Source organism: Oncorhynchus masou, chromosome 33 (assembly GCF_036934945.1).
Source record: "Oncorhynchus masou masou isolate Uvic2021 chromosome 33, UVic_Omas_1.1, whole genome shotgun sequence".
Taxonomy (NCBI): domain Eukaryota; kingdom Metazoa; phylum Chordata; class Actinopteri; order Salmoniformes; family Salmonidae; genus Oncorhynchus; species Oncorhynchus masou.
Genome location: NC_088244.1, coordinates 8762302 through 8821150, shown reverse-complemented (window position 1 = coordinate 8821150; position 58849 = coordinate 8762302). Strand labels below are relative to the sequence as shown.

General features: G+C 40.3%; 1 protein-coding gene across 4 annotated transcripts; it reads left to right on the top strand.

The window, feature by feature from the left end:
- The first annotated feature begins 297 nt into the window (after positions 1–297).
- Positions 298–57814, top strand: LOC135527778 (brefeldin A-inhibited guanine nucleotide-exchange protein 2-like). 4 transcript variants are annotated; one of them, XM_064956336.1, is made up of 39 exons: positions 298–607; positions 3808–3838; positions 4157–4280; positions 5452–5598; positions 7277–7456; positions 7824–8061; positions 9696–9872; positions 10114–10241; positions 10424–10557; positions 11361–11595; positions 11877–11976; positions 12318–12457; positions 14210–14318; positions 14452–14641; positions 15452–15563; positions 15920–16125; positions 17797–17881; positions 20105–20276; positions 20580–20731; positions 23759–23887; positions 24212–24370; positions 24531–24678; positions 25063–25159; positions 45908–45948; positions 46028–46197; positions 46643–46794; positions 46972–47144; positions 47258–47418; positions 50210–50340; positions 50840–50969; positions 52399–52534; positions 52724–52862; positions 53175–53232; positions 53402–53516; positions 53928–54067; positions 54220–54382; positions 54609–54747; positions 55141–55258; positions 56319–57814. In XM_064956336.1, exons 1-39 carry the CDS (start codon positions 457–459, stop codon positions 56460–56462), a joined length of 5454 nt encoding a protein of 1817 aa, XP_064812408.1. In that variant the 5' UTR covers positions 298–456; the 3' UTR covers positions 56463–57814. The 4 variants fall into 4 exon arrangements, with proteins under 4 accessions (XP_064812408.1, XP_064812407.1, XP_064812406.1 ...); XM_064956335.1 differs by having other exon boundaries at positions 9675–9872; positions 10117–10241; XM_064956334.1 differs by having other exon boundaries at positions 9675–9872.
- The last annotated feature ends 1035 nt before the right edge of the window (positions 57815–58849 follow it).

Sequence of the window (58849 nt, the reverse complement as noted above, 5' to 3'; positions counted from 1 at the left end):
ATGAAACTTTGAATATCAGCATGAGTGGCGCAGTGGTCTGAGGCACTGCATCTCAGTGCAAGAGGCATCACTACAGTCCCTGGTTCGAATCCAGGCTGAATCACATTCGGCCGTGATTGTGAGTCCCATAGGGCAGCCCGAGGTTGGCCGTCATTGTAAATAAGAATGTGTTCTTAACTGACTTGCCAAGTTAAATAGTGAAGGTTTTAGTGGGAAAACCAAGGAGTCGTTCGATCAAGTAGAGGGGACAAAACGGCCAAATAAAATCAGCTGAAAATCACGTGACGTGACGTGTAACCCAACATGGCGACTCAGTGCTGCGTTAGCATCATCAACAAACTCGGTGAATCGACAAGACACCGATAGCCCGGTTTCGTTTGTCTTTTTCTCTCGCATGCATCTACGCAGTGCCAGGTCGAAGATGACGGCCTGAGGTAGCATAAGTTATATCAAGAGATGCAACAGCAACAACAACACCAGAAGCAGGCAGAAAGCACAAAAACCAAGAGCATGTTTCTGTCTAGGGCGCTGGAAAATATCCTGTCGGATAAGGAGGTGAAGCGGAGCCAGCACAGCCAGCTGCGTAAAGCTTGTCAAGTAGCACTTGGTACGTGAGTTGTATTTTTATTCCAGGACATTGCACCCATAGGCATGTTTTGTTTCTTCAATGTAATGTTTTAGGTAACCCTTGCGTGCTTACTAATGACTGTCAAGCTAGCTACTATAGTTTGCTAGCCAGTTTGGTGTAACATGCTGTAACGCCGCATAATGTTCAAAGCTTCAGTCTTTGAACGCTGGCTGATTTATAGTCATAGATCTGACTGCATGTGAACACTTGGATCTGTCCTATGTTTTCATCCCTGTCAACTTTGCTGGCTAGCTAGTTAACGTGATACCTAGCCATTGGACCAGTCATTGTACAGCACGTAGCATTGTCACCTAACCGGAATGGCACCTGTGTTAAATCAACTGGCAACTTCTGCCGCATTCAGATACTAATCGGAACTAGTGAACTCGGAAATGTCCTATTTATGGATTTGTTGAACGCGGCACGTGTGGCTAAGTAGCCATGTGGTTAGAGTGTTAGACTAGTAACCAAAAGGTTGCTGGATCGAAACCCCGGACGGACAAGGTAATAATCTGTCGTTCTGCCCCTGAGCAAGGCAGTCAACTCACTTTTCCCCGGGCGCCGAAGAGGTGGATATCGATTATGGCAGACCAGCGCACCTCTCTGATTCAGAGGGGTTGGGTTAAATTCGGAAGTCACAATTCGGTTGAATACTATGTTGTACAACTGCCTAGGTATCCCCCTTTACCTAAATAGATCAAGTTAGCAAGTGGGACTTTTCCCGATATTCCTAGTTCCGAATTGCACGTGAACGCGACATTAACTCCAACAAACTCGGGACGTCTGTTCTTTTCCATTGAGCAGTGGAGGGATGACGTTGATTTTACACACCACACATTCTTGTGTTTGTTGAGAGATACATCCTGTACCATTGTCTTTAATCATCTGAATTGGATACGTTCCAGCTGTATACCTTTTACTGTCAATTTTAAGGATAATGTGTCCGTGACATTTTACTGTAAATGAATGGTCATTATTACTGCCAGTTTAGTATGAGATGTGGCGGAGTCCCTACTGATCTTCCAAAAAACGTCTTGAGACCCTACGTCTTTTATGGCGGGAACTTCTAGCTAGATCAGCAGCAATCAATTACTATTTGAGAAGGTCCACGTTATCTAGGTGGCGTTGGTCAAAATGGATAATGTTAAGTATAGATAGATAGATTACAGTCGAGACATAGTCACAGCCAGGTAACCCTGTACTGAAGTAGTACCATATTCATCTGGTGGGTTAATTTTTTAAATATTTTTTTATTTAACCTTTATTTTACTAGGCAAGTCAGTTAAAGAACAAATTCTTATTTTCAATGACGGCCTAGGAACAGTGGGTTGACCTTGCTCCCTTCAAATAAATTAATCTCTCCGTATTGACATTGCCCAGCCCACTCATAGACGCTCATATTCAGCACACTGTACACTAAACAGTTTACTTAGGCTCTGTTCATTGCATACTTTTCTCATTGGCACGGATGTTGCGTCCGTTATGGTTTGGTTTATGGGGGGAGAACCTCCTTGCCTGGTTATAGCCCACATTCTTTATGATGATGGGTGGGTACAGGATAGTACCTCAGCTAGCCCGGCACACTGACTCGGTACCGGTGCCCCCTGTATATAACCTCGTTATTCTTATTGTGTTACTTTTTATTTTAGTCTACTTGGTAAATATTTTCTTCTTCTTGAACTGCACTGTTGGTTAAGGGCTTGTAAGTCAGCACTTCACAGTAAAGTCTACACTTGTTGTATTCGGCGCATGTGGCAAATAAAGTTTGATTTGATTTGGGTTTCGTTAATCTGATAACATGTTTATAATGGCGTGATTCCATACAAAACCCAGACAAAATCCCCCAAATAATGTTTTTTTTGTTGTTGTCTTGGTTTCATATGGAATCACTTAATGAGCATGCCTCAATGGATCCTCTTCCTCTGACTGACTAAAATTAGCCAGTCTTTTTCACAAACTGTGGGTGGCCAATTGACTGTGGTTCCACCTAGTTTGAGTGTACCCACACGCATGCCATTGAGAAATGACAAGTCCTACACACTGGCACCATAGTTCGTTTTTTTTTTTTTTACTGTGCTGTTTCCTAGATCAGTGGTTCCCACCCCAAAACAGGAACTCAGTCCGGATTTAAACATTCTCTTGAAAGTTGTAATAGTAGAATGCACTGGATGGGGGGGCAGGATGTTCCCCAGGATGTTCCCCCAATGCTGGAAAGGGGGGCCCCGAGTGGGAAAAAGTTTGGGAACCCCAGTCCTAGATTATGAAATGTAGACTACAGCACAAGTTCTATTTTTTGTTGTTGTTAAGGGGAGATGAGATGAGCAACTGGAGATGTACAGTGGTGCAGTAATTAGGCTATAATGCTGCTTCCACAGCTGATGGTTTATTTATGGATCCCAGATGAGCCTTGGGAGAGTCGGGCGGGTTTTTTTTTCTTCATATTTACTATACAACTTTAATGTCCATCGTTGCAGCGAACAATGGGAATTCTGTCTTCTGCGCTCTTCATTCCGCTCTACATTTCTCCCCCCTGATATCACACAGACAGACACAGTTGAGAGGAGCACAGGGCCAAGCTGCAGTTGAGTCGACAACGGCTGTAGGCTATTTCCACAGAGTGTACTCGACGCTCCCTGTTCTACCTCGTGTGCCTGCCTTGAGAATAACTTTGGGTCTTGTGTGTCGGCAGTTGCCAAGCATCTCAGCATGTGAAGTTCTGGGATACAGCAGCCCAATTTGGTCACATCAAAGTCTGGCCTTGTATGTATACCCTATTGCTAATGCTCAGACCTACTAGGCTAGATAAGGAAGATGGTGACTTCCAGTGGTGCATTTCGGCCTGTTCTGACAGATCTGCTTCGAACACAGGATCTTTGCTCTGCCCAAAGCTGTCACCAATGTTAAGGCGATAAGATTGTCTCTGGTCATTAGCAAGAGGTTTATGGGTTTTGAGGTTGTTTGATGACTGCATTTCATTTTAATTTGCTAATGCTAACTGTATTCATGGTATGTTGATACTGGTATTTTTATGCTAGTGAAATTAATGATCAGTTATGCCCAAAACACAGAAACACGTTCATCAGGTCTAAAGGTCAAATTTCAGACCTCACTAATCTTGTTCCTTTTTTTTTTTTTTTTTCTTGTTCCTTTTTTTTTTTTTTTTTTTTTTCACTTCACAGATGAAATCAAAATCGAGCTTGAGAAGCAAAAGTAAGTTCAAACCCCTTTCTCTCCGGAAGTATCTGCAGCTCATGGACAGGTGTTTGGTTTGATGCACTTATTAAAGGGATACTGCAATATAATTTTTTGCATTTTTGTTTTTTTCTCTGCGTGCGGTCAGCAGGAAGTTTAAGTGAGTTTCTGGAGCCTTTGCTATCTAGCGTTAGCACAACGACTAGAAGGCTGCAGGAAACGGCTGTCATGCTTTCCCTTTTTAAGCGGTCACCGCTGTCATTAGTGGTTATTAAACTTGGGATGTCCTGAGGCCTGCATGTCATCATAACCTCGTGCTGTGGCTCCTTTCTCCAGAGATGGCTCAGTGGTCCCGCCCCGAGCAAACTACATTGAAGCTGACCAATACGTACTGCCTTTTGAGCTCGCCTGTCAATCAAAGTCCCCACGCGTTGTCAGCACCTCGTTGGACTGCTTACAGGTACGCAGGTTTACACATCAAAGGACTTAAACACAGCAACACTCATACGTATTACAATTCAAATCACATTTCAATTTGTTACATGTGCCGAATACAACGGGTATTCAACTGTCTCTGTCCTACTGTCTCTGTCATACTGTCTCTGTCCTACTGTCTCTCCTACTGTCTCACTGTCACTGTCTTACTGTCCTTTTGTCACTATCTGTACTGTCTCGCTGTACTTTTGTCACCATCTTACTATCACTGTCTCACTGTCTCACTGTCTCACTGTCTCACTGTCCTATTGTCAGTATCTTACTATCACTGTTTACTGTCTCACTGTCCTATTGTCTTACTGTCTCACTGTCCTATTGTCTTACTGTCTCACTGTCCTATTGTCTTACTGTCTCACTGTCCTATTGTCTTACTGTCTCACTGTCCTAGTCACTGTCTCTCTGTCCTATTGTCTCACTGTCCTATTGTCTCACTGTCCTATTCACTGTCTCTCTGTCCTATTGTCTTACTGTCCTATTCACTGTCTCACTGTCATATTCACTGTTCTATTGTCTTACTGTCCTATTCACTGTCTCACTGTCCTATTGTCTTCCTTGACATAGCAGCACGTAGCCCAGTGGTTAGAGCGTTGGGCCAGTAACTTAAGCCTAATTGCTCCAGGGTCGCCGTTGATCAAGTCTGTCCCTGACCCCGCTTTCCAAGGGGAGTTGGGATATGCAACAAACACACTTCCAATTCACACATGTTTAATACACACTTCTATGCATGTGTGAAATATGAGGAATATAAGCATCTTTCAGATCATTATGTATTGTGATCTAGTTCTATACTGTATATCCTATTGTTTTTACATATCAGTCATATTTAATATAAATATATATTATATAATTCATATTTTTTTAAATCTGGCTTTTTGATTTATTGCTGATGTCGATGATTGTACTGCAATGTTTAGGGAACTGGCACGCAAGCATTTGTAAACTGTGTAACGTGTCAGATTGTTTTCCTGTAAATGCCACATGGTGGAGGGCTTAATATGTTCTTACACCTGTTGTGTCCCCTCAGAAATGTCTGAGTTGTGAATGTCCGACTCCTTCTAAATGCCACAGATGCTCACTCTCTCCTCACTCTCTCCCCACTCTCTCCCCACTCTCTCCCCACTCTCTCCCCATGGCAGAAGCTCATTGCGTATGGCCACATCACGGGCAATGCCTCTGACAGTAGTGCTCCAGGGAAGAGGCTCATCGACCGGTTACTGGAGACCATTTGTAACTGTTTCCAGGGCCCGCAGACTGACGAGGGGGTGCAACTGCAGATCGTCAAGGTCTGGCAGGGACCCCATCCATCTTAAACCTCTCCTTTTAATGAATTGCTACTTATTTATACAGAACATATACAGTACCAATCAAACGTTTGGATACACCTACTCATTCAAGGGTTTTTCTTTTTTACTGTCTTCTACACTGCCAAGAGAGAGAGTGTGCAAAGCTGTCATCAAGGCCAAGGGTGGCTACTTTGAAGAATTTCAAATATAAAATATATTTTGATTTGTTTATCACTTTTTTTTTTTTAATTACTACATGATTCCATGTGTGTTATGTCATAGTTTCGACGTCTTCACTGTTATTCTACAATGTGGAACATAGTTTAAATAAAGAGAACCTGTAATGAGTAGGTGTGTCCAAACTTTTGACTGGTCCGAGTTGCCTCTCAGGACAAATTGCTGCCCATTATTTTCCACATCCCAGTGTGAAACTACAGATATAGTAGTGATGCTACAGATATAGTAGTGATGCTACAGGTATAGTAGTGATGCTACAGATATAGTAGTGATACTACAGGTATAGTAGTGATGCTACAGGTATAGTAGTGATGCTACAGGTATAGTAGTGATGCTACAGGTATAGTAGTGATGCTACAGGTATAGTAGTGATGCTACAGGTATAGTAGTGATGCTACAGGTATAGTAGAGATGCTACAGGTATAGTAGAGATGCCACAGGTATAGTAGCGATGCCACAGGTATAGTAGCGATGCCACAGGTATAGTAGCGATGCCACAGGTATAGTAGCGATGCCACAGGTATAGTAGCGATGCCACAGGTATAGTAGCGACGCCACAGGTATAGTAGCGACGCCACAGGTATAGTAGCGACGCCACAGGTATAGTAGCGACGCCACAGGTATAGTAGCGACGCCACAGGTATAGTAGCGACGCCACAGGTATAGTAGCGACGCCACAGGTATAGTAGAGACGCCACAGGTATAGTAGTATTACTACAGGTATAGTAGAGATGCCACAGGTATAGTAGCGATGCCACAGGTATAGTAGCGACGCCACAGGTATAGTAGCGACGCCACAGGTATAGTAGCGACGCCACAGGTATAGTAGCGACGCCACAGGTATAGTAGCGACGCCACAGGTATAGTAGCGACGCCACAGGTATAGTAGCGACGCCACAGGTATAGTAGCGACGCCACAGGTATAGTAGTGACGCCACAGGTATAGTAGTATTACTACAGGTATAGTAGTGACGCCACAGGCATATCCGGAGCCACATCCGTCTCTTACAGCTGGCTATACAGGAGACGTGATACAGAACCAGAGCTCATTTCAGCTTCCCATAGTGGAGCTCCAGAGTTGAGGGTTCAAAAAGGCTGTCGTGTTCAAACAAGCTGCCCGCCACTATTATCACGTTTGAGGAGAGGTTTTATTGGACTGACAAACATTCCTACGACATATAAAGACACTGTATATAAGATAAATTCTTCTATAATTCACAAAGGTAGTTAAAGACTGTATTTGTTCTCTGTCTGTGTGGACTAGGGATGCCAAAATTCTGGGAACTTTTTAATAAATTCCCTGGTTTTCCAGAAATTCTGGTTGGAGGATTACAGATTAACCTTATTCCCTTCTGATTCTGCGAACCCTCCAACCAGGATTTGGGGAAAATCAGGGATTTTTTGGGGGGGGGAGTTCTGACCCCTCTCTGTTCTCCTGTAGGCTCTGCTGACGGCAGTCACCTCCCCTCACATTGAGATCCACGAGGGAACGGTTCTGCTGACAGTGCGTACCTGTTACAACATCTACCTGGCCAGCCGTAACCTCATCAACCAGACCACCGCCAAGGCTACGCTCACACAGATGGTCAATGTCATCTTCACCCACATGGAGACTCAGGCGGTCAGTGCACTACTGTACCCTGTCCAGACCAGTCCATATCACTCTCATATGTACATAGTCATCTATAACAAGCACATTGACTCAATCATAGATGCTGGTGTGTATCATCTCAGAGCAAGCTGCTTGACTAATGGGAATGTAAATATCTGGATTGAAACTAGACAAGAAATGGATACACTACCTGTATCTCAATAATTTCTCCATAAGTATATTTGTGTCTCCTTCCCGAGTCGGGGTGGAACGGCCCGTGTCTCCTAGTCCTATTAGTTGACTAGTTCATTGGCTGGTATTGACATGCTGTTAGTTTGGTGGTCTGACTAGTTGTGTTGATCATGTCTGGTCTGTTCATTTCCCTGCATCTATACAGGCTATAGAGGCTCAGGAGAAGGATAGACGATGTCTGCCCAAGAAGAACCCCTCCCCTTCCCCTGGGCAGATGTCTGGTGGTTCCCCCCGGTCAGACTCCACCCCAGACCTCAACGGGACCCCTTCTCCTGCAGCCAGCACACCGGACCTTAACACCATCAATGGTCAACCGGAGGAGTGCAAGACTGAGGAGGATGTGACTGCTGCAGAGGAGCACAGAGAGGAGACACCACCTCCAGGTATTGGCCTTGTTTGTATTCATACTTAGCATCGGTCTGTGCTGTTCCCAGAGAGCTACCGTCCTATAGGTTTACACTAGGGCTCTCCAACCCTGCTACTGTCCTATAGGTTTACACTAGGGCTCTCCAACCCTGCTACTGTCCTATAGGTTTACACTAGGGCTCTCCAACCCTGCTACTGTCCTATAGGTTTACACTAGGGCTCTCCAACCCTGTTCCCGGAGAGCTACCGTCCTATAGGTTTACACTAGGGCTCTCCAACCCTGCTACCGTCCTATAGGTTTACACTAGGGCTCTCCAACCCTGCTACCGTCCTATAGGTTTACACTAGGGCTCTCCAACCCTGCTACTGTCCTATAGGTTTACACTAGGGCTCTCCAACCCTGCTACCGTCCTATAGGTTTACACTAGGGCTCTCCAACCCTGCTACCGTCCTATAGGTTTACACTAGGGCTCTCCAACCCTGCTACCGTCCTATAGGTTTACACTAGGGCTCTCCAACCCTGCTACTGTCCTATAGGTTTACACTAGGGCTCTCCAACCCTGCTACTGTCCTATAGGTTTACACTAGGGCTCTCCAACCCTGCTACTGTCCTATAGGTTTACACTAGGGCTCTCCAACCCTGCTACTGTCCTATAGGTTTACACTAGGGCTCTCCAACCCTGTTCCCGGAGAGCTACCGTCCTATAGGTTTACACTAGGGCTCTCCAACCCTGCTACTGTCCTATAGGTTTACACTAGGGCTCTCCAACCCTGTTCCCGGAGAGCTACCGTCCTATAGGTTTACACTAGGGCTCTCCAACCCTGCTACTGTCCTATAGGTTTACACTAGGGCTCTCCAACCCTGTTCCCGGAGAGCTACCGTCCTATAGGTTTACACTAGGGCTCTCCAACCCTGCTACCGTCCTATAGGTTTACACTAGGGCTCTCCAACCCTGCTACCGTCCTATAGGTTTACACTACAACCTTAATCGAGCGCACTTGATTTTAAAAAGTTATTATAAACAAATGTACCCCCTTATTCCCCTCCCATTTTCAAGTACAATCTTGTTTCATCGCTGCAACTCCCCAACGGACTCGGGAGAGGCGACGGTTGAGTAGTGCGTCCTCCGAAACGTGACGCGCCAAATCCGCTCGCTTAACCCTGAAGCCAGCGACACCAATGTGTAGGAGGAAACACTGCTTCACTGACGATTGAAATCAGCCTGCAGGTGCCTCGACTGCCACAAGGAGTCGCTAGAGCTCGGTTAGTCAAGTAACCCCCCCAAACCCGGACGACACTGGGCCAATTGTGCGCCACCCTATGGGACTCCCGGTCACAGCCGGTTGTGGCACAGCCTGGGATCAAACCCGGGTCTCTAGTGACACCTCAAGCAATGCAGTGCCTTAGACCGCTGCACCATTCGGAAGGACCACGCACTTCATGTTAGTCATTTTCTGGTTGATGAGACGAATCTGGTTATTTACAACTGTGGTTGGAGTGAGAACCTACAGGAGTGTCGCTCTCCAGGAACAGGATTGGCTGCCATAGATCATGATTTTATTGTAAGACATTTCTGAAGCTCACATCATCCTCATTAATTTGACACTTGGTCTTTTTCCTCATCAACAGTTTTTAATGATCCACTTCCAGAAACACCACCAGCAGTAACACAGTCAATAGAGGAAGGGGATGAAGGTGGACGGGGATCAGAATTAGGGGAGAAGGGGACATCGGGAGTAGGTCATGTCGATTCAAAGCCAACAGAGCAACCAACGACTGATGTGGTGGAGGACATGGCCCCAGAACCACAGACCCAAACTGCACAAGGTCAGTAATTGTTTGTGATCGGAGTGAGTGGACAGAGTTTGTTATTCAGGGCTTGTCTGTCATTTACACACCTGTGTCAAGGTTCATACCTTCTAGGTTTTCCAGGCCATTGTGCTTCTGCATTGCTTGCTGTTTGGGGTTTTAGACCGGAAAAGCGCTTTGTGACATCTGCTGATGTAGAAAGGGCCTTATAAAACACATTTGATTGTATCTGACTGGTCTGTTCCACCCCTCCACACAGCAGGGGACCATCCCCCACACATACCACCAGCGCACCCTGATCTGATGCCCCCAACACCCAGGACAGTAAGGAACCAGATGAACGGCATTATGGGTGACCATGGTTCCGTGTCCTCTACAGACATCTTGGTGAGTGATCTCTTATCTTGGAATGAGGATGTGTCGCATCAAAGGTTTTATGGGAACCGTGATTCCTGATGATTTTTACCCTTAATTAATTATACATAGTTATGCTCAGTTTTAGTTATGTATTAACAATCACATGGTACATTTTAAAGCTGTTCTGTTTTTTTTCTCGTTGTCTCTTTTAGGATTTAGAGTCCATGCAGGGTGTCCAGAACGCTGTTGGTTTCTCACACATCCTGCAGAAAGACGCCTTCCTGGTCTTCCGCTCCCTCTGCAAACTGTCTATGAAGCCGCTGGCGGACGGGTCCCCTGACCCAAAGTGAGACATCATCCACTAGTCCTTCAGTCCTTCAGTCCTCGCTTCTCCGCTCAGTTCACACCCACAACTTCACCTTTCCCTTCATCTCATCACCTAAACCAAGTCCACATTTTACTGCTTTCTGTTCACAATAATGTCATTGAGCAGACTTGTTTTACCCATAAGAGACTTAGTCATGTGTGCATGTATACATTCTGTGTACGGGTGGTCCCGGGAATTGAACCAACTACCCTAGTGTTGCAAGCTTCAAGCGCTACTAGCTAAGCTACAGAAGACCACCAGGCCCCAATACAGGACTATATCACTAGCTGCCACTTACTTGATATAACTAGAGTGTTTAAAGATCCTGAGATTTTCTGGAGGTTTTACGTTCTAGATGGAGTGTCTTCATTGTCTCTAATGTCAAACCCTGAGGCTGGGAGTCTGAATAGACTAATGCTGAGCCTGATCACTGCTTCCAAACATAAGAGGGGCGTGTTCTAGTTTAAACCTAAATGCCTATATTCAACTGAGGCTACAGACTGTACAAGACATTCATATACTACACTGTTAAATATTTACACCCCCACCTCCTCTGGCTTTTTCCGATGTGATTGTCCTCCATCTCTCCTTTATCCAACTTCTTCTTTCCCCTCTTCCTCTCCACTGTTTTTTTACCTTCTCTCTCTCGCCCTCTCTCTCTCGCCCTCTCTCTCTCTCGCCCTCTCTCTCTCTCGCCCTCTCTCTCTCTCGCCCTCTCTCTCTCTCGCCCTCTCTCTCTCTCGCCCTCTCTCTCTCTCGCCCTCTCTCTCTCTCGCCCTCAGGTCTCATGAGCTGCGCTCCAAGGTGGTGTCCCTGCAGCTGCTGCTGTCTGTGCTCCAGGGGGCGGGGCCTGTCTTCCGCTCCCACGAGATGTTTGTCAACGCCATCAAACAGTACCTGTGTGTGGCCCTCTCGAAGAACGGCGTCTCCTCTGTGCCAGAGGTGTTCGAGCTCTCCCTCGCCATCTTCCTCACCTTGCTCTCCCACTTCAAAGTCCACCTCAAGATGCAGATTGAGGTGTGAGATGCAGGAGTTAAATAGAGGTTAAATCTGGGATTTTATTTAGAGTCCTGTCATTCAGTTCAGAATAGGCAACAGGGAATGAAAATAAATTATGCAACTATCTACCATCTTTCCACCCCTCACTCACTCTCTCTTCCCCTCACTCTCTCTCTCTCTTCCCCTCACTCTCTCTCTCTCTTCCCCTCACTCTCTCTCTCTCTTCCCCTCACTCTCTCTCTCTCTTCCCCTCACTCTCTCTCTTCCCCTCTCTCTCTCTCTCACTCTCTGGAACTCAGGTGTTCTTCAGGGAGATTTTCCTGACCATCCTGGAAACGTCATCCAGCTCCTTTGAACACAAGTGGATGGTCATTCAAACCCTGACACGGATATGTGCAAGTAAAAACACATGCTGCTGTTTATGTACCATATACCACTCAACCCTCATTGAGACCTGTCTCAGTTTAATCTCCCCCTCAAGTAAAAACACATGCTGCTGTTTATGTACCATATACCACTCAACCCTCATTGAGACCTGTCTCAGTTTAATCTCCCCCTCAAGTAAAAACACATGCTGCTGTTTATGTACCATATACCACTCAACCCTCATTGAGACCTGTCTCAGTTTAATCTCCCCCTCAAGTAAAAACACATGCTGCTGTTTATGTACCATATACCACTCAACCCTCATTGAGACCGGTCTCAGTTTAATCTCCCCCTCTTCAAACCCTTCACCCCAGATGCTCAGTGTGTGGTGGATATCTATGTGAACTACGACTGTGACCTGAACGCTGCCAACATCTTTGAGCGTCTGGTGAATGACCTGTCTAAGATTGCCATGGGAAGGAGTGGCCAGGAGCTGGGGATGACCCCTCTACAGGTGATCTCACACTGACCTGTCAGTAGTTACCTACCAAATATGGTCAGAATTCAAATCACTTTTATTCGCCAAGTACCTTGACAGTCAGAATTTGACCTGGTGGTATGGTGCTGCTAGTGATAGACAACATTTAGAGACAGAATACAGACAGGAATTTACAGAGCTATACAATATATACCGGCAGGGTAGCCTAGTTGTTAGAGTGTTGGACTAGTAACCGGAAGGTTGCAAGTTCAAACCCCCGAGCTGACAAGGTACAAATCTGTCGTTCTGCCCCTGAACAGGCAGTTAACCCACTGTTCCTAGGCCGTCATTGAAAATAAGAATTTGTTCTTAACTGACTTGCCTAGTTATATAAATGTTAAATAAATAAAAAGTTAATTTGTGGAATGTCTTTCCTTAATGCGTTTGACAGCTTTACACACTCTTGGCATTCTCTCAACCAGCTTCATGAGGTAGTCACCTGGAATGCATTTCAATTAACAGGAGTGCGTTAACTTGTTTCCTTCTTAATGCATTTGAGCCAATCAGTTGTGTTGTGACATGGTAGGGTTTGTATACAGAAGATAGCCCTACTTGGTAAAAGACCAAGTCCATATTATGGCAAGAACAGCTCGAATAAGCAAAGAGAAACGACAGTCCATTACTTTGACTCACCTTCACGTCTTAATCTTGTACATTAAGAACTTGGAAAGTTTCTTCAAAAACCATCAAGCGCTATGATGAAACTGGCTCTCATGAGGACCGCCACAGGAAAGGATAAATTTATTAGTTACCGGCCTCAGAAATTGCTGCCCAAATAAATGCTTCTGAGTTCAAGTAACAGACACGTCTCAACATCAACTGTTCAGAGGAGACTGTGTGAATCAGGTCTTCATGGTCAAATTGCTGCTAAGAAACCACTACTAACGGACACCAATAAGAAGAGACTTGCTTTGGCCAAGAAACACGAGCAAATGGACATTAGAACGGTGGGAATCTGTCCTTTGCTCCGAGTCCAAATGTAAGATTTTTGGTTCCTATGGTCATGGCATTGTGAGATGCCGAGTTGGTGAACGGATGATCTCCGCATGTGTGGTTCTCGCCGTGAAGCATTTCCGGAGGAGGGGTGATGGTGTGGGAGGCTTTGCTGGTGACACTGTCAGTGATTTATTTAGAATTCAAGGCACACTTAATCAGCATGGCTACCACAGCATTCTGCAGCGATACGCCATCCCATCTGGTTTGGGCTTACTGGGACGATCATTTGTTTTTCAACAGGACACTGACCTTACACACCTCCAGGCTGTATAAGGGCTATTTGACCAAGAAGGAGAGTGACGGAGTGCTGCATCAGATGACCTTTGCCTCCACAATCACCCGACCTCAACCCAATTGAGATGGTTTGGGATGAATTGGACCGCAGAGTGAAGGAAAAGCAGCCAACAAGTGCTCAGCATATGTGGGAAGTATTTCAAGACTGATTGAAATGCATCCCAGGTGACTACATGAGGAAGCTCGTTGAGAGAATGCCAAGAGTGTGGAAAGCTGTCATCAAGCCAGAGGGTGGCTACTTTGAAGAATCTAAAATATAAAATATATTTTGATTTGTTTAACACTTTTTTTTTGGTTACTACATGATTCCTTATGTGTTATTTCACAGTTTTGATGTCTTCACTATTATTCAGCAATGTAGACCATCTTAAAAATAATGAAGAAAACCCTTGCATGAGTAGGTGTGTCCAATATTTTGACTGGTACTGTATTTTCCAGGAGCTGAGTCTGCGTAAGAAGGGCCTGGAGTGTCTGGTGTCCATTCTGAAATGCATGGTGGAGTGGAGCAGAGACATGTATGTCAACCCCAACCTGCTGGCCAACCTTGGTGAGTATAATGAGCTGTGTGTGTGAGCTGACCCTACTACAGTCTAACCAGCTCAGCTATAGACTATGAGCTGTGAACAACTAGGTGTGTGTGTCTTGAACCTGCTGTGTGTGTGTGTGTGTGTGTGACCCAGGCCAGGAGCAGCCGTCGGATGGTGAGGGTGCGGAGCTCAAGCCTCCTGACCAGCTGGCGTCTCGTAGAGGCAGCGTCAGCTCTCTGGACTCCACCGTGTCATCTAGTGTCCAGTCCTCCCAGCCTGACCACCCAGAACAGTATGAGGTCATCAAACAACAAAAGGACGTCATTGAGCATGGCATTGAGCTGTGAGTCGCACTCACTTTGTCCTCCCCTCTGACGTTCTCTGTATCTGTCTATCAGTCAGGGAGATGTTCTCCGTCTATCAGTCAGGGAGATGTTCTCCGTCTATCAGTCAGGGAGATGTTCTCTGTCTATCAGTCAGGGAGATGTTCTCTGTCTATCAGTCAGGGAGATGTTCTCTGTCTATCAGTCAGGGAGATGTTCTCTGTCTATCAGTCAGGGAGATGTTCTCTGTCTATCAGTCAGGGAGATGTTCTCTGTCTATCAGTCAGGGAGATGTTCTCTGTCTATCAGTCAGGGAGATGTTCTCTGTCTATCAGTCAGGGAGATGTTCTCTGTCTATCAGTCAGGGAGATGTTCTCTGTCTATCAGTCAGGGAGATGTTCTCTGTCTATCAGTCAGGGAGATGTTCTCTGTCTATCAGTCAGGGAGATGTTCTCTGTCTATCAGTCAGGGAGATGTTCTCTGTCTATCAGTCAGGGAGATGTTCTCTGTCTATCAGTCAGGGAGATGTTCTCTGTCTATCAGTCAGGGAGATGTTCTCTGTCTATCAGTCAGGGAGATGTTCTCTGTCTATCAGTCAGGGAGATGTTCTCTGTCTATCAGTCAGGGAGATGTTCTCTGTCTATCAGTCAGGGAGATGTTCTCTGTCTATCAGTCAGGGAGATGTTCTCTGTCTATCAGTCAGGGAGATGTTCTCTGTCTATCAGTCAGGGAGATGTTCTCTGTCTATCAGTCAGGGAGATGTTCTCTGTATCTGTCTATCTAATGATATCTGTAGTAGCCATAGATTATTTGTGTCACCATCTCTCAAGGTTCAACAAAAAGCCCAAGCGAGGTGTCCAGTACTTACAAGACCAAGGCATGCTGGGAACCACAGTGGAGGAAATCGCCCAGTTCCTGCATCAAGAGGAGCGCTTGGATACGGTGAGCTATTCACCACAACCTCATAGCCCTTCACCCAACTTGTATCACCGGGCAAACATGGAGAACTTAGATACAGTATCCTCTCCAGAGTATGTAACAGGTTGTAGCATTTTCGCTACACTCGCATTAACATCTGCTAACCATGTGTATGTGACCAATAACATTTGATTTTTTGATTTGATTTGTTTTTGTGATGTGCTCAGCCTTTACTTTGTACAACAAAAAAATGGTTGTCATTGTAAAACGCTGTTGTGTGTGTATATAACGGACTTCTGTGGTTATATAAAGGTTAAATAAAATAAACTCTTACACAACTTTTTATTTATTTCCTCTCACCTCCCCTCTCCTCTCTATAGACACAGGTAGGGGAGTACCTGGGAGAGAATATCCGGTTCAACAAGGAGGTGATGTACAACTATGTGGACCAGCTGGACTTCTGTGGCCGGGACTTTGTCTCTGCACTGAGGGCTTTCCTGGAGGGCTTCCGGCTCCCAGGAGAGGCCCAGAAGATTGACAGGCTCATGGAGAAGTTTGCTGCCCGATACCTGGAGTGTAACCAGGGGTAAGGAATGTGGCTGTATGCTACCTGCAGGGGGGGGGGGCATTGAGATTTAATACACTCCCTGGAAACCTGTCATGAAGAACGTCCTTAGTTATAGATACTGTGTGGATGTTGCGTCTTTAATGTCTGTGTTATATTGATGTGTTACCCCCCCTGTGTTATATTGATGTGTTACCCCCCCCCCCTGTGTTATATTGATGTGTTACTCCCCCTGTGTTATATTGATGTGTTACCCCCTGTGTTATATTGATGTGTTACCCCCCCGTGTTATATTGATGTGTTACCCCCCGTGTTATATTGATGTGTTACCCCCCCGTGTTATATTGATGTGTTACCCCCCCGTGTTATATTGATGTGTTACCCCCTGTGTTATATTGATGTGTTACCCCCTGTGTTATATTGATGTGTTACCCCCCTGTGTTATATTGATGTGTTACCCCCCCTGTGTTATATTGATGTTACCCCCCTGTGTTATATTGATGTGTTACTCTCCCCGTGTTATATTGATGTTACCCCCCCCCGTGTTATATTGATGTGTTACCCCCCCGTGTTATATTGATGTGTTACCCCCCCCCGTGTTATATTGATGTGTTACCCCCCGTGTTATATTGATGTGTTACCCCCCTGTGTTATATTGATGTGTTACCCCCCCCTGTGTTATATTGATGTGTTACCCCCCGTGTTATATTGATGTGTTACCCCCCTGTTATACTGATGTGTTACCCCCCCCCGTGTTATATTGATGTGTTACCCCCGTGTTATATTGATGTGTTACCCCCCCCCTGTGTTATATTGATGTGTTACCCCCCCCCCCGTTATATTGATGTGTTACCCCCCCCCCCCCGTGTTATATTGATGTGTTACCCCCGTGTTATATTGATGTGTTACCCCCCGTGTTATATTGATGTGTTACCCCCCGTGTTATATTGATGTAACCCCCGTGTTATATTGATGTAACCCCCGTGTTATATTGATGTGTAACCCCCGTGTTATATTGACGTGTTACCCCCCCGTGTTGTATTGATGTGTTACCCCCTGTGTTATATTGATGTGTTAACCCCCGTGTTATATTGATGTGTTACCCCCTGTGTTATATTGATGTGTTACCCCCTGTGTTATATTGATGTGTTACTCCCCCCCGTGTTATATTGACGTAACCCCCCCCGTGTTATATTGATGTGTTACCCCCGTGTTATATTGATGTGTTACTCCCCCCGTGTTATATTGATGTGTTACCCCCGTGTTATATTGATGTGTTACTCCCCCCCCGTGTTATATTGATGTGTTACCCCCCCGTGTTATATTGATGTGTTACCCCCGTGTTATATTGATGTGTTACCCCCGTGTTATATTGATGTGTAACCCCCGTGTTATATTGATGTGTAACCCCCGTGTTATATTGACGTGTTACCCCCCCCCCCCCCGTGTTGTATTGATGTGTTACCCCCCTGTGTTATATTGATGTGTTAACCCCGTGTTATATTGATGTGTTACCCCCTGTGTTATATTGATGTGTTACTCCCCCCGTGTTATATTGACGTGTTACCCCCGTGTTATATTGACGTGTTACCCCCCGTGTTATATTGATGTGTTACTCCCCCCGTGTTATATTGATGTGTTACCCCCCCGTGTTATATTGATGTGTTACCCACCCTGATCTTGCCCCTGCAGACAGGGGGAGTTTGCCAGTGCAGACACAGCCTACGTCTTGGCCTTCTCCATCATCATGCTGACCACAGACCTGCACAGTCCACAGGTCAGAACACCAACCAATCAGTCAGTCTGGTTTTATGTATATATACTACCGGTCAAAAGTTTTAGAAAACCTACTCATTCAAGGGTTAAATTTTTATTTTATTTTACTATTTTCTACATTGTAGAATGATAGTGAGGACATCAAAACTATTTGATTCTTCCAATAGCCACCCTTTGCCTTGATGACAGCTTTGCACACTCTTGGCATTCTCTCAACCAGCTTCATGAGGTAGTCACCTGGAATGCATTTCAATTAACAACTGTGCCTTAAGTTAATTTGTGGAATTTATTTCCTTCTTAATGCATTTGAGGCAATCAGTTGTGTTGTGACAAGGTAGGGGTGGTATACAGAAGAGCCCTATTTGGTAAAAGACCAAGTCCATATTACGGCAAGAACAGCTCAAATAAGCAAAGAGAAACGACAGTCCATCATTACTTTAAGACATGAAGGTCAGTCAATACGGAAGTTTATTCAAGTGCAGTTGCAACAACCATCAAGCGCTATGATGAAACTGGCTTAGCATTACCAGCCTCAGAAATTAAAATATATTTTGATTTGTGTAACACTTTTTTGGTTACGATATGATTCCATATGTGTTATTTCAATGTTTTGATGTCTTCACTATTATTCTACAATGTAGAAAAATAAAGGAAAACCCTTGAATGAATAGGTGTGTCCAAACGCGCACAGTCCACAGGTCAGAACATCAACCAGTCAGTCTTTAAAAAATGAAAAACATATGCAGTACCAGTCAAAAGTTTGGACACACCTACTCATTTAAGGGTTTTTCTTTATTTTTTTCTACATTGTAGAATAATAGTGAAGACATAACTATGAAATAACACATAACCAAAAAAAGTGTTACACAAATCAATATATTTTATATATTTCAGATTCTTCAATGTAGCCACCCTTTGCTTTGACAGCTTTGCACTCTTGGCATTCTCTCAACCAGCTTCACCTGGAAAGGTTTTCCAACACTCTTGAAGGAGTTCCCACGCTTTTCCTTCACTCTTCATTCCAAACCCTCTCAATTAGGTTGAGGTCGGGTGATTGTCAAGGCCAGGTCATCTGATGCAGCACTAAATTACTGACAGTGTCACCAGCAAAGCACTCCCAGACCATCACACCTCCTCCATGCTTCATGGTGGGAACTACACGTGGAGATCATTCGTTCACCTGCTCTGCATCTCACAAAGACACAGCGGTTGGAACCAAAAATCTGGACTCTAATGTCCATTGCTCATGTTTCTTGGTCCAAACGAGTCCCTTCTTCTTATTGGTGTACTTTAGTAGTGGTTTCTTTGCAGCAATTTGACAATGAAGTCCTGATTCACGCAGTCTCCTCTGAACAGTTGATGTGTCTGTTACTTGAACTCTGAAGCATTTCTTTGGGCTGCAATTTCTGAGGTGCAGTTAACTCTTATGAACTTATTCTCTGCAGCAGAGTTAACTCTGGGTCTTCCTTTCATGTGGCTGTCCTCATGATTGGCAGTTTCATCATAGCGCTTGATGGTTTTTGCAACTGCACTTGAATAAACTTAAGTGATTTTACATTTTCCGCTTTGACTGCCCATAGCTTAAAGTAATGATGAACTGTCGTTTCTCTTTGCTTATTTGAGCTGTTCTTGCCATATGGACTTCACAACACAACTTTTTGTCTCTAACGCATTAAGAAAAATACATTCCAGGCACACCTGTTAATTGAAATGCATTCCAGGTGACTATCTCATGAAGCTGGTTGAGAGAATGCCAAGAGTGTGCAAAGCTGTCATCAAAAAAAGTGAGGCTACTTTGACGGATTTCAAATATAAAATATATTTTTGATTTGTTAACACTTTTTGGTTACTACATGATTCCATGTGTTATTTCATCGTTTTTATGTCTTCACAGTTATTCTACAATGTAAAAAAAACAACTACCTGGAATGAGTAGGTTCAGCAGACACTTTTATTCGAAGCGACTTAGTCAGTTATACATACATTTTACGTATGGGCGGTCCCGGTAATCAAACCCACTACCCTGGAGTTACATGCTTTACCAACTGAGCGACAAAGGACCAAAAAGTTACCATGCATTGCTCATCCGGGATTTGAAATCCCAACCCTTCCTTTGTGAACCCACCACCAGAACCTGACCAGACCGTCATTTAGCCTGTTCATACCTACTTACGGCCAGTTGTTTTTATGAACTGAGGTACCCCACCATTGTGTTACGTTACAGGTGAAGAACAAAATGACCAAGGAACAGTACATCAGAATGAACCGTGGCATCAACGACAGTAAGGACCTGCCTGAGGAGTACCTGTCCTCCATATACCATGAGATCGCTGGCAAGAAGATCGCCATGAAGGACAGCAAGGAGCACACTATCACACCCAAGACTAGCAAGCACAGTAAGTAGAGGAGCCAGGGTATGACATAGATTTAGAGTTGAGCCAACTGATTCTAGACTTTCAGTTATTGTTTTAAATATTCCCCTGGTTATATTAATGGGGTTCTAACATGACTGTTATATAATGTTGTAGTGTCATGTTAATGGGGTTCTAACATGGCTGTTATAGAATGTTGTAGTGTCATGTTAATGGGGTTCTAACATGACTGTTATAGAATGTTGTAGTGGCATGTTAATGGGGTACTAACATGACTGTTATAGAATGTTGTAGTGTCATGTAAATGTGGGTGGTCTCTCTTTGCAGGCGTAGCCAATGAGAAGCAGCGTCGTCTGCTGTATGACGTTGAGATGGAACAGATGGCGAAGACAGCCAAGGCCCTGATGGAGGCTGTAAGCCACGCCCAGGCCCCCTTCTTCAGCGCCACCCATCTGGAGCACGTCCGGCCCATGTTCAAGGTACTGCAGAGACCGCCAGCCTCAATCAAACCACATGTATTTTATAAAGACCCTTTTTTTTTTTTTTTTTTACATCAGCAGCTGTCACCAAGTGCTTTACAGATACCCAGCCTAAAACCCCAAAGAGTTACATCTTTAATAAAGAGTTGAATGTTTTAGTTAGTCGTATGTAGGAGATACACATGGTATACATCGTCCAATGAAATGCTTACTTGCAGGTTCCTTCTCGACAATACATGAACAAATATTATTTTTATTTATTTTATTTTTTTACCTTTATTTAACTAGGCAAGTCAGTTAAGAACAAATTCTTATTTTCAATGACGGCCTAGGAACAGTGGGTTAACTGCCTGTTCAGGGGCAGAGTGACATATGTACCTTGTCAGCTTGGGGATTTGAACTTGCAACCTTCCTGTTACTAGTCCAACCCTCTAACCACTAGGCTACCCTGTAGATAAGAACACGATGGCAGAATATATATATATATATATATATATATTTTTTTTATTATTATTATTTTTTTGCATATGTGTAATACAGAAAGGCACAATTTATCTCAATATTTCCACATGTTTTGGTGAATGGGGGGTCAGTGTATAAACTGAACAGTTTTATAAGTCTGGTAGCAACAGTTGTGGTGTGTAGCAGGAATGTACTGAGTGTACAAAACATTAGGAACACCTGCTCTTTCCATGACACAGCTTGACCAGTTGAAAGCTATGATTCCTTTTTGCTGTCTCTTGTTAAATCCACTTCAATCACTGTTGATGAAGAGGAGGAGACTGGTTAAAGAAGGATTTTTAAGCCTTGAGACAATTGAGAGATGGATTGTGTGTTTGCCATTAAGGGTGAATGGGCAAGACAAAAGATTTTAAGTGCCCTTGAACGGGGTTTGGTGGTAGGTGCCAGGCGCATCAGTTTATCAAGAACTGTAACGCTGCTGGGTTTTTCCACGCTCAACAGTTTCACGTGTGTATCAAGAATGGTCCACCACCCAAAGGACATCCAGCCAACTTTACGCAACTGTGGGAAGCATTGGACTCAACATGGGACAGCATCCCTGTGGAACGTTGTCAACACCTTGTAGAGTCCATGCCCCGACGAACTGAGGCTGTTCTGAGGGCAGAAGGGGGAGGGCAATGTGTGCAACTCAATTGATTTATTTTGGCTTTGACCAGTGAGATACCTGCTGGAGCGCGTGCTACGGGTGGGTGCTGCTATGGTGACCAGTGAGCTGAGATAAGGCGGGGCTTTACCTAGCAGAGACTTGTAGATGACCTGGAGCCAGTGGGTTTGGCGACGAATATGAAACGAGGTCCAGGCAACGAGAGCAAACAGGTCGCAGTGATGGGTGGTATATGGGGCTTTGATGACAAAATGGATGGCACTGTGATAGACTGCATCCAATTTATTGAGTAGGGTATTGGAGGCTATTTTGTAAATGACATCGTCGAGGATTGGTAGGATAGTCAGTTTTACGAGGGTATGTTTGCCAGCATGAGTGAATGATGCTTTGTTGCAAAATAGGAAGCCAATTCTAGATTTAACTTTGAATTGGAGATGCTTAATGTGAGTCTGGAAGGAGATCAGTTGAAGAGCATGCTCTTAGTTTTACTTGCATTTAAGAGCAGTTGGAGGCCACAGAAGGAGGGTTGTATGGCATTGAAGCTCATCTGGAGGTTAGTTAACACCGTGTCCAAAGAAGGGCCAGAGGTATACAGAATGGTGTCGTCTGCGTAGAGGTGGATCAGAGAATCACCAGCAGTGAGAGCAACATCATTTATATTTACAGAGAACAGAGTCGGCCAGAGAATTGACCCGTGGCACCCCCATAGACTGCCAGAGGTCCGGACTGTGGTGGTGAATTTCTGTCTTATCAAATGAGAGACAAACTTAACACACGAGTCAGAGTTATACTTAAACTACATCTTTAATAATAAGAGCTTTGCAATAGCGATGACTTTCAACGATGCACCATTGCTAATGAACTGTTGAGAGTGATTAAAACAAATGTACAAAGATCTTTTTTAGCCAAGATACACCCCTCTCAACCTACATGACGAACAACAGATACAAATCTTAACCTTGTGACCATGTATGAAAGATATCTATAATACATAGCAGACAGCAACTGCTGTGTCAACAGTTTTCATTGTATAGAGACCAGTGTCTGGTCCTCCTACTCCAAAATGGAACCGTCTCTCCCTGATACAGTATAGAACAGAACCATTACCTCATGCTCTTTAGGTTTTATCACCCAAAAACATTGTAAATCTCCTCTGTCAGTGTTATCTCAGAGGCCCATCCTCAGTAGAACACACACACAATAGTTAACAGAATACTCTATTCTGTTGAATAAAACAACCATTATAATCTAAAACAACCATTATAATGCAATACAAGCATTATAACAATCTTGCAATTTCCATGACAGGGCAACAGGCCCTCCGATTTGACTTACTGAACTCTATCGGCGAAGTAGTTGGTGAACCAGGCGAGGCAGTCATTTGAGAAACCAAGGCTATTGAGTCTGCCCGATGAGAATGGGGTGATTGACAGAGTCGAAATCCTTAGCCAGGTCGAAAGAATATGGCTGCACAGTAATGTCTCTTATCGATGGCGGTTATGATGTCGTTTCGGACCTTGAGCGTGAATGCATGTGTACTAAGGTGTGGAGAATCAGAGCAGGTGGTCAGTTCAGTTGAAGTGTTCAGCATTCTGATGGCTTGTAGATACCAACAGGCTCAGAAACAGTTTCTATCAGACCTCATGTCTACCTGACGGTAAGGGAGAGAACAGCTGGGAGTTGTGAGGTCCTTGATAATGCTCTGTGCCTTTCTCTGGCACCGCTATGAGTAGATGAGCAAGAAGTTTAGATGCAGAAGCCCAGACTTATCACCTGTGCCAGAAGATGACTTCACCCTGTGTGTGTGTGTGTGTGTGTGTGTGTGTGTGTGTGTGTGACCGATGTTCTTTACAAAGTAAAAGGATTCAAGCCTGTGTGCTCTACCTGCCTGTGTATTTCAGCTGGCGTGGACCCCTCTCCTGGCAGCTTTCAGCGTGGGCCTACAGGACTGTGACGACCAGGAGGTGGCCTCTCTGTGTCTGGAGGGGATCCGCTGTGCTGTCAGGATTGCATGCATCTTCAGTATGCAGGTTAGTTGTCTCCCCTGGCTACACAGCTAGACCTTCGCTTCTTAAACATCTAATGTAACAACCTTAGGCTGTGTTTACACAGGCGGCCTAATTCTGATCTTTTACCCACTAATATTTATTTTTTTACCAATCAGATCGGCTCTTTTGCCAAGTCGTGGACTGCTTGTGTAAACGCAGCCTTATACACGTTACTTTCCAAATACCCCCCCCCATCAAACATAGTTCTAGACTTAACATGAACTTATATAACCTAGAAGAGACAGTTTTGTCTTTTATGTTCACCTTTGACATGAATTACCCGTCTGTCTGTGGCTCTCTGTGCAGTTGGAGAGGGATGCGTATGTCCAAGCCTTGGCTCGGTTCACCCTGCTCACAGCCAGCTCCAGCATCACTGAGATGAAGCAGAAGAACATCGACACCATCAAGACCCTTATCACTGTGGCCCACACAGACGGAAACTACCTGGGCAACTCTTGGCACGAGGTAGGTCAGAGGGCTTCTCCCAGATAGCACCTGGCCTTCCCATTTCTAACCCTGCCTCTCATCTCTTCTGTTAGTCAGGAATCCAACCCATATTATATAGTGTAGCACTTGGTAGAGACATTTTAAACAGATCAAGAGGGCCCTAACCCTCTCTCTGCAGATCCTGCGGTGTATTAGCCAGCTGGAGTTGGCCCAGCTGATTGGCACAGGGGTGAAGACACGCTACATCTCTGGAGTGGCTCGGGATAGCCAGGCCGGCATCAAGGGCTTCCCCACCGGGGGAGAGGAGTTCATGCCCCTGGGACTGGGTAAGGCTCACAGGGCTCTTGAACATCAAGGACATTGACTGTGTAAATGGTGTTTGAAGACAGCATTTGTGTCCCAAAGTGCACCCTATTCCCTATAATAGTGCACTACTTTTGACCAGGGATCTATGGGCGGCAGGGTAGCCTAGTGGTTAGAGCGTTGGACTAGTAATCGAAAGGTTGCAAGTTCGAATCCCCGAGCTGACGAACAGAACAGGCAGTTAACCCACTGTTCCTAGGCCGTCATTGAAAATAAGAAGTTGTTCTTAACTGACTTGCCTAGTAAAATAAAGGTTAAAAAAAAACAACCTATGGACCATGATCAAAAGTAGTGCACTATGTAGGGGGATAGGGTGACTGATGTGTTAAATGTGTTTCCTGTTGCAGGGACCCTGGTTGGAGGTCCAGACCGGAGGCAGATGGCTCATATCCAGGAGTCAGTGGGAGAAACCAGTTCTCAGAGTGTAGTGGTGGCTGTGGACAGGTGAGAGACCAGAGATGTGTTTGAATACTCATACTCACCTTACTATTTGTGACGTGAATTGAGTATATAGTATGCTTATTAGTCATAGTATGGATATAGTTAGTATGGATATAGTTAGTATGCTTATTGGTCATAGTATGGATATAGTTAGTATGCTTATTGGTCATAGTATGGATATAGTTAGTATGGATATAGTTAGTATGGATATAGTTAATATGGATATAGTTAATATGCTTATTAGTCATAGTATGGATATAGTTAGTATGCTTATTGGTCATAGTATGGATATAGTCAGTATGCTTATTGGTCATAGTATGGATATAGTTAGTATGGATATAGTTAGTATGCTTATTGGTTATAGTATGGATATAGTTAGTATGGATATAGTTAGTATGCTTATTGGCCATAGTATGGATATAGTTAGTATGGATATAGTTAGTATGGATATAGTTAATATGCTTATTGGCCATAGTATGGATATAGTTAGTATGGATATAGTTAGTATGCTTATTGGTCATAGTATGGATATAGTCAGTATGCTTATTGGTCATAGTATGGATATAGTCAGTATGGATATAGTTAGTATGCTTATTGGTCATAGTATGGATATAGTCAGTATGCTTATTGGTCATAGTATGGATATAGTCAGTATGGATATAGTTAGTATGCTTATTGGTCATAGTATGGATATAGTTAGTATGCTTATTGGTCATAGTATGGATATAGTTAGTATGCTTATTGGTCATAGTATGGATATAGTTAGTATGCTTATTGGTCATAGTATGGATATAGTTAGTATGGATATAGTTAGTATGCTTATTGGCCATAGTATGGATATAGTTAGTATGGATATAGTTAATATGGATATAGTTAGTATGCTTATTGGTCATAGTATGGATATAGTTAGTATGGATATAGTTAGTATGCTTATTGGTTATAGTATGGATATAGTTAGTATGGATATAGTTAGTATGCTTATTGGCCATAGTATGGATATAGTTAGTATGGATATAGTTAGTATGGATATAGTTAATATGCTTATTGGCCATAGTATGGATATAGTTAGTATGGATATAGTTAGTATGCTTATTGGTCATAGTATGGATATAGTCAGTATGCTTATTGGTCATAGTATGGATATAGTCAGTATGGATATAGTTAGTATGCTTATTGGTCATAGTATGGATATAGTCAGTATGCTTATTGGTCATAGTATGGATATAGTCAGTATGGATATAGTTAGTATGCTTATTGGTCATAGTATGGATATAGTTAGTATGCTTATTGGTCATAGTATGGATATAGTTAGTATGCTTATTGGTCATAGTATGGATATAGTTAGTATGCTTATTGGTCATAGTATGGATATAGTTAGTATGCTTATTGGCCATAGTATGGATATAGTTAGTATGGATATAGTTAATATGGATATAGTTAGTATGCTTATTGGTCATAGTATGGATATAGTTAATATGGATATAGTTAATATGCTTATTGGTCATAGTATGGATATAGTTAGTATGCTTATTGGTCATAGTATGGATATAGTTAGTATGGATATAGTTAGTATGCCTATTAGTCATAGTATGGATATAGTTAGTATGGATATAGTTAGTATGCTTATTGGTCATAGTATGGATATAGTTAGTATGGATATAGTTAGTATGCTTATTGGTCATAGTATGGATATAGTTAATATGCTTGTTGGTCATAGTATGGATATAGTTAATATGCTTATTGGTCATAGTATGGATATAGTTAGTATGGATATAGTTAATATGCTTATTGGTCATAGTATGGATATAGTATGGATATAGTTAGTATGCTTATTGGTCATAGTATGGATATAGTTAGTATGCTTATTAGTCATAGTATGGATATAGTTAGTATGGATATAGTTAGTATGGATATAGTTAGTATGCTTAGTCATAGTATGGATATAGTTAGTATGGATATAGTTAGTATGCTTATTGGTCATAGTATGGATATAGTTAGTATGCTTATTGGTCATAGTATGGATATAGTTAGTATGGATATAGTTAGTATGCTTATTGGTCATAGTATGGATATAGTTAGTATGCTTATTGGTCATAGTATGGATATAGTTAGTATGGATATAGTTAGTATGCTTATTGGTCATAGTATGGATATAGTTAGTATGGATATAGTTAGTATGCTTATTGGTCATAGTATGGATATAGTTAGTATGCTTATTGGTCATAGTATGGATATAGTTAGTATGGATATAGTTAGTATGGATATAGTTAGTATGCTTAGTCATAGTATGGATATAGTTAGTATGGATATAGTTAGTATGCTTATTAGTCATAGTATGGATATAGTTAGTATGGATATAGTTAGTATGCTTATTGGTCATAGTATGGATATAGTTAGTATGGATATAGTTAGTATGCTTATTGGTCATAGTATGGATATAGTTAGTATGGATATAGTTAGTATGCTTATTGGTCATAGTATGGATATAGTTAGTATGGATATAGTTAGTATGCTTATTGGTCATAGTATGGATATAGTTAGTATGCTTATTGGTCATAGTATGGATATAGTTAGTATGGATATAGTTAGTATGCTTATTGGTCATAGTATGGATATAGTTAGTATGCTTATTGGTCATAGTATGGATATAGTTAGTATGGATATAGTTAGTATGCTTATTCGTCATAGTATGGATATAGTTAGAATGCTTACTGGTCATAGTATGGATATAGTTAGTATGCTTATTGGTCATAGTATGGATATAGTTAGTATGGATATAGTTAGTATGCTTATTCGTCATAGTATGGATATAGTTAGAATGCTTATTGGTCATAGTATGGATATAGTATGGATATAGTTAGTATGCTTATTGGTCATAGTATGGATATAGTCAGTATGGATATAGTTAGTATGGATATAGTTAGTATGCTTATTGGTCATAGTATGGATATAGTTAGTATGGATATAGTTAGTATGGATATAGTTAGTATGCTTATTGGTCATAGTATAGATATAGTTAGTATGGATATAGTTAGTATGGATATAGTTAGTATGCTTATTGGTCATAGTATGGATATAGTCAGTATGCTTATTGGTCATAGTATGGATATAGTTAGTATGCTTATTGGTCATAGTATGGATATAGTTAGTATGGATATAGTTAGTATGCTTATTGGCCATAGTATGGATATAGTTGGTATGGATATAGTTGGTATGGATATAGTTAGTATGGATATAGTTAGTATGGATATAGTTAGTATGCTTATTGGTCATAGTATGGATATAGTTAGTATGCTTATTGGTCATAGTATGGATATAGTTAGTATGGATATAGTTAGTATGGATATAGTTAGTATGCTTATTGGTCATAGTATGGATATAGTTAGTATGGATTTAGTCAGTATGCTTATTGGTCATAGTATGGATATAGTTAGTATGGATATAGTTAGTATGGATATAGTTAGTATGGATATAGTTAGTATGCTTATTGGTCATAGTATGGATATAGTTAGTATGGATATAGTTAGTATGCTTATTGGCCATAGTATGGATATAGTTAGTATGCTTATTGGTCATAGTATGGATATAGTTAGTATGGATATAGTTAGTATGGATATAGTTAGTATGGATATAGTTAGTATGGATATAGTTAATATGCTTATTGGTCATAGTATGGATATAGTTAGTATGCTTATTGTTCATAGTATGGATATAGTTAGTATGCTTATTAGTCATAGTATGGATATAGTTAGTATGCTTATTGGTCATAGTATGGATATAGTTAGTATGGATATAGTTAGTATGGATATAGTTAATATGCTTATTAGTCATAGTATGGATATAGTTAGTATGGATATAGTTAGTATGGATATAGTTAGTATGCTTATTGGCCATAGTATGGATATAGTTAGTATGGATATAGTTAGTATGGATATAGTTAGTATGGATATAGTTAGTATGGATATAGTTAGTATGCTTATTGGTCATAGTATGGATATAGTTAGTATGGATATAGTTAGTATGCTTATTGGTCATAGTATGGATATAGTCAGTATGCTTATTGGTCATAGTATGGATATAGTCAGTATGGATATAGTTAGTATGGATATAGTTAATATGCTTATTGGCCATAGTATGGATATAGTTAGTATGGATATAGTTAGTATGCTTATTGGTCATAGTATGGATATAGTCAGTATGCTTATTGGTCATAGTATGGATATAGTCAGTATGGATATAGTTAGTATGCTTATTGGTCATAGTATGGATATAGTCAGTATGCTTATTGGTCATAGTATGGATATAGTCAGTATGGATATAGTTAGTATGCTTATTGGTCATAGTATGGATATAGTTAGTATGCTTATTGGTCATAGTATGGATATAGTTAGTATGCTTATTGGTCATAGTATGGATATAGTTAGTATGCTTATTGGTCATAGTATGGATATAGTTAGTATGGATATAGTTAGTATGCTTATTGGCCATAGTATGGATATAGTTAGTATGGATATAGTTAATATGGATATAGTTAGTATGCTTATTGGTCATAGTATGGATATAGTTAGTATGGATATAGTTAGTATGCTTATTGGTTATAGTATGGATATAGTTAGTATGGATATAGTTAGTATGCTTATTGGCCATAGTATGGATATAGTTAGTATGGATATAGTTAGTATGGATATAGTTAATATGCTTATTGGCCATAGTATGGATATAGTTAGTATGGATATAGTTAGTATGCTTATTGGTCATAGTATGGATATAGTCAGTATGCTTATTGGTCATAGTATGGATATAGTCAGTATGGATATAGTTAGTATGCTTATTGGTCATAGTATGGATATAGTCAGTATGCTTATTGGTCATAGTATGGATATAGTCAGTATGGATATAGTTAGTATGCTTATTGGTCATAGTATGGATATAGTTAGTATGCTTATTGGTCATAGTATGGATATAGTTAGTATGCTTATTGGTCATAGTATGGATATAGTTAGTATGCTTATTGGTCATAGTATGGATATAGTTAGTATGCTTATTGGCCATAGTATGGATATAGTTAGTATGGATATAGTTAATATGGATATAGTTAGTATGCTTATTGGTCATAGTATGGATATAGTTAATATGGATATAGTTAATATGCTTATTGGTCATAGTATGGATATAGTTAGTATGCTTATTGGTCATAGTATGGATATAGTTAGTATGGATATAGTTAGTATGCCTATTAGTCATAGTATGGATATAGTTAGTATGGATATAGTTAGTATGCTTATTGGTCATAGTATGGATATAGTTAGTATGGATATAGTTAGTATGCTTATTGGTCATAGTATGGATATAGTTAATATGCTTGTTGGTCATAGTATGGATATAGTTAATATGCTTATTGGTCATAGTATGGATATAGTTAGTATGGATATAGTTAATATGCTTATTGGTCATAGTATGGATATAGTATGGATATAGTTAGTATGCTTATTGGTCATAGTATGGATATAGTTAGTATGCTTATTAGTCATAGTATGGATATAGTTAGTATGGATATAGTTAGTATGGATATAGTTAGTATGCTTAGTCATAGTATGGATATAGTTAGTATGGATATAGTTAGTATGCTTATTGGTCATAGTATGGATATAGTTAGTATGCTTATTGGTCATAGTATGGATATAGTTAGTATGGATATAGTTAGTATGCTTATTGGTCATAGTATGGATATAGTTAGTATGCTTATTGGTCATAGTATGGATATAGTTAGTATGGATATAGTTAGTATGCTTATTGGTCATAGTATGGATATAGTTAGTATGGATATAGTTAGTATGCTTATTGGTCATAGTATGGATATAGTTAGTATGCTTATTGGTCATAGTATGGATATAGTTAGTATGGATATAGTTAGTATGGATATAGTTAGTATGCTTAGTCATAGTATGGATATAGTTAGTATGGATATAGTTAGTATGCTTATTAGTCATAGTATGGATATAGTTAGTATGGATATAGTTAGTATGCTTATTGGTCATAGTATGGATATAGTTAGTATGGATATAGTTAGTATGCTTATTGGTCATAGTATGGATATAGTTAGTATGGATATAGTTAGTATGCTTATTGGTCATAGTATGGATATAGTTAGTATGGATATAGTTAGTATGCTTATTGGTCATAGTATGGATATAGTTAGTATGCTTATTGGTCATAGTATGGATATAGTTAGTATGGATATAGTTAGTATGCTTATTGGTCATAGTATGGATATAGTTAGTATGCTTATTGGTCATAGTATGGATATAGTTAGTATGGATATAGTTAGTATGCTTATTCGTCATAGTATGGATATAGTTAGAATGCTTACTGGTCATAGTATGGATATAGTTAGTATGCTTATTGGTCATAGTATGGATATAGTTAGTATGGATATAGTTAGTATGCTTATTCGTCATAGTATGGATATAGTTAGAATGCTTATTGGTCATAGTATGGATATAGTATGGATATAGTTAGTATGCTTATTGGTCATAGTATGGATATAGTCAGTATGGATATAGTTAGTATGGATATAGTTAGTATGCTTATTGGTCATAGTATGGATATAGTTAGTATGGATATAGTTAGTATGGATATAGTTAGTATGCTTATTGGTCATAGTATAGATATAGTTAGTATGGATATAGTTAGTATGGATATAGTTAGTATGCTTATTGGTCATAGTATGGATATAGTCAGTATGCTTATTGGTCATAGTATGGATATAGTTAGTATGCTTATTGGTCATAGTATGGATATAGTTAGTATGGATATAGTTAGTATGCTTATTGGCCATAGTATGGATATAGTTGGTATGGATATAGTTAGTATGGATATAGTTAGTATGGATATAGTTAGTATGGATATAGTTAGTATGCTTATTGGTCATAGTATGGATATAGTTAGTATGCTTATTGGTCATAGTATGGATATAGTTAGTATGGATATAGTTAGTATGGATATAGTTAGTATGCTTATTGGTCATAGTATGGATATAGTTAGTATGGATTTAGTCAGTATGCTTATTGGTCATAGTATGGATATAGTTAGTATGGATATAGTTAGTATGGATATAGTTAGTATGGATATAGTTAGTATGCTTATTGGTCATAGTATGGATATAGTTAGTATGGATATAGTTAGTATGCTTATTGGCCATAGTATGGATATAGTTAGTATGCTTATTGGTCATAGTATGGATATAGTTAGTATGGATATAGTTAGTATGGATATAGTTAGTATGGATATAGTTAGTATGGATATAGTTAGTATGCTTATTGGTCATAGTATGGATATAGTTAGTATGCTTATTGTTCATAGTATGGATATAGTTAGTATGCTTATTAGTCATAGTATGGATATAGTTAGTATGCTTATTGGTCATAGTATGGATATAGTTAGTATGGATATAGTTAGTATGGATATAGTTAATATGCTTATTAGTCATAGTATGGATATAGTTAGTATGGATATAGTTAGTATGGATATAGTTAGTATGCTTATTGGTTATAGTATGGATATAGTTAGTATGGATATAGTTAGTATGGATATAGTTAGTATGGATATAGTTAGTATGGATATAGTTAGTATGCTTATTGGTCATAGTATGGATATAGTTAGTATGCTTATTGGTCATAGTATGGATATAGTTAGTATGGATATAGTTAGTATGGATATAGTTAGTATGCTTATTGGTCATAGTATGGATATAGTTAGTATGGATTTAGTCAGTATGCTTATTGGTCATAGTATGGATATAGTTAGTATGGATATAGTTAGTATGGATATAGTTAGTATGGATATAGTTAGTATGCTTATTGGTCATAGTATGGATATAGTTAGTATGGATATAGTTAGTATGCTTATTGGCCATAGTATGGATATAGTTAGTATGCTTATTGGTCATAGTATGGATATAGTTAGTATGGATATAGTTAGTATGGATATAGTTAGTATGGATATAGTTAGTATGGATATAGTTAATATGCTTATTGGTCATAGTATGGATATAGTTAGTATGCTTATTGTTCATAGTATGGATATAGTTAGTATGCTTATTAGTCATAGTATGGATATAGTTAGTATGCTTATTGGTCATAGTATGGATATAGTTAGTATGGATATAGTTAGTATGGATATAGTTAATATGCTTATTAGTCATAGTATGGATATAGTTAGTATGGATATAGTTAGTATGGATATAGTTAGTATGCTTATTGGTTATAGTATGGATATAGTTAGTATGGATATAGTTAGTATGCTTATTGGCCATAGTATGGATATAGTTAGTATGGATATAGTTAGTATGGATATAGTTAGTATGGATATAGTTAGTATGCTTATTGGTCATAGTATGGATATAGTTAGTATGGATATAGTTAGTATGCTTATTGGTCATAGTATGGATATAGTCAGTATGCTTATTGGTCATAGTATGGATATAGTCAGTATGGATATAGTTAGTATGCTTATTGGTCATAGTATGGATATAGTCAGTATGCTTATTGGTCATAGTATGGATATAGTCAGTATGGATATAGTTAGTATGCTTATTGGTCATAGTATGGATATAGTTAGTATGCTTATTGGTCATAGTATGGATATAGTTAGTATGCTTATTGGTCATAGTATGGATATAGTTAGTATGGATATAGTTAGTATGCTTATTGGTCATAGTATGGATATAGTTAATATGCTTGTTGGTCATAGTATGGATATAGTTAATATGCTTATTGGTCATAGTATGGATATAGTTAGTATGGATATAGTTAATATGCTTATTGGTCATAGTATGGATATAGTATGGATATAGTTAGTATGCTTATTGGTCATAGTATGGATATAGTTAGTATGCTTATTAGTCATAGTATGGATATAGTTAGTATGGATATAGTTAGTATGGATATAGTTAGTATGCTTAGTCATAGTATGGATATAGTTAGTATGGATATAGTTAGTATGCTTATTGGTCATAGTATGGATATAGTTAGTATGCTTATTGGTCATAGTATGGATATAGTTAGTATGGATATAGTTAGTATGCTTATTGGTCATAGTATGGATATAGTTAGTATGCTTATTGGTCATAGTATGGATATAGTTAGTATGGATATAGTTAGTATGCTTATTGGTCATAGTATGGATATAGTTAGTATGGATATAGTTAGTATGCTTATTGGTCATAGTATGGATATAGTTAGTATGCTTATTGGTCATAGTATGGATATAGTTAGTATGGATATAGTTAGTATGGATATAGTTAGTATGCTTAGTCATAGTATGGATATAGTTAGTATGGATATAGTTAGTATGCTTATTAGTCATAGTATGGATATAGTTAGTATGGATATAGTTAGTATGCTTATTGGTCATAGTATGGATATAGTTAGTATGGATATAGTTAGTATGCTTATTGGTCATAGTATGGATATAGTTAGTATGGATATAGTTAGTATGCTTATTGGTCATAGTATGGATATAGTTAGTATGGATATAGTTAGTATGCTTATTGGTCATAGTATGGATATAGTTAGTATGCTTATTGGTCATAGTATGGATATAGTTAGTATGGATATAGTTAGTATGCTTATTGGTCATAGTATGGATATAGTTAGTATGCTTATTGGTCATAGTATGGATATAGTTAGTATGGATATAGTTAGTATGCTTATTCGTCATAGTATGGATATAGTTAGAATGCTTACTGGTCATAGTATGGATATAGTTAGTATGCTTATTGGTCATAGTATGGATATAGTTAGTATGGATATAGTTAGTATGCTTATTCGTCATAGTATGGATATAGTTAGAATGCTTATTGGTCATAGTATGGATATAGTATGGATATAGTTAGTATGCTTATTGGTCATAGTATGGATATAGTCAGTATGGATATAGTTAGTATGGATATAGTTAGTATGCTTATTGGTCATAGTATGGATATAGTTAGTATGGATATAGTTAGTATGGATATAGTTAGTATGCTTATTGGTCATAGTATAGATATAGTTAGTATGGATATAGTTAGTATGGATATAGTTAGTATGCTTATTGGTCATAGTATGGATATAGTCAGTATGCTTATTGGTCATAGTATGGATATAGTTAGTATGCTTATTGGTCATAGTATGGATATAGTTAGTATGGATATAGTTAGTATGCTTATTGGCCATAGTATGGATATAGTTGGTATGGATATAGTTAGTATGGATATAGTTAGTATGGATATAGTTAGTATGGATATAGTTAGTATGCTTATTGGTCATAGTATGGATATAGTTAGTATGCTTATTGGTCATAGTATGGATATAGTTAGTATGGATATAGTTAGTATGGATATAGTTAGTATGCTTATTGGTCATAGTATGGATATAGTTAGTATGGATTTAGTCAGTATGCTTATTGGTCATAGTATGGATATAGTTAGTATGGATATAGTTAGTATGGATATAGTTAGTATGGATATAGTTAGTATGCTTATTGGTCATAGTATGGATATAGTTAGTATGGATATAGTTAGTATGCTTATTGGCCATAGTATGGATATAGTTAGTATGCTTATTGGTCATAGTATGGATATAGTTAGTATGGATATAGTTAGTATGGATATAGTTAGTATGGATATAGTTAGTATGGATATAGTTAATATGCTTATTGGTCATAGTATGGATATAGTTAGTATGCTTATTGTTCATAGTATGGATATAGTTAGTATGCTTATTAGTCATAGTATGGATATAGTTAGTATGCTTATTGGTCATAGTATGGATATAGTTAGTATGGATATAGTTAGTATGGATATAGTTAATATGCTTATTAGTCATAGTATGGATATAGTTAGTATGGATATAGTTAGTATGGATATAGTTAGTATGCTTATTGGTTATAGTATGGATATAGTTAGTATGGATATAGTTAGTATGCTTATTGGCCATAGTATGGATATAGTTAGTATGGATATAGTTAGTATGGATATAGTTAGTATGGATATAGTTAGTATGCTTATTGGTCATAGTATGGATATAGTTAGTATGGATATAGTTAGTATGCTTATTGGTCATAGTATGGATATAGTCAGTATGCTTATTGGTCATAGTATGGATATAGTCAGTATGGATATAGTTAGTATGCTTATTGGTCATAGTATGGATATAGTCAGTATGCTTATTGGTCATAGTATGGATATAGTCAGTATGGATATAGTTAGTATGCTTATTGGTCATAGTATGGATATAGTTAGTATGCTTATTGGTCATAGTATGGATATAGTTAGTATGCTTATTGGTCATAGTATGGATATAGTTAGTATGGATATAGTTAGTATGCTTATTGGTCATAGTATGGATATAGTCAGTATGCTTATTGGTCATAGTATGGATATAGTCAGTATGGATATAGTTAGTATGCTTATTGGTCATAGTATGGATATAGTCAGTATGCTTATTGGTCATAGTATGGATATAGTCAGTATGGATATAGTTAGTATGCTTATTGGTCATAGTATGGATATAGTTAGTATGCTTATTGGTCATAGTATGGATATAGTTAGTATGGATATAGTTAGTATGCTTATTGGCCATAGTATGGATATAGTTAGTATGGATATAGTTAATATGGATATAGTTAGTATGCTTATTGGTCATAGTATGGATATAGTTAATATGGATATAGTTAATATGCTTATTGGTCATAGTATGGATATAGTTAGTATGCTTATTGGTCATAGTATGGATATAGTTAGTATGGATATAGTTAGTATGCCTATTAGTCATAGTATGGATATAGTTAGTATGGATATAGTTAGTATGCTTATTGGTCATAGTATGGATGTAGTTAATATGCTTGTTGGTCATAGTATGGATATAGTTAATATGCTTATTGGTCATAGTATGGATATAGTTAGTATGGATATAGTTAATATGCTTATTGGTCATAGTATGGATATAGTTAGTATGCTTATTGGTCATAGTATGGATATAGTTAGTATGCTTATTGGTCATAGTATGGATATAGTTAGTATGCTTATTGGCCATAGTATGGATATAGTTAATATGCTTATTGGCCATAGTATGGATATAGTTAGTATGCTCATTAGTCATAGTATGGATATAGTTAGTATGGATATAGTTAGTATGGATATAGTTAGTATGGATATAGTTAGTATGGATATAGTTAGTATGCTTAGTCATAGTATGGATATAGTTAGTATGGATATAGTTAGTATGCTTATTAGTCATAGTATGGATATAGTTAGTATGGATATAGTTAGTATGCTTATTGGTCATAGTATGGATATAGTTAGTATGGATATAGTTAGTATGCTTATTGGTCATAGTATGGATATAGTTAGTATGCTTATTGGTCATAGTATGGATATAGTTAGTATGGATATAGTTAGTATGCTTATTGGTCATAGTATGGATATAGTTAGTATGCTTATTAGTCATAGTATGGATATAGTTAGTATGGATATAGTTAGTATGCTTATTGGTCATAGTATGGATATAGTTAGTATGGATATAGTTAGTATGCTTATTGGTCATAGTATGGATATAGTTAGTATGGATATAGTTAGTATGCTTATTGGTCATAGTATGGATATAGTTAGTATGCTTATTGGTCATAGTATGGATATAGTTAGTATGGATATAGTTAGTATGCTTATTGGTCATAGTATGGATATAGTTAGTATGCTTATTGGTCATAGTATGGATATAGTTAGTATGGATATAGTTAGTATGCTTATTGGTCATAGTATGGATATAGTTAGTATGCTTATTGGTCATAGTATGGATATAGTTAGTATGCTTATTGGTCATAGTATGGATATAGTTAGTATGGATATAGTTAGTATGCTTATTCGTCATAGTATGGATATAGTTAGAATGCTTACTGGTCATAGTATGGATATAGTTAGTATGCTTATTGGTCATAGTATGGATATAGTTAGTATGGATATAGTTAGTATGCTTATTCGTCATAGTATGGATATAGTTAGAATGCTTATTGGTCATAGTATGGATATAGTTAGTATGGATATAGTTAGTATGGATATAGTTAGTATGCTTATTGGTCATAGTATGGATATAGTTAGTATGCTTATTGGTCATAGTATGGATATAGTCAGTATGGATATAGTTAGTATGGATATAGTTAGTATGCTTATTGGTCATAGTATGGATATAGTTAGTATGCTTATTGGTCATAGTATGGATATAGTCAGTATGGATATAGTTAGTATGGATATAGTTAGTATGCTTATTGGTCATAGTATGGATATAGTTAGTATGGATATAGTTAGTATGGATATAGTTAGTATGCTTATTGGTCATAGTATAGATATAGTTAGTATGGATATAGTTAGTATGGATATAGTTAGTATGCTTATTGGTCATAGTATGGATATAGTCAGTATGCTTATTGGTCATAGTATGGATATAGTTAGTATGGATATAGTTAGTATGGATATAGTTAGTATGCTTATTGGTCATAGTATGGATATAGTTAGTATGGATATAGTTAGTATGCTTATTGGCCATAGTATGGATATAGTTGGTATGGATATAGTTAGTATGGATATAGTTAGTATGGATATAGTTAGTATGGATATAGTTAGTATGCTTATTGGTCATAGTATGGATATAGTTAGTATGCTTATTGGTCATAGTATGGATATAGTTAGTATGGATATAGTTAGTATGGATATAGTTAGTATGCTTATTGGTCATAGTATGGATATAGTTAGTATGGATATAGTCAGTATGCTTATTGGTCATAGTATGGATATAGTTAGTATGGATATAGTTAGTATGGATATAGTTAGTATGGATATAGTTAGTATGCTTATTGGTCATAGTATGGATATAGTTAGTATGGATATAGTTAGTATGCTTATTGGCCATAGTATGGATATAGTTAGTATGCTTATTGGTCATAGTATGGATATAGTTAGTATGGATATAGTTAGTATGGATATAGTTAGTATGGATATAGTTAGTATGGATATAGTTAGTATGGATATAGTTAGTATGGATATAGTTAGTATGGATATAGTTAGTATGGATATAGTTAATATGCTTATTGGTCATAGTATGGATATAGTTAGTATGCTTATTGGTCATAGTATGGATATAGTTAGTATGGATATAGTTAGTATGGATATAGTTAGTATGCTTATTGGTCATAGTATGGATATAGTTAGTATGGATATAGTTAGTATGGATATAGTTAGTATGGATATAGTTAGTATGGATATAGTTAGTATGGATATAGTTAGTCATAGTATGGATATAGTTAATATGGATATAGTTAATAAGCTTATTGGTCATAGTATGGATATAGTTAGTATGCTTATTGGTCATAGTATGGATATAGTTAGTATGGATATAGTTAGTATGGATATAGTTAGTATGGATATAGTTAGTATGCTTATTGGTTATAGTATGGATATAGTTAGTATGCTTACTGGCCATAGTATGGATATAGTCAGTATGGATATAGTTAGTATGGATATAGTTAGTATGCTTATTGGTCATAGTATGGATATAATTAGTATGGATATAGTTAGTATGCTTATTGGTCATAGTATGGATATAGTTAGTATGGATATAGTTAGTATGCTTATTGGCCATAGTATGGATATAGTTAGTATGCTTATTGGCCATAGTATGGATATAGTTAGTATGCTTATTGGTCATAGTATGGATATAGTTAGTATGGATATAGTTAGTATGGATATAGTTAGTATGGATATAGTTAGTATGCTTATTGGTCATAGTATGGATATAGTTAGTATGCTTATTGGTCATAGTATGGATATAGTTAGTATGGATATAGTTAGTATGGATATAGTTAGTATGGATATAGTTAGTATGCTTATTGGTCATAGTATGGATATAGTTAGTATGGATATAGTTAGTATGCTTATTGGTCATAGTATGGATATAGTTAGTATGGATATAGTTAGTATGCTTATTAGTCATAGTATGGATATAGTTAGTATGGATATATAATTAGTATGGATATAGTTAGTATGCTTATTGGTCATAGTATGGATATAGTTAGTATGGATATAGTTAGTATGCTTATTGGTCATAGTATGGATATAGTTAGTATGGATATAGTTAGTATGGATATAGTTAGTATGCTTATTAGTCATAGTATGGATATAGTTAGTATGGATATAGTTAGTATGCTTATTGGTCATAGTATGGATATAGTTAGTATGCTTATTGGTCATAGTGTGGATATAGTCAGTATGGATATAGTTAGTATGCTTATTGGTCATAGTATGGATATAGTCAGTATGGATATAGTTAGTATGCTTATTGGCCATAGTATGGATATAGTTAGTATGGATATAGTTAGTATGCTTATTGGTCATAGTATGGATATAATTAGTATGGATATAGTTAGTATGCTTATTGGTCATAGTATGGATATAGTTAGTATGGATATAGTTAGTATGCTTATTGGCCATAGTATGGATATAGTTAGTATGCTTATTGGTCATAGTATGGATATAGTTAGTATGGATATAGTTAGTATGGATATAGTTAGTATGGATATAGTTAGTATGGATATAGTTAATATGCTTATTGGTCATAGTATGGATATAGTTAGTATGCTTTTTGGTCATAGTATGGATATAGTTAGTATGGATATAGTTAGTATGGATATAGTTAATATGCTTTTTGGTCATAGTATGGATATAGTTAGTATGCTTATTGGTCATAGTATGGATATAGTTAGTATGGATATAGTTAGTATGGATATAGTTAGTATGGATATAGTTAGTATGCTTATTGGTTATAGTATGGATATAGTTAGTATGCTTACTGGCCATAGTATGGATATAGTCAGTATGGATATAGTTAGTATGGATATAGTTAGTATGCTTATTGGTCATAGTATGGATATAATTAGTATGGATATAGTTAGTATGCTTATTGGTCATAGTATGGATATAGTTAGTATGGATATAGTTAGTATGCTTATTGGCCATAGTATGGATATAGTTAGTATGCTTATTGGCCATAGTATGGATATAGTTAGTATGCTTATTGGTCATAGTATGGATATAGTTAGTATGGATATAGTTAGTATGGATATAGTTAGTATGGATATAGTTAGTATGCTTATTGGTCATAGTATGGATATAGTTAGTATGCTTATTGGTCATAGTATGGATATAGTTAGTATGGATATAGTTAGTATGGATATAGTTAGTATGGATATAGTTAGTATGCTTATTGGTCATAGTATGGATATAGTTAGTATGGATATAGTTAGTATGCTTATTGGTCATAGTATGGATATAGTTAGTATGGATATAGTTAGTATGCTTATTAGTCATAGTATGGATATAGTTAGTATGGATATATAATTAGTATGGATATAGTTAGTATGCTTATTGGTCATAGTATGGATATAGTTAGTATGGATATAGTTAGTATGCTTATTGGTCATAGTATGGATATAGTTAGTATGGATATAGTTAGTATGGATATAGTTAGTATGCTTATTAGTCATAGTATGGATATAGTTAGTATGGATATAGTTAGTATGCTTATTGGTCATAGTATGGATATAGTTAGTATGCTTATTGGTCATAGTGTGGATATAGTCAGTATGGATATAGTTAGTATGCTTATTGGTCATAGTATGGATATAGTCAGTATGGATATAGTTAGTATGCTTATTGGCCATAGTATGGATATAGTTAGTATGGATATAGTTAGTATGCTTATTGGTCATAGTATGGATATAATTAGTATGGATATAGTTAGTATGCTTATTGGTCATAGTATGGATATAGTTAGTATGGATATAGTTAGTATGCTTATTGGCCATAGTATGGATATAGTTAGTATGCTTATTGGTCATAGTATGGATATAGTTAGTATGGATATAGTTAGTATGGATATAGTTAGTATGGATATAGTTAGTATGGATATAGTTAATATGCTTATTGGTCATAGTATGGATATAGTTAGTATGCTTTTTGGTCATAGTATGGATATAGTTAGTATGGATATAGTTAGTATGGATATAGTTAATATGCTTTTTGGTCATAGTATGGATATAGTTAGTATGCTTTTTGGTCATAGTATGGATATAGTTAGTATGGATATAGTTAGTATGGATATAGTTAGTATGCTTATTGGTCATAGTATGGATATAGTTAGTATGGATATAGTTAGTATGCTTATTGGTCATAGTATGGATATAGTTAGTATGGATATATAGTTAGTAAGGATATAGTTAGTATGCTTATTGGTCATAGTATGGATATAGTTAGTATGCTTATTAGTCATAGTATGGATATAGTTAGTATGGATATAGTTAGTATGCTTATTAGTCATAGTATGGATATAGTTAGTATGCTTATTGGTCATAGTATGGATATAGTTAGTATGCTTATTGGTCATAGTATGGATATAGTTAGTATGCTTATTGGTCATAGTATGGATATAGTTAGTATGCTTATTGGTCATAGTATGGATATAGTTAGTATGCTTATTGGTCATAGTGTGGATATAGTCAGTATGGATATAGTTAGTATGCTTATTGGTCATAGTATGGATATAGTCAGTATGGATATAGTTAGTATGCTTATTGGTCATAGTGTGGATATAGTCAGTATGGATATAGTCAGTATGGATATAGTTAGTATGCTTATTGGTCATAGTATGGATATAGTTAGTATGGATATAGTCAGTATGGATATAGTTAGTATGCTTATTGGTCATAGTATGGATATAGTTAGTATGCTTATTGGTCATAGTATGGATATAGTTAGTATGGATATAGTTAGTATGCTTATTGGTCATAGTATGGATATACTTAGTATGGATATAGTTAGTATGGATATAGTTAATATGCTTATTGGTCATAGTATGGATATAGTTAATATGCTTATTGGTCATAGTATGGATATAGTTAGTATGGATATAGTTAGTATGCTTATTGGTCATAGTATGGATATAGTTAGTATGCTTATTGGTCATAGTATGGATATAGTTAGTATGGATATAGTTAGTATGCCAAAAGTTCCCGGATGTCGTACTAAATTCACCAAAATATGAAGTATACAAGCAGAGGACACTATTTCTGTACTTTTGGGCCCGTAAATGCAATTCAAGAGGAAATGGGCGTGGCTTCACACCGTTTTCAGATTTGAAAAAAAATGGCGGACAATATGCAGCCGAAGTACGAGAGTGGATACAAATTCATTGCTTTAACTAATAAGGACAAAGGTTAAGAAGATGTTGAGCAATGTAATGACTTTTCAAATAAGTTACGTTACTGGTTTTGTTGGCTTGACAATTTGTTAGCTACGCCGTTCTTATGATCCACATATCATTACAGCAGTATTTTCTGGTATGTTAGCTAGCTAACGTTACCTAACGTAAGTTGGCTAATTATACATCAAACTTGCCAGAATATTAACTATTGGCTATCTATCTAACTACCCAACGTTTACTGACTTATTCCTGTCATTCTTACACGGAACCCAAACCGGCTGCGTTATCGTGCATACATGTATTTTGTCCCCCTACACCAAACACGATCACGACACGCCGGTTAAAATATCAAAACAAACTCTGAACCAATGACATTCATTTGGGGACAGGTCGAAAGCATTAAACAAACATATATGGCAATTTAGCTAGTTAGCTTGTACTTGCGAGAGAATTCGTCCTAATTTAGCTAGCTTGCTGTTTCTAGCTAATTTGTTCTGGGATATAAACATTGTTATTTTACCTGAAATGCACAAGGTCCTCTACTCCGACAATTAATCCACACATAAAACGGCCAACCGAATCGTTTCTAGTCATCTCATTCCAGGCTTTTTAATGTTTGAACTTATATGGTGATTGGCATCTACACTTTCATGGTATTACCACGACAACCGGCAAAACAGTTCGTCTTTCAATCACCCACGTGGGCTTCTATAAACCAATGAGGAGATGGCACGTGGGGCAGGACTTGCAGCGCGATCTGCGTCAGAAATAGAAAGGACTTCTATTTTAGCCCTTGGCATCGCAGACACTTGTTGGTGCGCGTGAGCAGTGTGGGTGCAATAATTTAATAACATGGATTTCTAAATGTATTTTGTGACGCTCGTGCACACGACGTGTCCTGTCTGGTCAGCATGTTAGCTTAGTTAAATGGTATAGTTGTTGTGCGTTCTCAAGGGACATTGGGGTGCTTTCGTAAATTCCGATTCCAGAGCGCAGAATAATGAATTTACAAGCGCTCAACACCCGAATATGGCCAGTATTAGTGAAAGTTGGCAAAAAAGCATAATTAAATTGTTGCCAGCAGCACAGTTAGTCACCAACGCTCTCGATAACATAACTGCCTAACCAGCTCTGCTAGGGCGAGTAAAATGGTCTGTGGACTCATTTGTGTCTGGAAGTAGCTAGCAAGCTTGCCAACATTAGCTTGTGTGCTTGACTGCCTTTGTAAGGTCAGAGCACTCAAATAAACTCTACTCGTCGGCCAGAGCGTCCAGTGTGTGCTGCGAGTGCGAAGCGTTATGAATTTACGAGCGCACTCTGGCACTCCTGATTGAATTTAAGAACACAACCGAAGTCATAAAATGTCTAACTAGTCATGTGTTATGCTAACTAGCTAGCAATAGTTTGCCTAGCAACAGCATCAAATTCCGGAAGACAGGCGAAGAGCTAGTACGCTCAACTTAAAGGATACTGTTTGTTTACAGTGTACTAAAATGAACTAAACTATATGTAGTATATACTCATTAAGTATACAGTATGTTAGTATGGTTATTCGAACACAGCTCAGCTCTCTGAGAGTAATGGTGGCTGTGGACAGGTCAGAGACCAGCTCTCATAGTAATGGTGGCTGTGGACAGGTCAGAGACCAGCTCTCAGAGTAATGGTGGCTGTGGACAGGTGAGAGAGATGCGTGACAGTGCTGGACGGTATACCGTATTTGACTATATTCCAGTTCTGCTGCACCGACCGGTTTAGGTTTTTACTTTACCTTGTGTAACGGTATCCACACACACCAAGCCCCGCCCCCTGGCACTCAAGGAGAGCATATTTGGGCACAACCACGAGTCACAACAACCACTCGCAGTGACAGTCTGCATGGTCAATGCTGCAGATATTCATGACAACGATGCAACGATTTCCACATTGCTTCTTAATATAAATCCACAAGGGTTCTATAATTACACTATTAGTTAGCAACATCAAAGCTACAGTAAGAGCAAACATTTTAATGTAACATCTAATTAGGATCCACTGGGGAAAGACTGATCAACACTTTGGTTCCTACCCTGTCACAATAACCCCTCCTTGGCTTTTTCATTCATTGTCATGTCAAACAACATATTCAGAGTCCCCACTATATTCCAACTTTTGGTTCAAGTTTTATTGGAACAGTATAAGTACAATCTGAATGGTGAAAGCCCCATTTTAAAGTAACTTAGAAAGTATGTGTTGACACCTGAGGGCCATACACTGCTCATCAAGCATATTTAGAACTTGTATAATTCAAATACTGTCAAACACCATCAAATGTGAAAGATATTGTATTTTGGCCACATCGCCCAGCCATAACACATGGTCACCATACAGCATGTCTGCAGTCTATACTTTGTCATGTACTGTATGCCATCTGATCTGGACTGTGCTATTTGGAAGTACATGACCTACCTTTTGCTTTTGTCTGCAGGATCTTCACTGGTTCCACAAAGCTAGATGGAAATGCAGTCGGTAAGTGGATCTGTGTGTTTCTCCGTCTCTGGCAGTGTGTGAATGTGTTTCTTGACGTCGTCCTGTGTCCTATTCCTAGTGGACTTTGTGCGATGGTTGTGTGCTGTCTCCATGGATGAGCTGGCCTCTGCTCACCAGCCGAGGATGTTCAGTCTGCAGAAGATAGTAGAGATATCTTACTACAACATGAACCGTATCCGTCTGCAGTGGTCGCGCATCTGGCAGGTCGTTGGAGACCACTTCAACAAGGTGAGTGACTACCTTCATAAAGTAAGGACGGTTTCCCAGAACCAGATTAAGCCTTCTTCTGGACTAAGAAACACTTTTAGTGGAGACTCTGCGTTAAGCATTGTTAGTATACCATCGATAGTATTAAAGGGATACTTTGGATAGATTTTTGTCTCTGGGTTCAGTATGAAGGAAGTTAGAGGTAGCATGCTAGCAGACTCCCATAGACTTGCAGTCATTGTGCTTATGCTTCCTAGCATTGGCTGGCGAAACTACTTCCAATTTCCTTCGTATTGGACACAGAGACATAAAAACGGCATCCTCTAGTACCTCTTGACTCTGAGGGGTAGATAAAGGGTTTCATTGCCAAAATATCCCTTTAAGCTATTCATCTAACCTGATTATGCAAAGACGTAGCCTATCTATTGACTGTGGATCTATGCCTGTGTGTTTGCTACTCTCCCAGGTGGGCTGCAACCCCAATGAGGATGTGGCCATCTTTGCGGTGGACTCTCTGAGGCAACTGTCAATGAAGTTCCTGGAGAAAGGAGAGCTGGCTAACTTCCGCTTCCAGAAGGACTTCCTCCGGCCATTTGAACACATCGTGAAGAAGAACAGGTAGAGATGGACCAGGGGGAAGGGACAGTTCTTGAAATGGGTCTGGTGAAGGGAGTAAAATGAAAGAGGCAGAGGTGATTTGGGTCAATATTGAGGATATGATGAGGGGAGGGAGAAACCCTCCCTCTACACACTCGCAACAAACCATTGACTGTTTGACCGACCTCTCCTCCACAGGTCTCCCACTATCAGGGACATGGTGATCCGCTGTGTGGCCCAGATGGTCAACTCCCAGGCAGCCAACATCCGCTCCGGCTGGAAGAACATCTTCTCTGTGTTCCACCAGGCCGCCTCGGATCACGACGAGACCATTGTGGAGCTGGCCTTCCAGACCACTGGCCACATAGTCAGTGAGTACAGTCCGTCACATCAGGACTGTGGCTCACCATTTTGACTGACAGTCGACGGCCAACTCTGTAGAGAAATGGACTGCTGATTAACAGTTTCTCTCTCTCTCCTCCAGTGGTCACGTTTCAGCAGCACTTTGCAGCAGCCATAGACTCCTTCCAGGATGCGGTGAAGTGTCTGTCTGAGTTTGTGTGCAACGCTGCCTTTCCTGACACCAGTATGGAGGCCATCCGGCTCATCCGCCACTGTGCTAAATATGTCGCAGACCGGCCGCAGGTAGGCACCACACAGGCCCCGGGTAGGGTAGGCAGCACACAGGCCCCGGGTGGGGTAGGCAGCACACAGGCCCCGGGTAGGGTAGGCAGCACACAGGCCCCGGGTAGGGTAGGCAGCACACAGGCCCCGGGTAGGGTAGGCAGCACACAGGCCCCGGGTAGGGTAGGCAGCACACAGGCCCCGGGTAGGGTAGGCACCACACAGGCCCCGGGTAGGGTAGGCACCACACAGGCCCCGGGTAGGGTAGGCAGCACACAGGCCCCGGGTAGGCACCACACAGGCCCCGGGTAGGGTAGGCACCACACAGGCCCCGGGTAGGGTAGGCAGCACACAGGCCCCGGGTAGGGTAGGCACCACACAGGCCCCGGGTAGGGTAGGCAGCACACAGGCCCCGGGTAGGGTAGGCAGCACACAGGCCCCGGGTAGGGTAGGCACCACACAGGAAATATCCACCAAGGATTTGAACCAGGAAGATGGTATGGGAACTCTGATTATAGCACTAGATTCTGTGTGTCTTAAAGAAGAGAAAAGCCGTACCTACGAGGCATATTCAAACTTTGACAGTGTTACTAGAGACATTTCGGTACAATTTTAATTTACAGATAGCCAGGGGCACACTCGAACACTGACATAATTTACAAAGGAAGCATGTGTTTAGTGAGTCCACCAGATCAGAGGCAGTAGGGACGACGTTCTCTTGATAAGTGTGTGAATTATAATTTTTTCATGATCTGCTAAGCATTCAAAATGTAACAAGTACTTTTGGGTTTCAGGGAAAATGTATGGAGTAAAAAGTACAATATTTTCTTTATGAATGTAGTAAGTAAAAGTTACATTTTTAATATAAATAGTAAAATACAGATACCCCAAAAAGTAGTACTTCAAAGTTTTCTTTCTTAGGTTCTTTACACCACTGTTGGTTGCAATGACAGACTACATAATTGATTTCGAACAGAGGTAAAATAGGATGTAAACCAATGAGGAGATGGGAGGGGCAGCACTTGCAGCGTGATCTGCGTCAGAAATAGAACTGACTTCTATTTTAGCCCTTGGCAATGCAGACGCTCGTTGGCGGGCGAAAGCAGTGTGGGTGCAATAATTGACTAATATAGATTTCTACATTTATTTTGTGCGAGCAGGTGGAGTCTGCCTGTTAGGTTTCACGTTGGTAGATACTGCCTGTATGGATGGTAGGGGGAAACAGTTGGCTTTGACTGCTTGTGCTGTGCTGACTCTTGCATCAATGAAATCGTCACAACAACAAAAATGTCTGTAAAGATGGCTGTCGTGCCAATAACAAATGGAATGCAAGTGAGTGACTCGGTACACCACACCGAGCAGCAGAGAAAAGGTGCCAACAAGTCACGTCCTCAAGACAACCAGAAGAGGGCGCCATTGCCCTGCACAAATCCACTTGACAGTTATGGAAGGAGATCAAAATGTGCTATTTGTCAAAGCACTTATCAATGGTTTAAAGATGAACATGATTGTCCTCATAAAAACGAACAGAGGAAAATGTAATCGGAGAGAGCAGTGTAACCCTGTTTTCAAACCAATCTGCTTCCGACACAAATGTTTATAGTTGAGTCCAATAGGACCTGCTGTGAGTCATACTGCGTGTACACGCACAGTTTGGTGCTAAATGGTTTGATAGCAAAGTAGTCAATAGTCAAAGTCAGTCAACTAAATATGAAAGAAGTATACCATGTGAAATTTGTGATACCAGCAAAAATAGGTCAGACTAAGTGTCACATTAAAACAGAGATGATCCCAGCAGATATCCCTTTACTGAATGAATAAAAAAATGTCTATTTATTTTCGTGTCAAATTGCCTGTTGGCAGCCCGTCCCTTATGGGAGAAAGTGACACACATAAACAAACTAGAAGGGACCAGTGTGAGTGCAAGGGTGGGACTCCACCTGTCATTGGCCAAGAAGGTGTGGTGATATTTGTGAGGTTTGTGAGTGCATCTCTCAAGATTGTGAAACGTAAATGATCAACCAGTTGGAAGGGCTGTTGCTGAGAATCAGCCTCCTACTGAAAATGACACATTAATAGGCACAAACCTACCAGATGTCTCCAGCCACTGATATAGACCCTGAAACTGACACAGGAAAATGGAGCAGAGACCTTCAACCATGACACAGGTAATACTGTTGAGGGTTCAAATGAGGAAAACGGGGCCCCTGCCCGCAGGCCACGGGTAGGGACCCAGCAGGCCACGGGTAGGGGACCCAGCAGGCCACGGGTAGGGGACCCAGCAGGCCACGGGTAGGGGACCCAGCAGGCCACGGGTAGGGGACCCAGCAGGCCACGGGTAGGGGACCCAGCAGGCCACGGGTAGGGGACCCAGCAGGCCACGGGTAGGGGACCCAGCAGGCCACGGGTAGGGGACCCAGCAGGCCACGGGTAGGGGACCCCGCAGGCCACGGGTAGGGACCCAGCAGGCCACGGGTAGGGGACCCCGCAGGCCACGGGTAGGGACCCCGCAGGCCACGGGTAGGGGACCCAGCAGGCCACGGGTAGGGACCCAGCAGGCCACGGGTAGGGACCCAGCAGGCCACGGGTAGGGGACCCCGCAGGCCACGGGCAAGGGACCCAGCAGGCCACGGGCAAGGGACCCAGCAGGCCACGGGCAAGGGGCCCCACAGAATCTCAGAGTGCATCCCAGACATAGATTACCAACTGCCTCATTGCTCTCTAATCACGCCTGCACTGTACGCCATCTGAGAATGTTGCATCACGGTGTTCCTGTTCCATTCCTCTGAGTGTCTTCCCGGTCTGTCCCCAGGCTCTGCGGGAGTACACCAGTGATGACATGAACGTGGCCCCAGGGGACCGGGTGTGGGTGAGAGGCTGGTTCCCTATCCTCTTTGAGCTGTCCTGCATCGTCAACCGCTGCAAGCTGGACATAAGAACCAGGTAAAACATCTGACCTCGGTTCTGTGTTCAGGTTTAGACCCACTTCCTGTCCGCGTTGTCAAAGGTAACGCACGCAAGTTCCCGAATCGGAATGTGGTTTACATGGAAAGAAGCACGATCATGTCCGACTTCAGATGCAGCTTTTGCAAGTTGGCCAACACGTAAACAGATGGTTATTGTCGAACTTCGCAGATTTGATTGCCAAGCAAACCAGCAAGGCAAGGTAACATATCCCAAGTACAGCTAGATAAAGCTAGAAGAATGATATACTTGTTGAACATGGCTATACTCGTCAGTCTGGTGTGTTTTTCATGGTCTTCACTCACTGCCAATGGTTCCGACATCAGTATATAGTTAGCCGTCTGCTACAGGGCTTGTTGTTTGCTCGTATGCGCGCATCATTCAAACGTGACGTTTGGCTCTATATGGCTGCAACCGACTTTGATGCTTTGAGCCCAATAGATATGAATGTATGATTATGTGCGTCTCTCTGTCACAGGGGTCTGACTGTGATGTTTGAGATTATGAAGAGTTACGGACACACCTTTGAAAAGCACTGGTGGCACGATCTTTTTCGCATCGTCTTCCGCATCTTCCACAATATGCAGCTTCCTGAGCAGCAGACCGAGGTGAGTGGCTATAGTTATTGTCCTCACGTAAGTAGTAAGTAAGCCTTGTCCAAGCCACACAAAAAAAGCTTGTGGGCCTATGGGAGTTTCTGCTGGAATTACACTAAACAAAAATATAAACAAAGTGTTGGTTTCATGTTTCATGAGCTGAAATAAAAGATCCAAGAAATGTTCCATACGCACAAAAAGATGATTTTTCAAATGTTGTACTCAGTTTGTTTACATCCCTGTTCGTGAGCATTTCTCCTTTGCCAAGATAATCCATCCACCTGACAGGTGTGGCATATCAAGAAGCTGATTAAACAGCATGATCATTACACAGGTGGATCTTGTGCTGAGGACAATAAAAGGCCACTCTCTAAAATGTGTCGTTTTGTCACACAACACAATGCCACAGCTGTCTCAAGTTTTGAGGGAGTGTGCAATTGGCATGCTGACTGCAGGAATGTCCACCAGAGCGCTTGTCAGAGAATTGAATGTTAATTTCTCTACCATAAGCTGTTAGAATTTGCCAGTACGTTCACCTAGCCTAACAACCACGTGTAACAGTCAGAAACCGTCTCAGGGAAGCTCGTCCGAGTGCTCGTCGTCCTCACAAGGGTCTTGACCGGACTGTGCTTCTGCGTCGGAACCGACTTCAGTGGGCAAATGCTCACCTTCGATGGCCACTGGCACGCTGGAGAAATGTGCTCTTCACGGATGAATCTGTTTCGACTGTACCGGGCAGATGACAAGACGTGGGCGAGCGGTTTGCTGATGTCAATAACCCCACTGGTATGGGCAGGCATAAGCTACGGACAACGAACACAATTGCCTTTTATCTATGGCAATTTGAATGCACAGAGATACTCTGAGATCCTGAGGCCCATTGTTGTGCCGTTCATTCGCCCGCCCACACCTCATGTTTCAGCGTGATAATACACAGCCCCATGTCACAAGGATCTGTACACATTTCCTGGATGCTGAAAATGTCCCAGTTCTTCCATGGCCTGCATAGTCACCATGTCACCCGTTGAGCATGTTTGTGATGCTCTGGATCGACGTGTACGACAGCATGTTCCAGTTCCCGCCAATATCCAGCAACTTCGCACAGCCGTTGAAGAAGATTGGGACAACATTCCACAGGCCACAATCAACAGCCTGATCAACTCTTTGTGAAGGAGATATGTCACGCTGCATGAGGCAAATGGTGGTCACACCAAATACTGACTGGTTTTCTGATCCTGATTTTAAGTTATCTGACCAACAGAAGCATATCTGTGTTCCCAGTCATGTGAAATCCATAGATTAGGCCTTTTTTCTCTCGTTTATTTCAAGTGACTGATTACCTGAACTGTGACTGACTGCGACTCTGAAATGTTGCATTTTATATATATACTTTTTTTTTGTTCCATCTTTTGTATATTTTGTGTCTTGTGACTTCCTGTAGATGCACGAGTGGATGACCACAACCTGTAACCACGCCCTGTACGCCATCTGTGACGTCTTCACCCAGTTCTATGAGCCTCTCAGTGAGGTCCTGTTGGCTGACATCTTCACTCAGCTGCAGTGGTGCGTCAGACAAGGTGGGGGCCTTCCTCTCAACAGTGAGGGGGAGGAAAAACACAGCTGACTCACACTCACACACACACACACACCCCTAACTAATTAAATATCTACCGTAAAATGATATGTGTAACATTTTACCAGAAATGTAATGTTTAGGTGACGTAATGGTGAATGACGTCAATATTTTCTCTTCCCCTTTCCCGCAGATAATGAGCAGTTGGCCCGGTCGGGGACTAACTGCCTGGAGAACCTGGTTATCCTGAATGGAGAGAAGTTTAGCCCAGAGGTGTGGAACGCCACCTGCTCCTGTATGCTGGACATCTTCCAGACCACCAGCCCAGACGCGTGAGTTCTGCTGCTGGCCGGCCTGTCGGTCACCTTGACGTTCTCACAACTTCAGCATCCCATCACCATGACCGTAACCGTAATATATTGTGTGTTTTTTATATATCAACAGAAAACGCACTGTTAGAGAATATGAGGATCGTGTGTGCGTGCATTAGCAGTGCTGTCAGATGTTGTCTAGTCATGTGCAGAACTTGTTGCAGGCCGTGGTGACTCATGAAACACATCATGTGGCCAGCCAGAACACAGGAAACACTCCCACAGACCACATGACTGACGATTTGCACATTTTCTGTTTGTACTTCTCAACAGCCTATTGACATGGCGACCGGCTGGTCAGGAAGAGGAGGCTGGTGATGGGAAACACATGGTGAGCAAACAATAACATTTATGAACCATCTGAGCCTGATTAGACAAAGAGCAACAAGAGAAAGAGATTTGACTCTTGTAAATTGATCCGGTCCTGTTTATGATCTTAAACCAACGTGCAGATCGAGCCTTCTCATCTCATTGGCTGTATTTGTCTGTTTTGTTTACAGGATGAGTTTGACACCCAGTCTCAGAACAGCTATGACAGGGCCCTGTCGGAGAAAGGAGGGCAGAGCCAGATATCCACCGCCAGCGATGACACCTGGAAAGGGAAACTCCACGCCAGTAAGCAACGGGTTACAGAAATATTTGGGCTTCTCCCCTCAACTCACCTTTCTCTCTCTACCTCATTTATCCTTCATGTCATTTTCCACGTTTGACCTCCAGTCTCTCGTTGGTCCCTGTTTTTCAAATAAAGCATGATTAGTCGCATACCTATATTATGCAGGTGTAAGGGTTATGTTGTAAGCACCAACAGTGCAGTAATATACCTAACAATACACACAAATCCCCCAAATTTAAAAACAAAGGAATTAAGAACTATCAGAAAGAGCAATGGCATAGTCCCGAATAATGCAAGAAACGTTCTGAGCAAATAATGTTAAAAACAATATATATATAATACTGCAAAGTTGGCTAAGAGCTATAAACAGGGCGACCGTGTCATCTTCCCGATGCCTCTGTGCTCTGTGTCAGGGATGTCAGACCAGAAGCTGTTTGCAGGGCTGCTCATCAAGTGTGTAGTGCAGTTGGAGCTGATCCAGACCATTGACAACATTGTCTTCTACCCGGCAACCAGCAAGAAGGAAGACGCAGACAATATGGCTGCTGCACAGGTTTTATCACAACCATGTCTGTCCTTTATAAATGTAAAGTCATGATGTTTATTAACATGTAGTTGATTATGGCTTTGATACCCTTCACCCAAAACACACTAAGTTTATGTTGCTGGGGGATTGACCGGGGCTCTGTGCTGTGTCTGTCCAAGAGGGATGCCCTGGACGAGGACCCTGGGCAAGGGGAGCAGGGCATGTACAGACACCTCTCCTCCCAGCACCTCTTCAAACTGCTGGACTGCCTGCTGGAGTCGCACACCTTCGCCAGAGATTTCAACTCTAACAACGAGCAGAGGACTGCACTCTGGAGAGCAGGTATGTTCAACTGTCTCTCTCTTGTTGTGTTAAGAGGATCTATCAGATGAGCTAATCGGCCAGGCTGTCATATAAAAGTTTTTTTGATATAGGATGCTCTTGTCTGCCCCGCTCTGTCTGTCTGCCCCGCTCTGTCTGCCCCGCTCTGTCTGTCTGCCCCGCTCTGTCTGTCTGCCCCGCTCTGTCTGTCTGCCCCGCTCTGTCTGTCTGCCCCGCTCTGTCTCAGGATTTAAGGGGAAGTCGAAGCCCAATCTGCTGAAGCAGGAGACCAGTAGCCTGGCCTGTAGCCTGCGTATTCTGTTCCGTATGTACTGTGACCGGCAGCTCCAGGACTCCTGGCCTGACATCCAAACGCGGTTGCTGCTGTGAGTGTCTGAGGGAAGGAAAGATTGGGGGGAGGGGGGTGTCATGGTGTGACAAAACCTTGACAATTGTAAATGTGATTTGGGTCCTTTTTTAAAGCACTATATAAACACCATGTATTATTATAATTAAAGATATAAAAGCATGTGTTCACCAATGATGTCGTGGCAGCAACCTGATGAAACTCCAATGTGTTAAATCCTCAGTAAAAATGGATCCAGTATTGTGTGACCTGAACAAATGAAATGTAAATTTGATTCCAAAATGTCATCCTTAGTCCTTTGGCTGCCTTCCTGCTTGGTCCAGCTGTAACAGGTTCTTCAGCATTGGTTTGTCCGGATGTTTCACTCCTGGCAGTGCAATGTGTGGTAATGTTGGTCCGGTCCTGTCCTTAGGGTGTGCAGCGAGGCTCTGTCCTACTTCATCAGCTTGACCTCAGAGAGTCACAGAGAGGCCTGGACCAGCCTGCTGCTACTACTGCTCAGCAGGACCCTGCGACTGACTGACGATAAGGTTACACACACCTACATCCACATGGACTGAAATATTTGCGCGTTCGCGCACACACACACACACACACACACACACTGACAACTGGGTTTAGCTTGCAGTGACAAGTGCCACACCAGTGATCTGTTTTGTTTTTGGAAGACTGTTTATGTGAACACGCGTCTGCCAACACCATTTCAACTCGATATACCTCGCCTGAGTAGGCAGTAGGAAAAAACAGACTATTTCCCCTAACGTCCAATTGACGTATCTAATAGATCAAATGGTTTGAATAACGAGCAGTAGGACAGCCTCTCACTGGCCTCCTTTCCCCTCAGACAATGAATTTGAATTCTGTAGAGGAAGGGACACTGATTATTTAACAGCTTGTCTTTGTAATAACCTCGGTATGTAAAAGAGCCATTAGCTGTGTGCAAGCAGACCAGGGGCCTTTGGCTACCTCTGCTACATCAAGGATCTCTGAATTGGACTTCAGTGCAGATTTCCCCTTATAGAGCTTAGTCTGTTATCCTTAGCCTGGTTCAGTCTCATTGAGAATGGGTAACTAAAAGAAGGACACGGTTAGCTTAGGTACCAACAAGTTTCTTGGCACATACCAGTCAGATAAACAGGAAGTGTGCAGGTTTCTTGGCACATACCAATCAGATAAACAGGAAGTGTGCAGGCTTCTTGGCACATACCAATCAGATAAACAGGAAGTGTGCAGGCTTCTTGGCACATACCAATCAGATAAACAGGAAGTGTGCAGGTTTCTTGGCACATACCAGTCAGATAAACAGGAAGTGTGCAGGTTTCTTGGCACATACCAGTCAGATAAACAGGAAGTGTGCAGCCTTGCGGGTTATTTTGACTTTGACTAAGAAATGTTTCCTCTTCCCAAATCCCACCTTCAGGTGTACACGGTGGCTTCTCAACAAACAACGTTGATATTTAACTTGGGCCATACTTCAAACAATCCACTCTTTGACATCACACTCCTCACCCTAAGCATATTTCAGTTTGTGTGTGTGCACCTATCTGTTTGATGCTAAATAGTCTGTTCTTTGTCCCTTTCCATCCTCAGTTCAAGCTTCATGCCTCCTGTTACTACCCTCACCTGTGTGAGATGATGCAGTTTGACCTGATCCCAGAGCTCCGTGCCGTCCTGCGCCGCTTCTTCCTCCGCATCGGCTCAGTCTTCCACATCGCTGCTCCTGAGATGGGCTAGGCCAACCCGCCCTAGGAGGGTCTGGAGATGGAATGGTGTGTGTGTGTGGGGGGGGGGGGGGGGGGGGGGCACTGGTGGATGGTGGGATGCATGAAGAGTCTGTGAGGCGAGAGCCCCCCTATCGGGAGTAAGGCAGTGCGAAGGGATGGAGGATGTCGATCGACGCAAAGATTCTGTTACCCTGAGGGAAAGATGCTTTGATGCTCAGTTCCTGTTTATCTTCTGCAAAGGAAAGGCTTCAATAGTTGGTAATAAGGTCTGGTGCCCCTTAAGACTGACTCTGCTGGGTAAAAAGCTCTGTGAAAGAACAGAGCTCTCTGACTGTTTATCAACACTGACGTTAATGTCAAATGTATGGAAAATTAACTACAACATTTAATTGATGTGGTTTTATATATATCCTCTACCTGATTTTTTTTTCTTTTTTTTTTTCTCCTATTTGTTGATTTAAGACTGAACGAACACGCATATCTAAATGCTAACGCAAATGAAGAATACCGTTAGTGAATATGCTGAAAAACCCGTCCAGTGTTGTCGTAGCACACCTGTATTCAGCATCCTACCCTAGGATTACCATTAGTGGGAATGGCTTGCTCCCTAATGTATGAGCAAGTATGGTCGGTTGTTCCCCTGCCACCATTCCCCATCGATCCTATCATGTGAATCACTATAGCCTGTTATGAGTCCTAATTTTACTTGTATTTATTTATTTTTATACTTATTTTAAAGCAACATTTACATGCCCGTTTACTTGTTGAAAGGCTACTGCACATTCTCTATGTTCTGAGAGCAAAATGGAATGACTAGCTATTTTCTAGAATGAATCTGGTGTCACGTAAAAAAAAAAATGAAGTCTACAATGCAACACCCATGGTATTACATAGCAAGGATGAGATGTTCTTCTCCTGTCAGACAGTTCTATGTTACACCTAATGGAGCCTGCAACAGATCCCTCGTGTATTAACTGTCCAGAACTTTCCCAGAGTGGAATGCCTGTCAGTATTGTCAGTGAAATACCAGACGGGGGTAAGAATGAAGAGAAACGTTACTCCTAAATATGTCAGGGTATAGCTCCCATCATCATTTGTAGTTTAATCCTGTCTGCATTTTCTTTTTTTTTTAACAAGGATGTATATAATTATTTGAAGTGCATTTAAATATTTTTGAAAAGCATTCCTCTCTACCTTACAACTATGGATGTCTACTTTCCCCTTATGGGGAACTATACAGTATATGGAGAAATAAATAGTGTAAAGTTTTCATGTAAAATAAAAAATTAAGCGCTATACATATTGTGACGTAATCTCCCAAGCATTTGATGAAGTAATCAATAAACCTTGAATTCAGATCTATAGCGGAACTGCTTTTGTTGGGTCACTGGAAAGTTCAATACTGCCATCGCTGTAATGGTAGCAACTACTGGTGTGGCCTTTTGACAAATGCGTTTCTAAAGTTGACCACTGCGTGGCGCTGTGAACCTCAAACGTTAGAACGGGAGTCTTTTGTTGGGGGATTAACAAAGGTTACCATGGAGATGTGAAACATCCCTTTGTTTTGGGTTGTACAGATTGAGATAGATATATAAATATATATTTTTACGTTCTGGTAAAGCTGTACTGTGTTGAATTTACTTCCCGAAGAAAACCGACAACGTTTATCAAAGTCATCTGAATATATATATATATATATTATATTTTTTTTTTGCGAACTAAAATGAGGTCTAAGAAGATGGTTTTGACTCTCTTGTTAGGCTGCTAAATTAAATTACTCTTAATGTAGTTGGCTAATAACGTCGCCAACATTGCAGGCGTGTAGATGTACACACATTTAGTTGGATGAAGAAAGCGCCATTCAATGTCAGTGGGCGGAACAGCTAGCAAGTAATGGCAATTTCTTTTTTTTATGGCTAAAATGAGCCAGATTAGCTAGCTATCCCAGTCAGCGCTCCGACTTTTTGCTCCAGCAGAAACGCCGAATTATGATCCTGTCTGCTGATGTTTGGATTTCGTTGTGGACTATGTGCCAACCATTTCAAGTAAGTGTTTTCATATCGATTTAACGTAGTTTAATCAGGTTTAATGTTCAGTTTCTACGAGCTGTATGACAACGTTAGCTAAAGAAGCACATCCACCGATTTTTACCAAATCGGAATGGGAAAGATGTTAGCTTGCAAACTTCAGAGGAAAGATATGTTAAATTTAAACGAGCCAAACAAACTAGCTACATTCCCTGTCCTAGGTTTTATGCGAAGAAAATGAATTGAGACTAGTTTCAGTAGCCAAATAACAAACCCAGAATAATTTACGATTATAACTACTTGGGGGAATGATTTAGTTACGTTTTCAATACGCCAATTTAACAAACGACTGTACCTTTTTTTTTTTTTT

Coding starts and splice junctions, on each gene's coding strand:
- LOC135527778 (XM_064956334.1), top strand. CDS start 457: ATGCAACAGCAACAACAACACCAGAAGCAGGCAGAAAGCACAAAAACC. Junction 7,457..7,823: donor CCCACATGGAGACTCAGGCG/GTCAGTGCACTA, acceptor GCATCTATACAG/GCTATAGAGGCTCAGGAGAA. Junction 50,970..52,398: donor TTCCTGAGCAGCAGACCGAG/GTGAGTGGCTAT, acceptor GACTTCCTGTAG/ATGCACGAGTGGATGACCAC.